Source organism: Bufo bufo, chromosome 1, assembly GCF_905171765.1.
Source record: "Bufo bufo chromosome 1, aBufBuf1.1, whole genome shotgun sequence".
Taxonomy (NCBI): domain Eukaryota; kingdom Metazoa; phylum Chordata; class Amphibia; order Anura; family Bufonidae; genus Bufo; species Bufo bufo.
Window position 1 is genome coordinate 69,881,122 of NC_053389.1, and position 72,089 is coordinate 69,953,210.

Consider the following 72,089-nt stretch of genomic DNA (forward strand, 5'->3'; position numbering starts at 1 on the left):
TTAAAATAAATAAATAAATAATTTAACTCACCTTAGTCCACTTGATCACGTCACTCCGGTCATCACATGATCCATCACCATGGTAAAAGATCATGTGATGGATCATGTGATGAACGGAGTGACGTCACCAAAGGTCCTTTACCTGTAATTAATGCTCACCACAGGTCCTGTTCAGCAAAGGAGACAGAAGGAGATGCGGGGCTACGTGATCAAGTGGACTAAGGTGAGTTAAATTTTTTATATATTTTTTTTAACCTCTCCAGCGCTAGTTTACTATGCATTCTGTATTCAGAATGCTATTATTTTCCCTTATAACCATGTTATAAGGGAAAATAATAATGATCGGGTCTCCATCCCGATCGTCTCCTAGCAACCGTGCGTGAAAATCGCACTGCATCCGCACTTGCTTGCGGATGCTTGCGATTTTCACGCAACCCCATTCACTTCTATGGGGCCTGCGTTGCGTGAAAAAACGATGACGTCATCGCGCCGCCTGCACCGGCCTCTGATAGGCTGCGGGCCTTGTGCCGGCAGTCTATCAGAGGAACAGGGAAAGGAAACGCCTCTCCCTGCCCTGTCGCAGCAGCGAAGCACTCATCTTCTGCTGTGCCCTGCTGCCGCCACCACCAGTCTGGGCCCCACCGGGATTCGTCGGATTCGTATCCGGTAAATTACATCGGGATTTAAGTCCATGAATCCCACGAATCCAGCAAGATTCGAGGGATTTGTGGATTCGACGAATCCCCCGTCCCATCTCTATATATAAGCTAACTAAATAACTAACTATCTAATGTAATGACACAGGAAAGCAGAGAGCACAGCAATAACACTGCTCTCTCTCTCTCTCAGATCTGCAAAATACTGCATACACGGGCTGCTGGGGAGGTTTTTATATAGTAACGGGTAGGCAACTTTCTTATTGGTTGCTAGGGATGTTGCTAAGCTCAGACAAACACATTGCAGCCTTCTCATTGGCCCACAAGCAAGAAGGGAGGTTACTGTTGAAAAAAAAATCTAGAATATTAGAAATTACGAATATATAACACTATATTCAAAATATTCGCGAATTGTCGAAGTGCCGATATTCGCGAATAATATTCGCTATTCGAATATTTGAGCCCAACACTATTAAACACACGTTCAGACAATACACTGGCTGCATGGCAGGCCAGCACCTCCAAGGCGTAAAGGGCAAGCTCAGGCCATGTGTCTAATTTTGAGACCCAGAAGTTGAATGGGGCAGACCCATCAGTCAGTACGTGTAGGCGTGTGCACACATACTGTTCCACCATGTTGCTGAAATGCTGCCTCCTGCTATGATGTTCCGTATCAGCTGGTGGTGCTGGTTGTTGTGGCGTGCTGACAAAGCTTTTCCAAATTTCGCCCATGCTAATCCTCCCTTCTGAGGTGCTGGCGGTACCCCAGCTGCGTTGGCGCCTTCTTCCTCGTCCTCTGCCTTTGCGTTGTACTTCCACTGAGCCCCCGCTGTCAGGTCAGAATGCCATCAGCAGAGCGTCTATCAGCGTGCGCTAGTACTCGCGCATCTTCCGATCATGCTCCAGTGACGGAATTAAGGACGGCACAATGTCCTTGTAGCGGGGATCCAGCAGGGTGGCCACCCAGTAATCAGCACTGGTTAGAATGTGGGCAACTCGGCGGTCGTTGCGGAGACACTGCAGCATGTAGTCGCTCATGTGTGCCAGGCTGCCCAGAGGCAACGACAAGCTGTCCTCTGTGGGAGGTGTAACTTCTGTGTCCTCTGTATCCCCCCAGCCACACTCCAGTGATGCCCATGAGCTGCTATTGGGTGCCACCCCGCTGGGAACACTGTTCCTCCTCATCATCATCCTCCTCCTTTTCATTCTCCAGAACTGTGCCCTGGCTGGACAGTTGTGTACCTGGCCTTTGTTGGTGCAGGAACCCACCCTCCAAGCCACTTGTGAATGACTGGCCTGATAACCGTGCAAATGATCCCTTTTCCTCCTCCTCTTCCTCCGGTGCCACATCCTCTTCCATTATTGCCCGAAGAGTTTTTTCAAGGAGACATAGAAGTGGGATAGTAACGCTGAGGACCGCGTCATCGCAACTGGCCATGTTGGTGTAGTACTTGAAACAGCACAACACGGCACACTTATCCCGCATGGAGGCCTACTCGTTGGTGGTGAAGTGGTGCTGTTCCGTAGAGTGACTCAACCATGCATGCTGCAGCTGAAACGCCACTATCGCCTGCTGCTGCTCGCACAGTCTTTCCAGCATGTGCAAGGTGGAGTTCCACCTTGTGGGCACGTCGCAAATGAGGCAGTGAGCGGGAAGGCCGAAATCATGCTGCAGCGCAGACAGGCGAGCAGCAGGAGGGTGAGAATGCCGAAAGTGCACACACTTTCTGCAGCAGCACTGACATATTGGGAAAAAATTTTAGGAACCTCTGCACCACCAAATTCAGCACATTCACCAGGCAAGGGATGTGCGTCAAACCGGCTAGGCCCAGAGCTGCTACGGGATTTCACCCATTATCGCACACCACCAGGCTGGGCTTGAGGCTCAGTGGCAACAACCACTCATTGATCTGTTGTTCCATGACGTCCAAAGCTCCTGTGTGGTGTGTTTTTTTCCTCCCAAACAGATGAGTTTCAAAACAGCCTGCTTTCGTTTTGCCCTGGCTGTGCTGAAGTTGGTGGTGCAGGTTTTACGAGAACCGGATGAGGAGGCGGTAGAGGACGAAGCGGAGTAGGAGGAGGCAACGAGAAATGTCCTGCAATCCTCAGTGGCGGAAGGACATGCGCCAAACTGCTATCTGCCTCAGACCAAGCTGCCACTGCATCTACCCAGTGTACAGTTAGAGTGATATAACGTCCCTGCCCATGCTTACTGGTCCACGTATCAGTGGTTATGTGGGCCTTGTCACAGATGGCGTTGCGCAGTGCAAACCTGATTTTATCCGCAAATTGGTTATGCAAGGCAGGGATGGCTTGCCTGGAAAAGTAGTGGCGGCTGGGAACCACATACTGTGGGACAGCCACCGCCATAAGGTTTTTAAAAGTCTCTGTCTCCACCAGACAGAATAACAGCATTTCAAAGGCCAGGAATTTTGAAATGCTGGCATTCAGGACCAGGGATCGCTAGTGGGTAGGGGAGTTCTTCCTCTTTCTCTCCCGTGTTTGGGGGATGGACAGCTGAACTCTTCCATGGGACAGTATGGAGATGCTTGGTGACGGTGGTGGTGTTGTTGCCACATCTTCTGTTTGCGGGTGGCAGGTGCCACTGTCAGTCCAGAGGGGGAGGAAGTGGCCGAGACTGCAGCAGAAGATGGAGCAGGAGGAGCCTGAGATTTTTCGTGGTTTTTGAGGTGTTTACTCCACTTTGCATTTAGATGCCTGGTCATGCGGGTGGTGCTCAGGTTTAGAACATTTATGCCTCACTTCAGGCTCCGATTGCACTGTGTGAAAATCACTCGCGTCTTGTCATCAGCACACTGACAGAAGAACTGCCACGCCAAGGAACTCCTTGGAGCTGGCTTTGGTGTGCTGAGTCCCTGGGTGCGGTGGGCAGTAGCAGGTGTACTAGCTAGGGGATGGCCACACTGCATTTGCACCCTGCTCCCTCTTTTGCTGTGCGTCTGGCGCTGTGTGACCACCACCTATTCTTCTGAACTGCACATGTCACTCGCATGACCTTGAATCCATGTGGGGTCTAGGACCTCATCATCCTCCACATCATCTTCCACCCACTCTTCACCACTGCCCTCCTTGCCGGTCTGCACACTGCAGAAAGCCGCAGCAGTTGGCATCTGTGTTTCGTCATCATCAGAGACGTGCTGCGGTGGTCCTCCCATGTCCACATCCTGAAACATAAGTGGTTGGGCATCAGTGCACTCAATCTTTTCCACTTCTGGGGCAGGGCTAGGTGGATGGCCCATGGAAACCCTGCCAGCAGAGTCATTAAAAAGCATAAGAGACTGCTGCATGACTTGGGGCTCAGACTGCTTGGCTGGTTTGCAAGGGGGTGAGTTGAAAGACAGATGCCCATGGGCTGCAGGTGCCAACTCTGCAATTTCAGCAGGGGAACGGGTGGGGGACAATGTGAAGGAACTGGAGGCACTGCCAGACACCCAATCTACTACTGCCTCTACTTGTTCTGGCCTCACAATTCGTACACCGGTATTCAGGCCTACAAAATAATGCTGAACGTTCTGTCGCCTACGTGCATCTGAGGAAGGTGTTTCATTTGGGCGTGTAGCTGGCACAACCATGTCCTTTACCTGCAACAGGAGCTCCACCAACACCAGCAGCAACACGACCTGGGCCACATCCCTTAATTGATGCTCTCCTCATTCTTTGAGGTCACCCACCGAGCTAACAGACAGATTAAATATATAATTTTTTCTGTCACGTATGCAGTGCAGGTGTACCTCACACCAAAAATGGGTATAGGCCACCCACCGATCTAACAGACGGATTAACTATATTAATTTCCCTGTCACGTATGCAGTGAAGATGTACCTCACACCAAAAATGGGTATATGTCACCCACCGAACTAAGAGACGGATTAACTATATTAATTTCCCTATCACATATGCAGTGAAGGTGTACCTCACACAAAAAATGGGTATATGTCACCCACTGATCTAACAGACGGATTAACTATTATATTTATGTGTCAGGGGTGCAAAGATGGTGCATTGCACCCACAAAAAATCGCTATAGGTCACCCACAGAATTAACAGCCAGATTAATTATTATATTTCTGTGTCAGGGGTGCAAAGCTGGTGTATAGCACCCACAAAAAATCACTATAGGTCACCCACTGAATAAATAGCCATATGAAATTCCTAGCACTCTCCCTCACTTCAGCTGCCTGCTTCCTGTCCCTGCACTACACGTGTTCCAGCTTGTATAGAGGCTGGGTCACATGATGCACCGGCCAATCACAGCCATGCCATTACTAGGCATGGTTGTTATGGCTTCTAAGTGCCCACAGCTTAAAAGCTTGTTGATTGGCTGCCCTGTTGCTGCAAAGTTCGGGTCCAGGTACCCGAACTCTCAGTTCGGGTTTGCTCAACACTATTCGTGAATAATAATTTGAAACTAATCAAATTTCTTGTCAAAATTTGGTAAAGCTGTCGAATAAAAGTTTTAAAAATTTTGCTCATCTCTAGTTATCACATATATATTAACTGGTCTTCATAATAGAAATTGTACCCACCAAGAGGTTCCCCCAAGGCTTTTCAACTAGAAAAGCTGTTTCTATTGGCTTTGCTCTGTTAAAGGACTCCGTACTCCGCATACTAGGCACTCACCATAATGAGAAAGAGTATCCCTTAGACAACACATACAGTCAGGTCCATATATATTGGGACATCGACACAATTCTAACATTTTTGGCTCTATACACCACCACAATGGATTTGAAATGAAACAAACAAGATGTGCTTTAACTGCAGACTGTCAGCTTTAATTTGAGGGTATTTACATCCAAATCAGAACGGTGTAGGAATGACAACAGTTTGCATATGTGCCTCCCACTTGTTAAGGAACCAAAAGTAATGGGACAGAATAATAATCATAAATCAAACTTTCAACATGAACATTATATAACTGTTTTAAATACCTATATTGGCCTCTTGTTCCCATAAAGCTCAGCTCTCAGTGGAGTGAATGTTTCTTCAGCTCCTGTCTCTGGTGAATAATGATTCTAGCAGCAGGAGCTGGGGGAATTCCCAGGCAGGCTGTCTGTGAGGCTAACTGTTATAGGTTAAAACTCCCACTGTGTGAGAAGCTGGCTGTGATTGGTCTAGACTTCTGCCCAGCAACAACAGATTAACACTATGCTTTCTGTTGTTTCTGCTGTGACACTACACTATAAAATTAATCCCAAAGGTACATTATCCCTTTCTGCTTTTGTGAACACAAAATACAACAGTTATATGACATCCAAAACATTATGTCACAGTAAATAACTCTGCTTTTGTCTTCAACCCATAAACATAGGAACTGTATTAAGGTTATTGGCAGGTTTAGCTGTATTCACATATAAGGCTATACTAGTAACCTACGACAGGTCTTAGCTGGCCAGCTACATTCATTAATAAATGAGAATATTCTCTGGCCTTACCTGACTCTTGTGCTTGTTGCTAAGATTAAACTCTAAGTTCTCAGCTCTAACTTTACTTTTGCAGATGTGTGGCAGGCCATTAGTTTCAGCAGATCTATTTCTACTTTATGCTGTCCTCAGTGATGGAGGCATAAAGGGTGGACAGGTTCCATTTAAGAATACTGTTAGAGCGCATTTTATTTAAGATGGCTAATGCTTATGGTACTGCTAAAAGCTTATGCAACTCATGTGAATTCTTAAATGTCACAGAAGAAAATGTATAAATGTTTCATTTAGAACTGAGAGTTTTAGATTAGTAGTGATATTGCAAATCTCACAATCTAAATCCATGCTTAAAGGGGTTTCTGTGACTTAAAGGGGTTCTCTGGGAATTAAATTAATTATTGAAAATACTTAAATATTAATTTATTATAAATATATTCCCATATATCTTTCATTAGTTATAATGGCTTGCTCAATACCCCATATGCTGTTGGGCTCCGGTATGTTCTTGATATAAGAAAGTCTCATTTTAATATCAGTGTGAGGGTTTAGCCATATATTGTCAATTTTATTTTCCATTGTAGTGCACCACTTTTTCTTTGTAAATGTTTGCTTTATATAGCCAATTACATCCATACATTTGGCTCCCCTGTGTAGGATGTTTTTGTGGTCCGCTGTCGGCATCCTCCATTGTATGCATTTTTGCTGGGGATTGCTGTTAGCAATGGATCACATGTGCAGGATTTGCTCCCCCGATTATATATGTGCAACAGCATATGGGGTTTTGAGCATCTTTCTGCCTTTTATGACCACAGTATTTTGTTATTTTGTCTATAAAGGAGATGCCCCTGAAAGGAGAAATGTATGCCCCTGACGAAGAGGTGAAACCTAGGACGGGAATCCAGTTTTTATAACTACATGCTTGTGATTTTTTGACATTTTGTAGGTACAATAAATGCTGGGTAACTGAAAGTAGTTGCGGTACTTCACTATTCCTTGCTCCTTTTCTGGTCAAATACAGCATAGAGGAGCAGAGATTTGATTGGACTTCACACCTAACAAACCAGTGATTGACAACATCAATGTATTTTGGACTGACTGGATCTGTTTCTTCTGATTGAGAGCAGCTCAGTTTTTTCTCTGTGTTTTTGAACTTGGTGTGAACGGGACCCACTTCACTTAAAACTTGTAGTGGTCACAGTAGGATTAACAAATTGGAACTTTGTTATATTTCTTATAGGCTAAGGTCAAGACTGGCAGAGGAGGGTCAGAGAGTCAGAGTTAGTAAACAGGCAGCGATCAGCACACGGGCAGACAAACTGAACAGCACACTTTCACTGGTTACTAAGAAGCTCAGGCACACCCTAGTAGGTTAAGGTGCCTAAAATATAAAGGTTGTGTATGGGGAGTAGCGGGTTTATCCAGCTTTTGGCTCTGTTGCTAGGCAGTTGCTAGGTTTGGCTGGCTCCACTCTACTTTCTTCAGAAGCTGCTAGCAATCAGTGTGTGTAACAGGGAGTCAGAGAGCGAACTTTGTGAGGAAAACAGCAGTCGTATTGTTCATTGTTCAGTGGGCGCTTGCCCTGGGAGGACAAGAGCATTTGACACAGTGAAGCAGCCTCTGAGAGGAAAGGAGAGCATGTATTCCAGACTGCGCAGAAGTCATTACAAAGGAGAGAGCAGAGAAATATAAGGCAATGAAAGATAACACATACAATATATGCCTGTTTGGACTTCACTGCATTGTGGTCAGGGAAGGAAGTCTCAGACACCTGCCATGCTTAATAAGACAGATTAGCCATTTGTTATAATCTCCCCCCACAGTGGGCAAAGATTGACAGAGAGAAAGACAAATTGCACCCACCTTAGCTGGATTTGAGAAGATTGTGCAGGTTATTGTCATGGTACCTTCTGTGACAGAGGTTAGAAGATCTGAGGAACTGACTGCACATGAGGTTAACTGACAGTGTCTTGATTCTCAGTGTTGTTGTTTGGTAATGACCACACCTCTTGTCAGGTGCAGCTTGTGGTCATTACTGCTTTCCTATTTAGTTTGGTCTCACACTTCATACCATGCGGTTGATATTCTCTGCTTGGATTTGGAAGAGTTGGTGTGTGGACCTTGCCTGTGTTCCTGCTCATCCATTTTCTAGATAAGCTGTACTGCTCTTTGCATTTGGTTGCTCCCTTGTGCTTGTTGTTACTAGGTCTCAGAGAGACGCTGGTTCGTTCACCTGGGAAGGAACCAGTAGTCTCAATTCCTGTCACTTCTTTTAGGCATTTCAGGGCTCCTAGGGTTTAGGTTCCGGCGTATATATTTTCCCACCTTCAGGGTCTATACATACTGACAGGAGTCAGGGCCAGTTCTAGGGGTTTCCTAGAAGGTGACCTTTCCCCTCTCACTAGCCTTGAGGCCTAGTTCTTTGTCTTTTCCCTTCTGTTGTCATTCTGGTGTCCCTCTCCTCCCCTTTATTCGTGACAGTTATATAGAAAGAAACTCAGAGGGAAATTTTACTTGATTTACTCTCCCATACACTCAACTTTGGAGGAAAGTCTCTAAAACACCTGTAAAGACTGTACTGACCCTTGTAAGTGCCTGGAAGTGTAAACTGCCGAGTTGCTCAGTAAATTGTCACTTGTTTGTTGTAAGAATACTGGCCTCGTCATTGCATCGCACTGCCCTTCAGTTTGCATCATTATTTCACTGCACGGCCCACTGTGACTACTACAACTCCCATCTGCACTACTACTTCTATCCTCTCCACCTCCCCACTTGCCCGCTGCAAATATATCTGTAAGTACAGCTCCTAACAGCATTGTAACATACCTCCCAACCTTCTCGGGTCCGGCGGGACAGTCCCGGATTTCAGTGGCTTTTCTGCGGTCCCGGTATGAGGGAGGTATGTCACACTTTCTGGCAGCTGTCCCTGCTTCTATAGGAAGTGGAGACAGCCGTCTGTAATGATGAAGCAAGAGCCATCCGTCAGCTCCCTGCTCCATCATTCCTCCCCCTGTCTGTGCCCCACACTGCAGGTCTAGGCAGAGGGCAGGGGGCGGGGCCAGCCAGAGCTCAATGTATCATCCTGCTGCTGCTTCTGGGGAACAAGGTGAATATGTGGAGTTTATTATTTTTACTGCCTGTGAAGGGGGCACTTTACTGGGTATATTACTGCCATGGGCACTTTACTGGGCATACTACTGTCAGGGGGCACTTTACTGGGCATATTAATGCCAGGGGTACTTTACTGGGCATATTACTGTCAGGTGGCACTTTTCTGGGCATATTACTGCCAGGGGACACTTTACTGGGCATATTACTGTCAGGATGCACAGCTGGACATATTACTGTCAGGGGTCACATATCTGGCCATAACTACTGTGAAGGGGCACATATCTGGGCATATTACTGTCAGGTGGCACATATCTGGGCATAACAACTGTGAGGGGCACATATCTGGCCATAACTACTGAGAGGGGGCACATATCTGGCCATAACTACTGAGAGGGGGCATATATCTGGACATCGCTACTGTCATGGGGCACATATATGGGCATAACTACTGTCAGGGGCACATATCTGTCAAAACTACTATGAAGGGGGCACATATCTGGTCATAACTACTGTGAAGGAGGCACAATGCTGGCATAACTACTGTGTGGTGGCATAAAGGGGGACTAACTACTATGTGGGGGCATTTAGGGGACTGGGTCAGATTAGGTGTTATGTTAATTATGTTTTGGGCGGAGTTAGGCTCTTTTCACATGAGCGAGTTTTCCGCGCGGGTGCACCCACACTGAATCCTGACCCATTCACTTCAATGGGTCTATGTAAATTTTTTTCATGCATCAGTTCTGCGTTGCGTGAGAATCTCAGTATGTTCTATATTCTGCGTTTTTCACGCAGCCCTTGCCCCATAGAAGTGAATGTGGCTTCATTGAAAAACGCATTGTATCCGCAAGCAAGTGCAGATGCAATGCGTTTTTCACTGATGGTTGCTAAGAGATCTTGTTTCTAAACCTTCAGTTTTTTAGCACGCGCGTGAAAAATACATCAAAACGCATTGCAGCCACGCGGAAAAAACTGAACAACTGAATGCAACCGCAGACAAAACTGACTGAACTTGCTTGCAAAATGGTGTGAGTTTCACTGAGCGCATCCTGAACGCATCCAGAGCCAATCCGTCACGCTCGTGTAAAAGAGGCCTTAGAGGTGTGGCATAGTGCGGAAAAAAACTGCCCCGGCGCACAAGGAGTTCCGCACACAGTGTCCCTCTTCCTTCAGAGGTATGCTGTAAACCAAGGCGGCGTGGTTCTGCATTAGGGAACCATATGGCCACTTTGCACTGCTGTATAGGCTCCTGGCACTGTGGTCATTCATATCATAATATTCTATTACCATTAAGGAGGCCCTCCCCAAAAAAATAAAAATTCCCTCCCCCTTTATAAGTGAGATGAATCTTATAGCATCTCTTGTGCAGTCAGGAAATAATATATCTATATCTATCTTTCTTGGGCTGCCTTTTAAGTATACAGTATTTATTGTGATTAGAGTTGAGCGGACACCTGGATGTTCGGGTTTGACGGGTTCAGCCGAACTTCAGAAAAAAGTTCGAGTTCGGGACCCGAACTTGACCTGAACTTGACCCCGAACCCCATTGAAGTTAATAGGGACCCGAACTTTTGAGCACTAAAATGGCTGTAAAAATGTCATGGCAAGAACGTAAGTTAGGTTGGGGCCGGCGCATGCACACGGTAAACTGTGATGCCCCGGCCAGACTGTGGTCATTCAATGCGCACGCACCGATATCGCGGTCATCGGCGCATGCTCGGGATTACAGACGGGAGGAGGGAGGTTAGAGCAGAGACCAAGCGCGGGCAGACGCGGCGGAGGGGGAGTGGATTCGTATGAAAATGACCCAGGGGACTGGGCACCGGCCGTTGTAACGCCGCCCCTGGGCACCTTCACAGCCTAATTTGCATATGGATTAAAAGTGTTTTTCGGCAGAACGATGATAGCAAGGAACATACGGTAAGCACAGTTTTAATAGGGGGGATGCAGTGGACATAACACTGTTATTAGGTTAATAGGGTGAATCGGCGTGAAAGACTCCCTTTAACCCCTTATGGACTCAGCCCTATTTCACCTTAAGGACTTGGCCATTTTTTGCAAATCTGACCAGTGATAAGATAAGATAAGATGCCTTTATTGTCACTGTACAATACAATGTAATACAATGTACAATACAATAAAATGTTGTCACAGTGTCACTTTAAGTGGTGATAACTTTAAAACGCTTTGACTTATCCAGGCCATTCTGAGATTGTTTTTTCGTCACATATTGTACTTCATGACACTTGTAAAATGAAGTCAAAAAAATTATTTTTTTTGCATAAAAAAATTACCTAATTTACCCAAAATTTTGAAAAATTGAAAAATTTCAAAGTTTCAGTTTCTCTACTTCTGTAATACATAGTAATACTCCCAAAAATTGTGATGACTTTACATTCCCCATATGTCTACTTCATGTTTGAATTATTTTGGGAATGATATTTTATTTTTTGGGGATGTTACAAGGCTTAGAAGTTTAGAAGCAAATCTTGAAATTTTTCAGAAATTTACAAAAACCCAATTTTTAGGGACCACTACAGCTCTGAAGTCACTTTGCAAGGCTTACATAATAGAAACCACCCAAAAATGACCCCATTCTATAAACTACACCCCTCAAGGTATTCAAAACTGATTTTACAAACTTCGTTAACCCTTTAGGTGTTGCACAAGAGTTATTGGCAAATGGGGATGAAATTTGAGAATTTCATTTTTTTGCCTAATTTTCCATTTTAACCCATTTTTTCCACTAACAAAGCAAGGGTTAACAGCCAAACAAGACTGTATCTTTATTTCCCTGACTCTGCCGTTTACAGAAACACCCCATATGTGGCCGTAAACTACTGTACGGCCACACAGCGGGGCGCAGAGTCAAAGGTGCGCCGTTTGGTTTTTGGAAGGCAGATTTTGTTGGACTGGTTTATTTACACCATGTCCCATTTGAAGCCCCCCTGATGCACTCCTAGAGTAGAAACTCCATGAAAGTGACCCCATCTAAGAAACTACACCCCTCAAGGTATTCAAAACTGATTTTAAAAACTTTGTTAACCCTTTAGGTGTTGCACAAGATTTAATGGAAAATAGAGATACAATTTCAAAATTTCACTTTTTTGGCAGATTTTCCATTTTAATATTTTTTTTCAAGTAACAAAGCAAAGGTTAACAGCCAAACAAAACTCAATATTTATTGCCCGGATTCTGTAGTTTACAGAAACACCCCATATGTGGTCGTAAACTGCTGTACGGGCACACGGCAGGGCACAGAAGGAATGGAATGCCATATGGTTTTTGGAAGGCAGATTTTGCTGGACTGTTTTTTTTGACACCATGTCCCATTTGAAGCCCCCCTGAGGCACCCCTAGAGTAGAAACTCCATAAAAGTGACCCCATTTTAGAAACTACGGGATAGGATGGCAGTTTTGCTGGTACTAGTTTAGGGTACATATGATTTTTGGTTGCTCTATATTACACTTTTTGTGCGGCAAGGTAACAAGAAATAGCTTTTTTGGCACCGTTTTTTTTTTTTGTTATTTACAACATTCATCTGAAAGGTTAGATCATGTGGTAATTTTATAGAGCAGGTTGTCACGGATGCGGCGATCCCTAATATGTATACAATTTTTTTTATTTATGTAAGTTTTACACAATGATTTCATTTTTAAAACAAAAAAAGTTTTAATGTCTCCATAGCCTAAGAGCCATAGTTTTTTCAGTTGTTGGGCGATTATCTTAAGTAGGGTCTCATTTTTTTGAGGGATGAGATGGTTGTTTTATTGGCACTATTTTGGGGTGCATATGACTTTTTGATCGCTTGCTATTACACGCTGGCTTTTTTTACACCGTTTTTATTTTAATTTTTTTACGGTGGTCACCTGAGGGGTTAACTCATGTAATATTTTTATAGAGCCGGTCGATACGGACGCGGCGATACCTAATATGGATACTTTTTTTTGGTTTATGTAAGTTTTACACAATGATTTCATTTTTGAAACAAAAAAAATCATGTTTTAGTGTCTCCATAGTCTGAGAGCCAAAGTTTTTTCAGTTTTTTGGCGATTATCTTGGGTAGGGTATGATTTTTGCGGGATGAGATGACGGTTTGATTGTTACAATTTTGGCGTACATGCAACTTTTTTGATCACTTTTATTACCTTTTTTGGAAAAGTAAGGTGGGCAAAATTTTAATTTCATCATAGTTTTTTATTTTTTATTTTTATGGCGTTCACCGTTTGGGTAAAGTAACATGGCCGTTTTATAGATCAGGTCGTTACGGACGCAGCAATACCAAACATGTGTAGGGAATTTTCTTTTTTTCATTTTTAATCAGTGATAAATGTGTTTTTAGATTTTTACATTTTTTTTTACTTTTTTTCACTTTTTTTTTTACCCAGATCCACTTGGTTCTTGAAGATCCAGTGGGTCTGATGTCTGTATAATACAGTACAGTACAATAAATATTGTACTGTACTGTATTTTACTAACACTTTGTCTGAACAGATCTCTGCCTTTAGCACAGATCTGTTCAGCACCATGGACAGCATGATGCCTGAGACGGCGTCCTGTTGCCATGGGAACCTTCCCCGTCTGCTCAGTAGTTGTCAGAACTTCGCAGACGGGGAAGGGTAAGGACGGGGATCTCTGGGGGCTGTCTGGGGGCTCTCTCCCTCTCCATCGGGGGGCTGCAAAGGCACAGCAGCCCCCCGATGGGAGAGGGAGGAAGCTCCCTCTTACTGTTAACTTTTTCCATACAGCGGTCCGTACGGACCGCTGTATGGAAAGGGTTAAACGGCTGACATCGCATCACTGATGTCAGCCGTTTATACCAGGGTGTCAGCAATGTGCTGACACCCTGGTATACCACTGTACACCAACGATTATTCAAGGGGAGGTGGGCGGGGGATCGCGATCCCGCCTGCCGCACCGCCCGCCTCCCGCACCGCCCGCAACACCCCGTCTGCACCACCCGCCGACATAAAACCATTCAGGGGTGCAGGGGGGGTGGAAAAAAATGTATATGCGGCATTTTGAAGTTTGATCCCCACGGTCAGGGACCGCGGGGATCAGAAGCAGCAAAAAGCGCAGAAAACCGCAGGTCTGAATTGACCTGCGGTTTGCTGCGATCGCCGATACGGGGGGGTCATATGACCCCCCCCCCGGCGTTGTGACAGGATGCCGGCTGAATTATTTCAGCTGGCATCCTGTGCGGATTAACCCCAGCAGCGCCGCAATCTCATTTTAAACTCATGACGTACCGGTACGTCATGGGTCCTTAAGGACTCGGCAAACATGCCGTACCGGTACGTCCTAAGTCCTTAAGGGGTTAAAGAGTAATGAGGGGGGAGTCGCAGAGAGCGACGAGGAGAAAGCAAAGCTCTATATTATATTTTTTTCTCCAATGTATTCACTGAGGTGTATTCCCAGATGACATGCAGAATGTAAAAAATAAATTCTCCATTAAAAGTGTCCTGTCTGACCCAGGAAGAAGTACATCAGCGACTTAAAAATATTAAAATAGACAAATCGCCAGGACCGGATGACATACACCCCCATATCCTAAGGGAATTAAGTAATGTCATAGCCAGACCCTTATTTCTGATATTTGCAGACTCTATACTGACAGGGAATGTCCCACAGGATTGGCGCATAGCAAATGTGGGGCCAATATTCAAAAAGGGTCCAAAAACACAGCCTGGAAACTATAGGCCGGTAAGTTTAACATCTGTTGTGGGTAAACTGTTTGAAGGATTTCTGAGAGATGCTATCTTAGAGCATCTCAACGGAAATAAGCAAATAACGCCATATCAGCATGGCTTTGTGAGGGATCGGTCATGTCAAACTAATTTAATCAGTTTCTATGAGTAGGTAAGTTCTAGACTTGACAGCAGCGAATCAATGGATGTCGTATATCTGAATTCCAGCAGAATCAATTTACATAAATAATGGGGTGTACAAAGTATATATCAAGTTCCAGCAGAAACGTAACCCCTAAAAACACAATTTTAATGATATGCCTTTAAAAAGGTCCCATATGGGCATCCTATAGAAACACCAAAAATTACATACAGACTAATTAACCGATGGCATATATCCAGCAATTAAGGGAATTACCTGGGGTGGGGGGGGGGGGGAGAAATCTATCCCTATAACCACCCTTATCCTAAAACCTCAGCCCAGGGGAGACCCCTGATGGTGGAGACCCCCGGTCCACGTACCTAGACTAATATCCCTATTGTGTCCCTACAGGGATAAGGAGTTATACTAGAGTATCCCAGGTATAAGGCGAGGATAATAAAGTGCTAATAGCACCAAAATTGACTAAATATTGCTGGATATCGACAAAACAGTACAGACACACAACAAGAAAAATCAGGGTTGATAAAGTGATCAAACACCTGAAATACATAAAGTACATCCGTGATTGGTGGCTGGTCTGGTATGGGGCCACTCTACGAGCAACGTGGCCCCATACCAGACCATAATGACATATCCCCCCTGCATTAATTATCTGTAGAGCGATGATGTATTTATATAATCTGGCTTTGTCCCAACATATATTTTGTTTTATATGAGTACTGCACAGACCGACAGTGTCTTCACTATCTTTACCTCCTGATGATCCCACAGCATTAACTAGGGGGAAACGCGTCGAGGTTAATTCAGGTGTCTTCTGATTATATTGTCATCCCTGACTATCTATGATATTTAAACTTTATGTATTTCAGGTGTTTGATCACTTTATCAACCCTGATTTTTCTTTTTGTGTGTCTGTACTGTTTTGTCGATATCCAGCAATATTTAGTCAATTTTGGTGCTATTGGCACTTTATTATCCTCGCCTTATACCTGGGATACTCTAGTATAACTCCTTATCCCTGTAGGGACACAATAGGGATATTAGTCTAGGTACGTGGACAGGGGGTCTCCACCATCAGGGGTCTCCCCTGGACTGAGGTTTTAGGATAAGGGTGGTTATAGGGATAGATTTCTCCCCCCCCCCCCCCCCCCCCCCCACCCCAGGTAATTCCCTTAATTGCTGGATATATGCCATTGGTTAATTAGTCTGTATGTAATTTTTGGTGTTTCTATAGGATGCCCATATGGGACCTTTTTAAAGGCATATCATTAAAATTGTGTTTTTAGGGGTTACTTTTCTGTTGGAACTTGATGTCGTATATCTGGACTTCTCCAAAGCATTTGACACTGTACCACATAAAAGGTTAGTATATAAAATGACAATGCTCGGACTGGGAGAAAACATCTGTATGTGTGTAAGTAACTGGCTCAATGATAGAAAACAGAGGGTGGTTATTAACGGTACACACTCAGATTGGGTCACTGTCACTAGTGGGGTACCTCAGGGGTCAGTATTGGGCCCTATTCTCTTCAATATATGTATTAATGATCTTGTAGAAGGCTTGCATAGTAAAATATACATTATCGCAGATGACACTAAACTGTGTAAAGTAATTTACACTGAAGAGGACAGTATACTACTACAGATGGATCTGGATAGATTGGAGGCTTGGGCAGAGAAGTGGCAGATGAGGTTTAACACTGATAAATGTAAAGTCATGCACATGGGAAGGAATAATGCAAGTCATCCGTACATACTAAATGGTAAAACACTCGGTAACACTGACATGGAAAAGGATCTAGGAATTTTAATAAACAGCAAACTAAGCTGCAAAAACCAGTGTCAGGCAGCTGCTGCCAAGGCCAATAAGATAATGGGTTGCATCAGAAGGGGCATAGATTCCTGTGATATGAACATAGTCCTACTACTTTACAAATCGCTAGTCAGACCACACATGGAGTACTGTGTACAGTTCTGGGCTCCTGTAAACAAGGCAGACATAGCAGAGCTGGAGAGGGTTCAGAGGAGGGCAACTAAAGTAATAACTGGAATGGGGCAACTACAGTACCCTGAAAGATTATCAAAATTAGGGTTATTCACTTTAGAAAAAAGACAACGGAGGGGAGATCTAATTACTATGTATAAATATATCAGGGGTCAGTACAGAGATCTATCCCATCATCTATTTATCCCCAGGACTGTGACTGTGACGAGGGGACATCCTCTGCGTCTGGAGGAAAGAAGGTTTGTACACAAACATAGAAAAGGATTCTTTACGGTAAGAGCAGTGAGACTATGGAACTCTCTGCCTGAGGAGGTGGTGATGGTGAATACAATAAAGGAATTCAAGAGGGGCCTGGATGTATTTCTGGAGTGTAATAATATTACAGTCTATAGCTACTAGAGAGGGGTCGTTGATCCAGGGAGTTATTCTGATTGCCTGATTGGAGTCGGGAAGGAATTTTTTATTCCCCTAAAGTGGGGAAAATTGGCTTCTACCTCACAGGTTGTTTTTTTTTTTCCTCTGGATCAACTTGCAGGATAACAGGCCGAACTGGATGGACAAATGTCTTTTTTCGGCCTTATGTACTATGTTACTATGTTACCATGTTGATCACGGTTATCAGCGAATCAGGGTTCCACGCCGGAGAGGGAGCGTGAGAAAAAGAGACCAAATTTAAGGGAGATAAATTAATAATTTTTTTTTAGGATCGAGCGGAAATGTGAAAAAAGCTGTTAAAGCGCAAATGTTGAAGAAACTATTTAAGCGCAAATGTGGGACAAATTATTAAAGCGCAAATGTTGTAAGAATTATTGAAGCGCAAATGTTGTACAAATTACAGAAGCCCAAATGTGGGCCAAAAGAGTAAAGCGGAAATATGGGAAAAGTTATTGAGGCGCAAATGTGGGACAAATTACAGAAGCCCAAATGTTGGCCAAAAGAGTAAAGCAGAAATGTTTGACAAAGTATTGAAGCGCAAATGTTGGCCAAAAGAGTAAAGCGGAAATGTGGGACAAAGTATTGAAGCGCAAATGTTGGCCAAATGAGTAAAGCGGAAATGTGGGACAAATTATTGAAGCGCAAATGTGGTACAACTTGTTAAAGTTTAAGCATTGAATCAAAGGAGGTGGCGCGCAACAATTAAAGAAGAATTTCAGAAATTTTATTCCCTGTCACCTATGCAGAGCAGGGGTTTATTCACGTCTAAAATTGTATAATGTCAACGCAAGAATGTAACAGAAAAATTACAGAAATTTATTAACCTGTCTACTTGGTAGAGCAGGGGTCTATGTCAGAAAAAAATTGTTTATTGTCACCCAAAATTGTAAAATAAAAATTATTGAAATTTATGAAGCTGTCAACTAGGTAGAGGAGTGGTATATTACACCCAAAGATTGGTGAATTTCACCCGGAAATGTAACAGACAATTTTTTTTATTTTTTTTACCTGTCTACTCAGTATAGCAGTATTACATCACACCCAAAAATTTGTGAATTTCACCAGAAAATGTAACTGACAATTTTTTTTATTTTTTTTTACCGGTCTACTACAGGGAGTGCAGAATTATTAGGCAAGTTGTATTTTTGAGGATTAATTTTATTATTGAACAACAACCATGTTCTCAATGAACTCAAAAAACTCATTAATATCAAAGCTGAATATTTTTGGAAGTAGTTTTTAGTTTGTTTTTAGTTTTAGCTATTTTAGGGGGATATCTGTGTGTGCAGGTGACTATTACTGTGCATAATTATTAGGCAACTTAACAAAAAACAAATATATACCCATTTCAATTATTTATTTTTACCAGTGAAACCAATATAACATCTCAACATTCACAAATATACATTTCTGACATTCGAAAACAAAACAAAAACAAATCAGTGACCAATATAGCCACCTTTCTTTGCAAGGACACTCAAAAGCCTGCCATCCATGGATTCTGTCAGTGTTTTGATCTGTTCACCATCAACATTGCGTGCAGCAGCAACCACAGCCTCCCAGACACTGTTCAGAGAGGTGTACTGTTTTCCCTCCTTGTAAATCTCACATTTGATGATGGACCACAGGTTCTCAATGGGGTTCAGATCAGGTGAACAAGGAGGCCATGTCATTAGATTTTCTTATTTTATACCCTTTCTTGCCAGCCATGCTGTGGAGTACTTGGACGCGTGTGATGGAGCATTGTCCTGCATGAAAATCATGTTTTTCTTGAAGGATGCAGACTTCTTTCTGTACCACTGCTTGAAGAAGGTGTCTTCCAGAAACTGGCAGTAGGACTGGGAGTTGAGCTTGACTCCATCCTCAACCCGAAAAGGCCCCACAAGCTCATCTTTGATGATACCAGCCCAAACCAGTACTCCACCTCCACCTTGCTGGCGTCTGAGTCGGACTGGAGCTCTCTGCCCTTTACCAATCCAGCCACGGGCCCATCCATCTGGCCCATCAAGACTCACTCTCATTTCATCAGTCCATAAAACCTTAGAAAAATCAGTCTTGAGATATTTCTTGGTCCAGTCTTGACGTTTCAGCTTGTGTGTCTTGTTCAGTGGTGGTCGTCTTTCAGCCTTTCTTACCTTGGCCATGTCTCTGAGTATTGCACACCTTGTGCTTTTGGGCACTCCAGTGATGTTGCAGCTCTGAAATATGGCCAAACTGGTGGCAAGTGGCATCTTGGCAGCTGCACGCTTGACTTTTCTCAGTTCATGGGCAGTTATTTTGCGCCTTGGTTTTTCCACACGCTTCTTGCGCCCCTGTTGACTATTTTGAATGAAACGCTTGATTGTTCGATGATCACGCTTCAGAAGCTTTGCAATTTTAAGAGTGCTGCATCCCTCTGCAAGATATCTCACTATTTTTGACTTTTCTGAGCCTGTCAAGTCCTTCTTTTGACCCATTTTGCCAAAGGAAAGGAAGTTGCCTAATAATTATGCACACCTAATATAGGGTGTTGATGTCATTAGACCACACCCCTTCTCATTACAGAGATGCACATCACCTAATATGCTTAATTGGTAGTAGGCTTTCAAGCCTATACAGCTTGGAGTAAGACAACATGCATAAAGAGGATGATGTGGTCAAAATACTCATTTGCCTAATAATTCTGCACGCAGTGTAGGTATAGCAGTGGTACATCACACCCAAAAAATTTTGAATTTCACCAGAAAATGTAACTGACTTTTTTCTTTTCTTTTTTAACCTGTCTACTAGGTATAGCAGTGGTACATCACACCCAAAAATTGGTAAATTTCACCAGAAAATGTAACTGACAATTTTTTTTCCACCGGTCTAATAGGTATAGCAGTGGTACATCACACCCAAAAATTGGTAAATTTCACCAGAAAATGTAACTGACAATTTTTTTTAACCTATCTACTAGGTATAGCAGTAGTACCGTATATTCCGGCGTATAAGACGACTGGGCGTATAAGACGACCCCCAACTTTTCTATTTAAAATATAGGGTTTGGGCTATACTTGCCGTATAAGACTACCCCTGAATGCCCAGCCCTCCCTGTCTTCAAGACGATCTTCTCCAGTCCAGGGAACTGACTGGGATCTGTGGATGGCACTGATATGGGGAGGGGGATCAGTGGATGACACTGCTATGGGGAGGGGGATCAGTGGATAACACTGCTATGAGGGGATCTATGGATGACACTATATAGCATCTTATGCTATATGTGTCATCCACAGATCCACCCCATGACAGTGTCATCCACAGATTCCCCCTCCCCATAACAGTGCAATCCACAGATCCCCCTTAAACAGTGCCATCCACAGATCTCCCTCCCATAACAGTGTCATCCACAGATCCCCCCCATGACAGTGCCATCCACAGATCTCCCTCCCATAACAGTGCCATCCACAGATCCCCCTCCCCATGACAGTGCCACCCACAGATCCCCCTCCCCATAACAGTGCCATCCACAGATCCCCCTCCCCATAACAGTGCCATCCACAGATCCCCCTCCCCATAACAGTGCCATCCACAGATCCCCCCACCCCGCCATGACAGTGCCATCCACAGATCCCCCTCCCCGCCGCTCAGAGGAGTATACATTTATTAACTGTAATCTGTAACTTTAACTTTAAATGAGCGCTCATCTCTTTACTAGGGTACCTTACTCTCAGCTCTGGTAATAGGCAGTGCGGGCGGCGCTCACTCACTGACGTCACGCGCCTGCGCCGCCTAGTGGGAGGAGCAGGCACGTAATGTCAGTGAGTGAGCGCCGCCCACACTGCCTGTTAGCGGAGCTGAGAGTAAGGTACCCTAGTAAAGAGATGAGCGCTCATTTAAAGTTAAAGTTACAGATTACAGTTAATAAATGTATACTCCTCTGAGCGGCGGGGCCCTGTGTATTCTAACCCCCAGGCAAGCGTCCCCGTCCCCATGGGAACGCCTGGGGGTTAGAATATACCATTGGATCTGAGTATATCCGGCGTATAAGACGACCCCCGACTTTTGAAAATAATTTTTAGTGTTAGAAAGTCGTCTTATACGCCGGAATATACGGTAAATTGCACACTGACTAATCCTGCAAATGCACCACATGTTGTATATTGCCAAAAAAGGGTGATTTTTTACTAACAGAATATGAAAGCTGTATATATTAAACTTGAATTTCACACTTGCAGATCTGTAAAATAGTGGATTTTGGCAAAAAAAGATGTGTTTTTAAAAACCCAGAAAATTATGGCTGTATTTCTAGCTTAGCCACTTGTGGTCCAGGTTTATACCCCCCTAGTGACCAGGCCCTTTTTTACAAATCGGCACTTCACAACTTTAACGGTTTATTGCTCAGTCATGCAACTTGGCACCGAAATGAATTTTACCTCCTTTTCTTCTCACAAATACAGCTTTCTTTTAGTGGTATTTGATTGCTGCTGACATTTTTTGTTTTTCTGATATTAATCAAAATAGACCGCAATTTTCTCAAACAAAGTGTATTTTTAACTTCTTCTGGTAAAATTGTTCAAATATAATTACATTTCTATACAAGTTTGTGTCAGAATTTGATAAAAAAAAATGCAATAAGTGTATATTTATTGGTTTGCGCAAAAGTTATAGCGTTTACAAAATATGGTACAAAAAATGTGAATTTCCGCATTTTGAAGCAGCTTTGACTTTCTGAGCACCTGTCTTGTTTCTTGAGGTGCTAGAATGCCAGGATTGTATAAATACCCCCCAAATGACCCCATATTAGAAAGAAGACACCCCAAAGTATTCGTGGAGGGGCATGGTGAGTTCATGTATGATTTAATTTTTTTTCACAAGTTAGCGGAAAATGACACTTTCTGAGGAAAAAAAAATTATAAAGTTTCCATTTCTGCTAACTTCTGGCAAAAAATGAATAAATCTCCCACGGACTCACTATGGCCCTCAGTGAATACCTTGGGGTATCTACTTTCCGAAATGGGGTCATTTGTGGGGTGTGTTTACTGTTCTGGCATTTTGGACGGGGCTAAATTGTGAGCAACCCTGTAAAGCCTAAAGGTACTCATTGGACTTTCGGCCCCTTTGCGCACCTAGGCTGCAAAAAAGTGTCACACATGTGGTATCGCCAAACTCAGAAGAAGTTGGGCAATGTGTTTTGGGGTGTATTTTTACATATACCCATGCTGGGTGAGAGAAATATCTCTGTAAATTGACAACTTTGTATACATTTTTTTAAAAAGTTGTCATTTACAGAGATATTTCTCACACACAGTATGGGTATATGTAAAAATACACCACAAAACAAAACTTTTTTGCAGCCTAGGTACACAAAGGGGCCCAAATTCCAATGAGTACCTTTAGGATTTCACAGGGCATTTTTACGCAATTGGATTCCAAACTACTTCTCACGCTTTAGGGCCCCTAAAATGCCAGGGCAGTATAAATACCCCACAAGTGACCCCATTTTGGAAAGAGGACACCCCAAGGTATTCTGTGAGGGGCATGGCGAGTTCATAGAAGATTATTTTTTTTTGGCACAAGTTAGCGGAAATTGATTTTTTAATTTATTCTTTCTTACAAAGTCTCATATTTCACTAACTTGTGACAAAAAATAAAATTTTACATGAACTCACCATGCCCCTCACGGAATACTTTGGGGTGTCTTCCTTCCGAAATGGGGTCACATGTGGGGTATTTATACTGCCCTGGCATTTTTCTCATGCTTTAGGGCCCCTAAAATGCCAGGGCAGTATAAATACCCCACATGTGACCCCATTTTGGAAAGAAGACACCCCAAGGTATTCCGTGAGGGGCATGGCGAGTTCATAGAAGATATTTTTTTTTGGCACAAGTCTCCCTTTCCGCTAACTTGTGACAAAAAGTTCAATCTTTCATGGACTCAATATGCCCCTCAGCGAATACCTTGGGGTGTCTTCTTTCTAAAATGGGGTCATTTGTGGGGTATTTGTACTGCCCTGGCATTTGAGGATCTCCGCAATCATTACATGTATGGCCAGCATTAGGAGTTTGTGCTATTCTCCTTAGGCCTCATGCACACAACCGTTGTTTGGGTCCGCATCCGAGCCGCCGTTTTGGCGGTTCGGATGCGGACTTATTCATTTCAATGGGGCCGCAAAAGATACGGACAGCACTCCGTGTGCTGTCCGCATCCGTGGCTCCGTTCCGCAGCCCCGCTAAAAAAATATAACATGTCCTATTCTTGTCCGCGCTTTGCGGACAAGAATAGGCATTTATATTGCCGGTGCCCGTTCCGCAAATTGCGGAAGTCAACACGGGCGCCTTCCGTTTTTTGCAGATCCGCGGTCTGTGGACCGCAAAAAATGGCACGGTCGTGTGCATGAGGCCTTATATTGAGCATACAGGTAATGAGATTTTTTTTTTCCGTTCAGCCTCTGGGCTGAAAGAAAAAATGAACGGCACAGATTTCTTAATTCACATCGATCAATGTGTATCTCTGCCAAATAATGAGCAAAAAAAAAAAAGCTGCGATCGCTAATAAAGATCCAAAAAGCTCAAAAGTGATCTTTATAGCGCCACAGCGATTTTACGGTGTTTTTGCAGTGATCATAAAAAAAAAATTCTGTCACTGCGGTGGGGCGGACTGAACGCAAGTGTGCGCACAAGATCAGGCCTGATCGGGCGAACACTGCGTTTTTTGTAGAGCCTAACGTGACCCTAATGTACTGATATAGATCTGATTGCGATCAGTCTTGATCACTTACAGATACTATAGAGTACTAGTGCTGATTAGCGACAGCGATGACGCTAATCAGCAACTAATCAGTGACTGCGGTGCGGTGGGCTGGGCGCTAACTACCTAACAAGTAGCTAACTAACTGGTGGTGATAAGGGACCCTTAGGCCCCATTCACACGTCCGCAATTCTGTTCCGCATTTTGCGGAACGGAATTGCGGACCCATTCATTTCTATGGGGACAGACTTTGTGCCGCTCGGATCCGGTATTGCGGATCTGCACTTTCGGGTCCGCACTTCCGTTCCGCAAAAATTTAGAACATGTCCTATTCTTGTCCGCAATTGCGGACAAGAAAAGGCATTTTCTATATAGTTCTGGCAATGTGCGGATCCGCAAAATGCGGAAAGCACATTGCCGGTGTCCGTGTTTTGCGGATCCGCGGATCTGCAAAACACATACGGACGTCTGAATGGAGCCTTAAAGGGGGGTGATCAATGACAGGGGGGTGATCAGGGAGTCTAAATGGGGTGATCAGGGGTTAATAAGTGACAGGGGGGGTGTAGTGTAGTGTGGTGCTTGGTGCTACTTACAGAGCTGCCTGTGTCCTCTGGTGGTCGATCCAAGCCAAAGGGACCACCAGAGGCCCAGGTAGCAGGTATATCAGACGCTGTTACAAAACAGCGTCTAATATACCTTTCTGATGTTAAAAAAAAATCGCATCTACAGCCCTGCACCCACAAAACACAATGTATGTAGATCGCTGAGTTAGATTCACGTTTTGAACAAAGATTCTGTCCTATTCTCTCCCTGAAATCACCAGCCGAATCCTCTTCCTACACTAGTAGAAGAGTGACGTGCAGCGTTACACGACTCCAGCTTACATAGAGGCTGGGTCACATGCTGCACTGGCCAATCACAGCCATGCCATTAGTAGGTATGGCAGTGATGGCTTCTAAGGGCACACAGTTAAATGCTTGTTGATTGGCTGCTCTGCAGCCTTTCAAAAAGCGCCAAGAAAGCAACGAACACCGAACCCAAACTTTTACTGAAATGTTCGGGATCGGGTCCGGGGTCCAAAAATCCTAAAGTTCGGGTTCGCTCAACCCTAATTGTGATCCAAAAAGTAGGAAAACATATTTTTGCAAAAATATATTATGTTTATGTTATATTTATTTTATATTTTTATTTATATATTTATTTATATATTTTACTTTATAGTTTGCTATTTTTTTTTCCCCTTTAGACACATACAGCACATAGATCCACACGCAAAGATGTAGCATGAACTCGACCTTATAGAGATATAGTAGACTCCTCGTAGCAAGATGTTATTGTTGGCATAGTCAGGAATGAAAACATCCTTCAATGTGGACAAAGCATAGAAAGTGTAGGCAAGCACAATCCCTATAAAGAACAGTTGATAGATTCTTCTTTGCTACGCATAATTAAAGGGACAGGTAATTTATTGATAATAGGGGAGATTTACTAATCCTAAAGAGGGCGTAAACTTAGAAAGGCTATCTAGATATGCACCAAAGTAATTAAAGGGGCTAAGGTTGGATGATATACTTGATGCATGGATAGACACATTTCTTTAACTCTACACCAACTATTGCCTGTATTTTTTTAAACAGAATAGTGGGGCAATTATGACTCAAAATAATAAATATTAGACCACAGCCCTTTCCCACAACACCACACTCTTTTTCTTTAAGGCACGCGCCATTGTTGAACTAGGAACAAATAATTTCTCAAAACCTACATGCTATAACACTTAAATAAATACACAGTACACCAAATTATCGCTAAAATATAATTTTTATTAAGTCCACAACATTAAAAGGGTTGTCTGGGACTAGAACGTTGATGACCCATCTTCAGGATAGGTCATCATTATCTGATCTGTTGGGGGGTCCAACACCACCATCAATCAGCTGTTTGAAGAGGCCGTACTCTGCATGTATTTGTAATATATACATTGCGTATATGTATAGTGTGTGTTTGTAGTGTATATATGGTGTATGATCTTGGGGCCATCAATAGCAATCAGTAGTGTTCAGTGATGAAGTCAAGTTCTGCCTTGGTACTAATGATGGCCTAATGAGAGTTCACAGAAGGGCTGGAGATCACTTACTGCCATCAAACATAGTACGGAGACCCACAGAACCAACACCAGGTGTCAGGATGCGGGATGCCATTAGCTACCATGCCTGTTCCTATCCGTTGTTTTGCTGATAAGAACACGACTTCAGGCTTGGATACTCTTTAAATAGAGACTCTTAACTGAAACTGCAGCTACACCTCAAAGGAAGATTTATAATATGATTTTATTAAATATAATGGTAGTATATACATATAGTGATATAATGTCCTTCTTTTGAACTTATCTATATACAAAGGATAAAGAACACAATGATATCAACACTTCAACTGGAGTCCTGACTACATCCAGAATGAAGATACATACATCACTGATTGAGTTATCATCATCTGACTGCGACCCATCACCTGTGAAACCCTTTTCAGTGAAAGCGGTCAGAGTCTTGATCGGGAAAACACTGATTATGTCCCTATACGAGGCGCCCCCCGTAGGATGAGTTTCCGACTTCTTTCCTGAAGAGTTACAGCTTTATAGAGATTAAACAAAAACCTCCATTCCCTAGTGGAACGTAGCCAGCACATGCACTACATAATTGTCACTGCATAGGTGTTGTTCATCTGCCATCACCCCGGACCTAGGAGCGGCCAATTCTCAGGTCTGCGGTGAGCCAGAATCCCAAAACAACCTTGAGAAAATATGTAGACAAATTCTTACTCCCTTGCACATGCATTCACAGGTTATGAAATGAAATTTAATTCAAATTATCAGAAACTACATCTTCACACTTTAAGACACGTCATCATTTGGAATCATTTTGGTCTAAAAGCCTTATACAATGGGAATACAATGGAGACAACATATACCTATCAATAAAACAATGACAATGCAAATCATATATGTAACGGTTACTATACCGTGGTACACCAAATTTCATAAAGCGATCTACACATTAAGTACCTATTCTACATAACCTATAAAACCAATTCATTTAAGAATAATGCCCTTGATTGTTTAACAGGAAACCGCTCTGGTGCCACTAGGCTTCTCAAAAGAAAAAAACAAAACAATGTATTTTGGACTAACAGGCATTTCTTTCATAAAACTCTTCTTTGCTTCATATCTTCTTAAAGGCACAGTCTCTTACCCCTTCTTTCTCCATGTTGACGTAGGACAGGATTTCAGGTATAATAACAGTCCTAAGTGCAGGTTTCAGAGCCTCCTTTAAGTGGTTGTAGAACAGTTCATAACCTTGTCTGTAGAAGTAGCTTTGACACTGGGAGCTCCTCCTCTCACCAGTCAGCAGGTCGTTGTAAGATCATTAGCCATGCTGGTTGGTTGGTGTACTGCAGGAATCTTGGGCAGACGATTACCTTGGCGGCCCAACCTTGGCCAACAGTAGTGCCATCAACAAGGCCTTTATCAGGATGGCAGACAAGTTTTTAAAGTCTTTTCTTGTTGGGTGAAAGATAGGCCACCAAAAGCTTTGTCTTACCACACCTGGTGTCATTTGCTTGGGCAGCATCTGGGCACTGCTGAGGTCGTCAGTCCTGGCTCTGCTAAACAGCAGATGCATCCTGCCCTTAGGGAAGATGGAATTGAAAAGAAATAACTGTTTCAAAATAAATTCAGTTCAGTAGAGCTCAGTCCATGGGTTTTAGCTATGTCCAAAATAACTAAATCAATGGCAATGTCAGCCAATGTAATGTGGTAGAGTAAGTTTTAGGAGCTCCTTGTGCGTCATTTACTTCCCACCAACCCCGCATCAGATGGATTCAACAAAACAAACAAATCTCCCATCATGACCTTTGTTGAACCAACACTGCTTTAAAATAACATTGCCCAATGGAACCATAGAGGTCCTCTGCCAAAGCAAAATACATTTTTAAAAACCCTGTACTTTACCTAGTTATCTCTATATTAGGCTCGACTGAATAATAATCTTCCATCTCAACTCAACATATACTCAATTGGTAATAATTCTAAAAGATCTTGCTTTTTGCCCCTAGCTAACAGATTCAATTGATGCATAACTCATAAAATAAAGTGTCATGGTAGAACATAGTGTTACCTTTATGGAAACTGTTATTGCAACATTTACAAATGTGGTCATTGCTCTTCTAAGGTGTTTGTTCTCTCGTTGCGTTAAATGCTACATATTTCAATAAATGACCTGCATAGTTTCCAAGAGAGAGCGATATAATAGAGTTGTTTGACATTTCTGACCAGTTTGTGACATTAATCCCAAGCGTACGCTCATATTTCTGCAAATACCAGGTGCTGGTCAACAACACAGCTATCAAAACTAACGCTTGCCTCTTGACGTTTGATTGGCTTTGCATGACTGAGACCAGCTGCAATAACCATGTGGTCATGATCAACCAAGTGCCTAACTGTGTAACACCATGTCCAAATTGTAGTCATGGCAGATACCAGACATTTTAGTGTTATTTTTTTTTGCACTTTATTAGTCTACAATCTGCATTTTGATTTGCACATCTATTGGCATTCGAATCAATAGCACGCAATGGCAGTGGAGCTTTCCGCTCAGCAACACATGCCATTGATTTAGTAACATGTGTTGCTTGGCGGAACACGGTTAGAGTCTATTGTAAGAAACCTATTTCTGTTTGTAACGCATGGACACGCATTATATATAAGTGGACAGGTGCATAAACTCATACATTTACGGGATTTTAACAATGCAGGAGGAATGTTTGGATTTATTATCCATTCTGCTAACTATTTATGATGGCTGAACAAATGCTGTCTTCATTTTCATTATTTGTTCTGGGCACCTGTTCTAGAAGTACATGGGATGAATGCATTTGTTGAAATATAGATTTCCAACTTGTCTTTAGATTAATTTTTATTATATTCATTTCCAAAGCTTTTATTTCTGTGAAAAGGCAAAGCAGCATATGAAAAGAATTCTATTTAGTACATTTTTATTTCAGTGTTTTAAAGAGCACCCGTCAAAACGGTCAACCCTACTAATTCGGGCAGAGTGACCTATAGGGTTGACCCAGCTGATCAAAACAATACCTGTCTTGTGAAAATTGTCTGTGGTGTTCCTGAGGGAAAAAAATAACTTTTATTCTTTAGACGAACTAGGGCTTCGGTGCACCAAGGGCCGGGTCCCACCAATGATGGTGCCCTGAAGCCCTAGTTTGCCTAAAGAATAAAAGTTTTTTTCTTGGGAACGCCACAACCGATTTTTACAAGACAGGTAATATTTTAATCAGCAGGATCACACCTACCAGGCAGTATACCTGGTTGAATAGGGTAGATCTAGCTGACCAGTGACCTTTAAAGGAATCAATTAACATCAATTAACATCAAGAATTCACCAGCTACAAACCTTCTTCATTTTTGGAGGACCGGTTGAAGGACTACAAACAGATTAGGTTGATTGATCATTATGCAGACATTTCTTATGCAGCAATCTCCCAGAGAATAAAGCAGCCATTGTCTTTCTTCTTTTCTCTCAAATGCTTTATTCCATATACAGTACATCAGCAATAAGGAAGAAAGACTCTTAGACTCATGTAGGCCAGCTATAATATTCCTAATCTATAGATTTATATCTGTCAGAGCTGGTCAGATCAGTGAAGCAATAGATATCACAGAAAGTCTTGCAAGAATTTTAACAGTAGTAGTCTTTTAAGGAAAAATTCAATATTTTGATGAAATGCTGGGCTGCTGCGTGATGCCACCACATGGCACCGTAAATGAAACGTTCTCTCTTAGCCCTTATTAGGTAGAATATCATCATAGTATGAAATCCAGTGGTATATATTCCAATTTTTGGTTGGATTCAGTATGCCTTCAAATGAAACCAGTGGGATATAAAGGTATTGTACATTAAAACAATATACATTTAAATAGATACCGTATTCAGGTTCTACACGAATCAAAAGTGCTCTAATTGACCTAAAAATATGTGTATACCACTGTGAGGTCTCCCAAGACTTATATCTTTCTTTATTACCTCTCACATTTTTTTTACATCTCTCTCTTTCTCTCTCAACTCCCATAGACTGGAATGGAGCGGCAGCAAACATGTGCAACTACATTGATTGGGGCCCCAGTTTTTTATTGGGAAACCTGCCTAATATGCTTTAAATTTAGTAGGATTAATTCTAAGAGGCAATGGTAGGGGTAAACTTTGACTAGTCTGCCCAGGGCACCTAAATTCCTTTTTCCAGGCATGAATAAAAAGTTGAATCACTCTATAAATTAAAGCTTCTACAGCTTTCTAATTTTCTAGATATTTCTTTGCTGTCATTGACTGAAAACACATGTTTAAATTCAGAGATTTCAATACAATATTGTGACGCCCAACAAGACCCTTGACAGGTTGCAATTCACATCACAACCACTGGGTGGCCACACATCGATACACATATAGGATAGACATCTTATGACAGTGTATCTCAATATCATGTTTGTTTGTGTTTGTTTTTTTTGTGGTTGTTGTGTTTTGCTTTTTAAACCGGTCATCTCCCACCATATATCTCTGGATATGTTGAGCCAAGAGAAAGTATAGAAGGAAACATCTGTACATGCAATAGCTAGTTCTACTCTCAGATGATAAGTGGATAGTATTTTTATCCAGTCTAGAAAATTAGCTAAATGAGCTAAATACATCAGCAACAAGACAACTCTGCTACAATGTTTCATTCTGGACGCCAGGATGTTTAGCTCACAGTGCATTAGCATTAGACTAGATACAGGACTTGGTATTGGTTTTTAGGATATTAATGTCAACAAGAGAGCTCTGATTCACTGGCAGCAAACTAATAATTATAACACAATGAGGAATTAAAATACAAAGTACATTAGATAGTTCAGGGAAAAAAAAGAAAATCTCTTTAATTGTCTTATCTTTTTGGAATGCCGTGTAAACAACCCTTATTTGTTTCCACAGACATATCATTCCAATATAACGAGGAGGTGGCATTTTTTATTTGTAACATATCTCTCTCATTGTTGCATCATTTTGGTTTATGATTTGCCCCACTTATAAGCAGTGACATTTTTATAACATTGATAGAGCAATAGATTTCAATGTTTAATGCAGTCAAGCTCAAACATATCCCCGTTGAAAACAAACTCTTAACTCATAATACTATTAAAATCAATTTGTAAATGTTTCCATGAATCTGCAGTTCACATCCTTGTGGCAGTAAATGCTGTTTGTATTAATTTGCTTGTTTTGCTGTTTAGACTATTCATATTGTTAAGTAGTAACCGTGTCAAAGCATTTGGTCGTAAATTCAAATTTAGTGTTTCATCTATCTTGGCTTTTTCCACTCACAAGAACAGCCAAATCAAATGGTATTTGCTGTGCAGATTCTTCTTGTATTACACTAGCTAATTATTGCTGATTTCATTTGTTTCCTATTTTTTCTACCTATTATAGAATTCTATTAAAACAGAGTAAAATCATCTAGGAACTTAAAACTGTATTCATTGTCAAATTATATTAGAGATAACTCATTTTTGCAATGGAAAATTGATATCGAAAGTTTTTTTTAATGCAAACAGAAAACAAAAAAGAAAATATAATAACATATAATCATGCTAATAATTAAAAGGAAAGCTTTGTTGGCAATGACTTGGATTTTCTCTGATTGGCTTCAGCAGTTCCATGGTGTGATCACTTCAGTCAATTAGTGGCAAGTTGAAGCAGATATACATATTATAGTGCTGTCACTGCTAGGGTATGGCTTCTCAGTCTGCCTCTCATCTCCCTGCATGGACTATTCTAATAAATGTGCTCTTTTACATGTAAACTGTATTTACTGGAGCAAATGTATCAAAACTGTCTAAAAGAAAAACTGTTTGTTGTGTAAGACAACTAATCACACAATAGCTTTCATTTTACCGGAGCAATTTTAAGGGGTTTGCTTATCCCTATATCCATAAAAGGGCCCCAGAACTGAAGGAAATCATACCACACATATGCGGCATGTTCTCTATTCATTCCTGGGAACACATTCCTGCTGCAAAGAACCTGTTGCTGTCAGATTATGGCAGTTCTGAAAATAGCCAAGCAAGTGTGTTTGATGATTTTTGGAAGTCCCATATTGTTGAATGGAGAGCTAACCGTGCATGCATGGTCACCTCTCGATTCACCACAGTGGGACTATCTGAAATAACCAAGCCAGCAGTGAAAGGAGAGTGGTCACGCTTGCATGGTGGGCTCTCTTTCACTTCAGGGGCTCCCAGAGGTGGGATCTGAAATTATCTGATATTGATGTCATATCCTAGTGATATGTCATTCATTTCTGAGATAGGAATACCCCTTTAAGAAATTAAAGCCAAGCTCTGATTGATTGCTATGGCCAACAAACACAGTTTTATACAGTTTTGATAACTTAAGCCCATTGTACATATAATCTATGGTAACGGTATGTACATTATACATCTCCAGTATCTGTGTCAGTAGAAGGGTACTGATTAATCGACACTTCCAGCGTAGTTGATGAGCATATTGCCTTGCTCTTACTTTAAGAAGTGAGTTCTGAGTGAGGGGTCAAAGTGTGAATGCAATCAGTATAACAGACATGAGGGGAGCATAAAAAAACTGTAAAAAAACAACAACATAAAAACTACTGTATGAAGCAACATGGCTGATGGGATCCACATGTCCTGCTAGGGAGGATTATCCTCCTGAAAATGCTTCCACATTTTGAATTTTAATCTTTCATGGAAAATGAAAGAAATGACCAACAAAAATGTTCTACATCCCATTGTATTTTTTGCACAGTTGGCATACTGTACATGGGGCAGAGTGGTGACAGACGGGGCAGTGATGGTATACACAGGACTGAGTGGTGGCATACCCATAGGACAGTGATGGTATAGACTAGACAGAATGGTTGCTACTCTAAAGGTAGTGATGGCATACCCAGGGGGAAGAGTGATGGTGCATTAGGGGCCAGAGGTTTCTAGAGCCCATTGTATTTTTTCACACAACACAACACTTGTTATGCAATATACCACATGCCATCAGTAGGAAAGTTAGCCATGTCTTCTCATATAACCAGCAATCCTGTAGCCTCTCTGGTAGCCAGGAACTGCGGGATCCCACATAGACTGGCACTTTTTCCTATAGTGTGCAAGCACGGCCGCTGCTGCTGTATTTCAGAGTGCTCATAACCCCTGTAAATGAGAAGTGTATAATGTGATGGAAAAATGAATCCAGCCAATGAAGGAAGCAATATGGACAATCACAATACATTAGTAAGTGCCTTGTATTAACTTTCTCAACAACCTTTAACACTGAATAACCTTCAAGGTGTATTGACTCTTAATATGGCAACCAAATAAGCCTGTGGGGTCCTATTGTACTTCTGTATGCTTCTTATTGCATATGGCGGAAAATGAAGGTTTTTTCATATGGAACCCAAGAAAAAAATGTGATATTCTTCATCATCTGTATTATGGAGAAAATCTCCCCCTAGAAAACAGAATCACATCGAGGTACAGTTGTGTACTCCTTTACCTTCAATTTAATTTGGTTAAGGACTTTATAAAACAGTATCAATACAATAATGCAATAATTGTGCCAAGTTTAAAACTATCTCCTATCTGATTACGGGGAGTCCCACCTTTGGGACTGCCACCTCCCCCAAGAACGGGCGTCCCTTTCTCTCTATTTATTCTCTATGAGACCGCTAGAAATAGCCAAGCGATCCTCTTATTTCTAGTAGTCCCCTTATTTCTGGCGGTTGGCAATTCTAACTTCTAAGCTTGGCATAAACATTTTAGCAGCCTGCAATTAACATAACTACCACTGGGTGGCCACACATAAGACTGGCATCTCATGACACAGTATCGCAAATCTCTTCCATCTTAGGATATGTTGAGAAAAAAGTAGAAGGTAAGAATGGACAAATCTGTACTGTAGTATGGAGCTCCAAAGGACTCCATGGGCCCCTGTCCAGTCTCTATACACAAGGCTCTGTTGTGTACCTTGGACCCTAAACAAGAAGATTGCGTAATTTGTGTTAATAGTGTCAATTTGCATGGAATCATTTGGTATAATTTGCCTTTTTCTAATATCAGTAGTAGTACATTTAATGCCAAAAAGTCTGACAAACTGTTCTTCAATACCTTCTGCCAGATATTCTCATTTGAATACATTTTTATTCAACCAATATATCATTTTGCAGAATACAAACTGCTGAGCTGAATTGAATTGTAAAATTAGATCAAGGCTCGTGTTTTGGAGATTGGTAAACAGGCAATGAATCTGTTGCGCTGACTTCAATCATATGATTCAGCTTTGCAGAAAGATAGAGGTTAAAATATCTCATACCATATGCTGCATACCGTAAAAAGCTAAAAAGAGCTCGATAATAATGTGACTTTAATGAAAGAGGAAAATCAAATTATGTAATTTCCATTAATAAATGCATCTTTAAATGGTCACTAACATTTCACACAACTTTGCATAAATCAATAGTGCAACCAGCCACAAGAAATTTTGCAATATGCCTTCTCAGTGAGAAATGTCTAGTTCTCCTGTTATCAGCTGTTTATCAGCCCCCTCCCAAAGCACCCAACATCCCCCTTCCAGCTCCCTACCTCACCCCCAATAATTGCTTTTCACTTTGAAAAATGTTTTTTTTTTCACATCCAGGAAAGGATCATCTCTGCAGGAGGATCATATTACACATCAATGCAAGTCTATGGAGGGGGAGGGGGAGGAGTGAGCAGGAGCTGAGGGGACACACACACAGCTAAGGGTGCATTCACATCACCGTTCTTCTGATCCGTCAGAAGAAGAGAGAGAAAAAAAAAACCAGGATCCTGTTGCATCAGTTGTCATCCGTTTGAGCCATTTCCGTCTGAGATCCGTTTTTTAGATGCGGAAAAAAGTCCTGCATGCAGTACTTTTGTTTCCGTCTAAAAAACAGATCTCAGACAGAAATGTCTCAAACGGATGACAACTGATGCAACAGGATCCTGTTTTTTTACAGGATCCTATTTTTTTGTTTTCTCTCTTCTTCTGACAGATCAGAAGAACGGAAAGCTAAACGGTGATGTGAACTTAGCCTAAGGCTACTTTCACACCTGCGGATCCGTCTGGTATCTGCACAGACGGATCCGCACCTATAAATGCAAAGGCTTGTATCCGTTCAGAACGGATCTGTTTGCATTACCATGAATATCCGTTCATGATAATGCAAACGGATCCGTTTTGACTTACATTGAAAGTCAATGGGAGGCGGATCCGTTTTCAATTGCACCGTATTGTGTCAGTGAAAACAGATCCGTCCCCATTGACTTACATTGTAAGACAGGACGGATCCGCTTGGCTCCGCATCGTCAGGCGGACATCAAAATGCTGTAAGCAGTGTTTTGGTTGTCCGCCTCCAGAGCGGAATGGAGGCTGAACGGAGGCAAACTGATGCATTCTGAACGGATCCTTATCCATTCAGAATGCATTGGGGCTGAACTGATCCATTTTGGCCCGCTTGTGAGATCCCTGAAACGGATCTCACAGGCGGACCCAGAAACGGCAGTGTGAAAGTAGCCTTAATAGGAAGACTATAGCTTATCATCTCATTTGTTGAAAGCTTAATGTATCTGTTGCTGATGATAATACCTTTTCAGCTCAAACATCAGCCTTTGGCCTCATGCACACGACCGTTGTTGTGTCCCGAGTCCGTTGTTCCGTTTTCCGTGATTTTCTGCCGAACCATTGACTTTCAATGGGTCCGTTGACAACTCGGAAAATGCACCGTTTGTCATCCGCGTCCGTGATCAGTGTTTCCAGTCCGTCCAAAAAATATGACCTGTCCTATTTTTTTCACGGTCAACGGTTTGCGGACCCATTTAAGTCAATGGGTCCGTGAAAAAACACGAAGACACACAAGATTGTCATCCGCATCCGTGATCCGTGTCCGTTTTTTTCCTATCATTTGAAGGCAAACTTGACTTAGATTTTTTTTTTACTTTTCATGTCTGGTGATCCTCCAAAAATCAAGGAAGACACCCGGAAACAAAAACGGAAACGGATCACGGAACAACGGAACCCCGTTTTGCAGACCGTGAAAAAATACTGTCGTGTGCATGAGGCCTTTGTCTAAATAAATGAGTCAACTCCATGCAGCCTACCTGAGAACCACTCTACTTATGCCACCTCTCTGGGTGTCCTGTCCGCAATCTTTACATCTAGTATGATGCACACTACTACGACTATTCTATGATGAGGATCATGTCACTAACAAGATGTTTTATATGAGGATTTAGTGATTCTGAAAGGAAATACAAAGGGATCCTACACACAACAATGAACAATTAACCCCACTCTATGGAGAAACTGAACAACCAAAAGTAGAACTGAACTTGATTATATGTATGTCTTCAAGGAATTCAATTCAGCGACAACACAATGCCAAAATACCAACCAAGGCCATGTCAGATGATCTGGATAATAATTCTAGAATAATAAATGCTAATGTCCAGGGTCTCCCCGAGGCACTAACATCTTCTGATCTTTCTACTACTGTAACATTTTTTAGTGGTATACTTGGTCACCACTAAAACCATTCTGGGTGGCTAAGAGTACTTTCACACTAGCGTTTTTCTTTTCCGGCGCTGAGTTCCGTCCTAGGGGCTCTATACCGGAAAAGAACTGATCAGTTTTATCCTAATGCATTCTGAATGGAGAGCAATCCGTTCAGGGTGCATCAGTTCAGTCCCTCTTACGCTTTTTGCCCGGAGAAAATACCGCAGCATGCTATATTTTTCTCTCTGGCCAAAAATCCTGAACACTTGCTGGAATGCCGGATCCGGCATTAATTTCCATTTCAAATGTATTAGTGCCGGATTCGGCATTAAAATTCCCGCATTGACGGATCCATTCTTCGGGTCCACGCATGTGCAGACATTTAAGGGCTCATTCACACGAACGTATTTTGCGTTGTGTATACGGGCCGTTTTCTGCGTTCCATATAGGGTCCGTATATGGAACCATTCATTTCTTTGGGTCCGCAAAAAAACGGAATGTACTCCGTGAGCATTCCGTTTCCGTATGTCCGCATTTCCGTTCCGCTACATTTTGAGTCTTGTCCTATTATTGTCCGCAAATCGCGTTCCATGGCTCCATTAATTAATGGGTCCACAAAACAAACGGAACACATATGGAATGTACGCCGTATGTCTTCCGTATCTGTTCCGTTTTTGCAGAACCATCTATTGAAAATTTTATACCCAGCCCAATTTTTTCTATATAATTACTGTATACTGTATATTCCGTACGGAAAAACGGAATGGAAAATGGAATGGAACAGGAAATACTACTGAAACAAAAAACTGAAAAACGGATCCATTAAAAACGGCTCGCAAAACACTGAAAAAGCCATACGGTCGTGTGAAAAAGCCCTAAATCAGTGAAAATAAATAAATACCGGATCTGTTTTTCCGGATGACACCGGAGAGACGGATCCGGTATTTCAATGCATTTGTCAGACGGATCAGGTATTTGTGTCCGGATTGCCTGCCGCAATCCTCTGCCGCAAGAGTGAAATTACCCTAAGTGACTTAATACTGTGATGGTGGTCTATAGTTGTTAACACTTGGAAAGTGCTAATTCAACAAGTGTAACACTTGGCTAATAGACTAAACCTTCTTGGTTCCCAATTCCAGAGCCATTAAGACTTTTATAATGTGCTATTTGTTTGCATAACATAGAAGATTTTAATTAGATATATGTATGTGTACTAAAACAAAATTTTATGTTGACACATTTTTCCAATAATCTTTAGTTTTATTTACTATGTTGTCGCTTTTTTAAAAAAAATCCTGAAATCTTGCAGTTTTTACCCTGGCCATTGAGCCTCCTAATAGGCTTTTTTGTAAATATCACTTTTCAGTTCTCATCTACTTTTCATCATAGACAGGATTACAAAGAAAGATGACACCAATATATAGATAACACAAGATATACACAGTTCACCTCCCCCTCCCTGCACAATGACCTCTGCATAGGTCACAGATCATAATGATAAATAATAAAATACAGAATGCATAGTAAAACAGCGCTGGAGGGGTTAAAAAAATAAAATAAAAATTTAACTCACCTTAGTCCACTTGATCGCGGCCCGGCATCTCCTTCTGTCTCCTTTGCTGAACAGGACCTGTGGTGAGCATTAATTACAGGTAAAGGACCTTTTGTGACGTCACTCCGGTCATCACATGATCCATCACATGATCTTTTACCATGGTGATGGATCATGTGATGACCGGAGTGACGTCACCAAAGGTCCTGTTCCTGTAATTAATGCTCACCACAGGTCCTGTGCAGCAAAGGAGACAGAAGGAGATGCCGGGCTACGCGATCAAGTGGACTAAGTTGAGTTAAATTATTTTAAAAAAAAATTCAACCCCTCCAGCGCTAGTTTACTATGCATTCTGTATTCAGAATGATATTATTTTCCCTTATAACTATGTTATAAGGGGCAATAATACAATCTACAGAACACCGATCCCAAGCCTGAACTTCTGTGAAGAAGTTCGGGTTTGGGTACCAAACATGCGCGATTTTTCTCACGCGAGTGCAAAACGCATTACCATGTTTTGCACTTGCGCGGAAAAATTGGGGGTGTTCCCGCAACGCACCCGCACATTTTCCCGCAACGCCCGTGTGAACCCAGCCTAAAAGTGATAAATTCCTTTTACGAGACAAAACAGTCAAAACTTGAGGGACTTGATGAATAGATAGGATTAACATCCAGGTGCAAGTGGCGCATGCAGAGGACCATGCAAATGTATGTACATTCATTTTACTCTAAGAGATTTAGAAAATGAAAGCCTATGCTGGTCATAGACGTGATAATACCAAGAATTAGTTTTTTTTCTACAATGGCTTCTGGTTCTCTTTTATTCTTTGTGAAGTCCTTGATGCAGGTCATTAAAAAGGTAGTAATGCACCCTTCTTAATGGTGTTGCCTGTACAGCCTCAAGTACCCTCACCGTCATATTAAATACGTGACTGGAGTTCTGACAATATGTTTATTTTACACTTTAGCCATTACATACTGCTTTCTTTCAGCTAAATGCCTGCTTGATACTTAGCAATGATGCTTCCATCTTCATGGTGAAAATTGTAATCTAGGAGAAGTGTAATCGGCGTACTTTAGTCATGTACTATAAATAAAGTCGTGCACTGTGTCATTTAGACTGCCACATAATTGCTGTTTACAATATATTTTCAATTTTTATTGCCAAAATGCATCTACAATAAAAAATGAAGTAACTTTGCCAATAGTCTTGAGTCATTTTTTTGCTTACCTATTCAGACTCATGTGTTGCATTAGTAAGAGATCACAAACACATGTTGGCAAATGTGGCCATAGATGAGCATTCCAGTTTTAATTTTTAAATTTATTTGTTTATATAATAGGAAATCATACAATTTTTTAATATACATGTATTTAAAATTCTGCATACTGTACATACCTTTCTTATATCAGGAGGTTGACCCCTATAAACAGTAGAATGGTATTGCCCCTCTATCAGTCCTGTGTAATGTATCCATGGGTTAGGCCTCATGCACACGACCGTTGTTGTGTTCCGTTCCGCAAAATGGGGCTCCGTTGTTCCGTTTGCATTTTTGTTTCCGTGTGCCTTCCTTTATTTTTGGAGGATCACCAGACATGAAGGAAAGTAAAAAAAAATCTAAGTCAAGTTTGCCATGCAAATGATAGGAAAAAAACGGACGCGGACGCGCGGACGCCAATCTTGTGTGCCTCCGCGTTTTTTCACGGTCCCATTGACTTGAATGGGTCTGCGAACCGTTTTCCGTGAAAAAAATAGGACAGGTTATTTTTTTTGGATGGACTGGAACCACGGATCACGGATGCGGATGACAAACGGTGCATTAGTCGAGTTTTCAACGGACCCATTGAAAGTCAATGGGTCGGCTGAAAATCACGAAAAACGCAACAACGGACACGGAACACAACAACGGTCGTGTGCATGAGGCCTTAATGAAAGATAGCATCAGTCATGTGACACTCCATATCATATAATCCCTGACATTTCGGAAGCAGCAGTGTTACATGACACACAGTACTGACCAAAAGTTTGGACACACCTTCTCATTCAAAGAGTTTTCTTTATTTTCATGACTATGAAGGCATAAAAACTATGAATTAACACATGTGGAATTATATACATAACAAACAAGTGTGAAACAACTGAAAATATGTCATATTCTAGGTTCTTCAAAGTAGCCACCTGTCATGGTCTTACCTGCTTGCTGCTCTCCTTCGTTTGACATGTGCTGGCGGCCATCTTGGTTTCTGGGTTTCTTGTAGCCTTCCACCCTGCGGCTCCTCCTTCCCACTGGGAGGAGCTGGATGCCTAGCTCATATATATAGGAGATCTGTGGCTTCAGTTCCTTGCTTGGTCCTCTTGTGTTCACATGCTTCTAAGACTGCTGCTGCTTCTGGTTCCTGATCCTGGCTTCGTCTGACTACCCTTCTGGTTCCTGATCCTGGCTTCGTCTGACTACCCTGCTGGTTCCTGATCCTGGCTTCGTCTGACTACCCTGCTGGTTCCTGATCCTGGCTTCGTCTGACTACCCTGCTGGTTCCTGATCCTGGCTTCGTCTGACTACCCTTCTGGTTCCTGACCTCTGGCTTCGCAAAGACTCTGCTCGGTTTCACCGTCCGTTTGGACTTTTGCTTTACAGCTTTATTTTCAATAAAGCCTTCTTATTTTCACTTATCTCTTGTTGTACGTCTGGTTCATGGTTCCGTGACATTAGGACCAAGCCATGAATTCTGACGGTACAGGGCCATCCTCGCTACCCACGCTGGTTGCCAGACTTGATCAGCAGGATCACCTGTTGGGTCGGTTCGCTGTGACGTTGCAAACCCTGCTTGAACGCACGGCTCATTTCGCTCCCGTTGCCGATGGGTCGGTTGTCGCTCCTGGGCTCGCTCCTACTGCCGCTCCGGTTGTTGCGCCAGAGTCTACCCCGACACCTGTTGTTGCGCCTGCGGTGTTTCGGGGTATGACCGGTTCTGCCCCTCTTCCACAGCGCTTTGGGGGAGAGCCAACTCAGTGCCGAGGTTTCCTTAACCAGGTGGGCATTTATTTCGAGTTGCTGCCACATGCCTTTCCTACTGAGAGATCAAAGGTGGGCTTCTTGATCTCGCTGCTCTCGGACAAGGCCTTGGCCTGGGCCAGCCCTTTATGGGAGAACAACAATCCGGTGGTTGCCGAGTTTTCCGGTTTTGTTGCTTCTCTTCGGAAGGTATTCGATGTGCCGGCTCGTGCTGCCTCTGCTGCGAAGCTCCTTATGTCCATCAGACAGGGTTCACGATCCGTAGCTGAATACGCCATTGAGTTTCGTACCCTGGCAGCAGAGGTGGGCTGGAATAATGAGGCTCTGGTCGCTGCTTTCTCTCATGGTCTCTCGGATGCCTTGAAGGATGAGGTTGCAGCTAAGGACCTACCAGTTGAGCTCGAGTCTCTTATTTCTTTCCTGATTTTGATTGACACCAGACTCAGGGAGAGACCTTCCTTTAAGGAGAACCTGCGGAGGTCTTCTAACAGATTGGTGCCTACGTTTGCTGTCCCACCCGTGCCTCCCTCTCCTCCCACGCCTCCTGGGGATGACTTGTCTGGGGGTGAACCCATGCAGCTGGGGTTTGCTCGCCTGTCCGAGGGGGAGAGGGCACTCCGGAGACGTGAGGGCCGATGCATGTACTGTGGTCTCGGTGGGCATTTTCGGTTGGCATGTCCGAACCGTCCGGGAAACGCTCGTACCCTGAGATCCTGTCGGGGGCAGATCTTGGGTGGAGTCTCCTCGTCCCCGGTTTCCCGTGTTGACAAACCACTGATCACTGTTGTCCTCTCCTGGGTCGGGGGCTCGGTGACGACCCAGGCGTTGGTGGACTCTGGTGCTGGTGGTTTGTTCATTGATAGTGTGTTCGCTGCCGCCAATTCCATTCCTCTGCAGGCTCGAGGTTCCCCACTGGCTCTTGAGGCGATAGACGGCAGACCCCTTCTGCCGCCACACGTGACTCATGAGACCCTTCCAGTGGGGATAGCCATTGGTGCCGTTCACAGAGAGTCGGTCTGCCTCCAGGTTATTTCGTCTCCACACTACTCGGTGGTCTTGGGGTACCCCTGGCTCCAGAAGCATAATCCGACTTTCGATTGGAGATCGGTCGAGATCCTCTCGTGGTCACCGCAGTGTGGGGCTAGTTGCATCCATGGGTCTGTCAAGTTGCTGTGTACTTCCTCGGACTCTCTGTTGCCTCCTGAATATGAGGAGTACCAGGATGTATTCGATAAGGTGCGCGCGGTTGCCCTACCTCCGCACCGCCCATATGATTGTGCCATAGAGTTACAATCTGGTGCCGTTCCTCCTCGTGGCAAAGTCTATCCACTGTCGGTAGCGGAGAATGAGGCCATGGAGGAGTACGTGAGGGAGGCGCTTTCACGCGGACACATTCGCAAATCTTCGTCCCCGGCAGGGGCTGGATTTTTCTTTGTGAAAAAGAAGGGCGGTGAGTTGAGGCCTTGCATCGATTACAGGGGTCTCAATCGCATCACGATCAAGAACGCTTACCCGATACCCTTGATTTCCGAGCTGTTCGATCGCCTTAAAGGGGCCACGGTCTTTACCAAACTCGACCTGAGGGCGGCATATAACCTGGTAAGGATCAAGGCGGGCGATGAGTGGAAGACCGCGTTTAACACCAGGACCGGTCATTACGAATCCTTGGTTATGCCCTTTGGGTTGTGCAATGCGCCCGCAGTCTTTCAGGAATTCATCAACGATGTTTTCCGTGACCTGTTGCAGCAGTGTGTGGTAGTCTATTTGGATGACATCTTGGTATATTCTGAATCCATGGAGGCCCACATTCTGGATGTCAGACGAGTGTTGCAACGTTTACGAGAGAACAAGCTGTTCGGTAAGCTTGAGAAATGCGAATTTCACCGATCCCAGGTAACCTTCTTAGGTTACATCATTTCCGCTGAGGGGTTCTCCATGGATCCTGAGAAGGTTTCGGCTGTCTTACAGTGGCCCCAGCCCAGTGGTCTTCGTTCCCTGCAGCGCTTTTTGGGCTTCGCAATTATTATCGGAAGTTCATCAGGGACTTTTCCATGCTGGCCAAGCCTCTCACGGATCTGACCAGGAAGGGCAGTAATTCCCAGGTCTGGCCGCTCGAGGCCATCCGAGCTTTTGAGGCCCTAAAGTCCGCCTTTGTGTCGGCTCCGATTCTGTCGCATCCCAACCCTGGGTTGCCCTTTGTCCTCGAGGTGGACGCGTCTGAGACGGGAGTAGGCGCCCTTCTGTCTCAGCGTAGAACACCAGAGGGTCCTCTGCTTCCTTGTGGGTTTTACTCCCGGAAACTGTCTTCCGCGGAGTGCAACTATCAGATTGGTGACAGGGAGTTATTGGCCATCGTGCAGGCCCTTAAAGAATGGAGGCACTTGCTCGAGGGTTCGGTGGTTCCGGTTCTCATCCTGACGGACCACAAGAATCTGACCTACCTTTCTGAGGCCAAGAGATTGACACCACGTCAGGCCAGATGGGCTCTGTTCTTGTCACGTTTTAATTACGTGGTCTCCTACCTACCCGGTTCCAAGAACATCAGGGCGGATGCCTTATCACGGCAGTACTCCGAGCTGTCCAGGGAGGAGTCGATTCCGACTTCGGTCATACCTCCAAATCAGATCCTGGCCGCCATTCGCACCAGCCTGACCTCTCCCCTGGGTGAGCAGATTTTGGCGGCTCAATCTGGTGCTCCCTCTGGGAGACCCAACGGCAGATGTTTTGTGCCTGAGGAGTTGCGCACTCGGTTGTTGCGAACCTACCATAACTCCAAGACCGCGGGGCATCCTGGAAAGAATCAGCTGTCCTGGGCTGTTTCACGTCTGTTCTGGTGGCCTTCCCTACGTTCCGACATCGCCGCATATGTAGCGGCATGCTCCGTTTGTGCCCAGAGTAAGTCCCCTCGGCACCTTCCGTTGGGCCTTCTGCAACCCATAGCCACCGGGGAGCGTCCATGATCACACCTGGGGATGGATTTCATTGTGGACCTCCCTGCATCCCGAGGCCATACGGTCATTCTCATGATTGTGGATCGGTTTTCCAAAATGTGCCACTGTGTTCCTCTCAAGAAGTTACCCTCTGCACAAGAGTTGGCCACGATTTTTGCCAGGGAGGTCTTCCGGTTGCACGGTTTGCCTAAGGAGATTGTGTCGGATCGGGGGAGTCAGTTTGTGTCCAGGTTCTGGCGCGCCTTTTGCTCCCAGTTGGGGATTCATCTCTCCTTCTCCTCGGCCTACCACCCTCAGTCCAATGGGGCCGCAGAACGATCCAATCAGGCCTTGGAGCAATTCCTTCGTTGCTATGTCTCCGATCACCAAGACAATTGGGTTGACCTCCTGCCTTGGGCTGAGTTTGCCAGGAACACGGCGGTGAACTCTTCCTCTGGGACGTCTCCCTTCATGGCCAATTATGGGTTCCAACCTGCCGTGTTACCGGAGGTATTCTCTCCCCAGGATATTCCGGCTGTGGAGGATCACCTTTCCGTCCTACGTGCTTCTTGGGTACAGATCCAGAAGTCCCTTGAGGTCTCTGCGCAGCGCCAGAGACTCCAGGCTGATCGCAGACGAGCGCCTGCTCCTTCCTACCAGGTCGGAGACCGTGTATGGTTGTCCACCCGCAACCTCAACCTTCGAGTGCCCACTCCCAAGCTGGCGCCTCGCTTTGTTGGTCCCTTCCGAGTGCTTCGCAGGGTAAACCCGGTAGCCTATGCCCTTGCGCTTCCTCCCGGCATGCGGATCTCCAACGTGTTTCATGTCTCCCTGTTGAAGCCACTGGTGTGTAATCGTTTCACTTCCTCGGTTCCTCGGCCTCGTCCGGTCCAAGTGGGCAATCGTGAGGAATATGAGGTGAGCAATATCCTGGACTCACGCCTGGTCCGCGGTCGGCTGCAGTTTTTGGTCCATTGGCGTGGTTATGGTCCAGAGGAGCGTTCCTGGGTTCCCTCCGCAGATGTCCATGCTCCTGCCTTGCTCCGAGCCTTCCACGCACGCTTCCCTCAGAAACCGTTTTGTGCTCCGCGGAGGAGGGGCCCTTGAGGGGGAGGTACTGTCATGGTCTTACCTGCTTGCTGCTCTCCTTCGTTTGACATGTGCTGGCGGCCATCTTGGTTTCTGGGTTTCTTGTAGCCTTCCACCCTGCGGCTCCTCCTTCCCCTGGGAGGAGCTGGATGCCTAGCTCATATATATAGGAGATCTGTGGCTTCAGTTCCTTGCTTGGTCCTCTTGTGTTCACATGCTTCTAAGACTGCTGCTGCTTCTGGTTCCTGATCCTGGCTTCGTCTGACTACCCTTCTGGTTCCTGATCCTGGCTTCGTCTGACTACCCTGCTGGTTCCTGATCCTGGCTTCGTCTGACTACCCTGCTGGTTCCTGATCCTGGCTTCGTCTGACTACCCTGCTGGTTCCTGATCCTGGCTTCGTCTGACTACCCTTCTGGTTCCTGACCTCTGGCTTCGCAAAGACTCTGCTCGGTTTCACCGTCCGTTTGGACTTTTGCTTTACAGCTTTATTTTCAATAAAGCCTTCTTATTTTCACTTATCTCTTGTTGTACGTCTGGTTCATGGTTCCGTGACACCACCTTTTGCTTTGATTATTGCTTTGCACACTCTTGGCATTCTCTTGATGAGCTTCAAGAGGTAGTCCCCTGAAATGGTCTTCCAACAGTCTTGAAGGAGTTCCCAGAGATGCTTAGCACTTGTTGGCCCTTTTGCCTTTACTCTGTGGTCCAGCTCACCCCAAACCATCTCGATTGGGTTCAGGTCCGGTGACTGTGGAGGCCAGGTTATCTGGCGCAGCACCCCATCACTCTCCTTCATGGTCAAATAGCCCTTACTTTAAAAGTTTTCCCAATTTTTCGGCTGACTGACTGACCTTCATTTCTTAAAGTAATGATGGCCACTCGTTTTTCTTTACTTAGCTGCTTTTTTCTTGCCATAATACCAATTCTAACAGTCTATTCAGTAGGACTATCAGCTGTGTATCCACCTGACTTCTCCTCAACGCAACTGATGGTCCCAACCCCATTTATAAGGCAAGAAATCCCACTTATTAAACCTGACAGGGCACACCTGTGAAGTGAAAACCATTTCAGGGGACTACCTTTTGAAGCTCATCAAGAGAATGCCAAGAGTGTGCAAAGCAGTAATCAAAGCAAAAGGTGGCTACTTTGAAGAACCTAGAATATGACATATTTTCAGTTGTTTCACACTTGTTTATTATGTATATAATTCCACATGTGTTAATTCATAGTTTTGATGCCTTCAGTGTGAATCTACAATTTTCATAGTCATGAAAATAAAGAAAACTCTTTGAATGAGAAGGTGTGTCCAAACTTTTGGTCTGTACTGTACATGTGCTGGGGCAGCGTACAGGACACAATCATGTGTTAAGTGAATAGGACTAGTGGTGGAAACAATTTTTTTTAGGCTATTACTAGAGATGAGAGAAGTATTGAAATATTTGATTCGGCTGCTTCACCGAATTTTACCCCAAAAAATGGCTTTGTGATGAATTACTTGGTCACAAAGTGCATTTTTTTGTAAGTAGTGGGAGCAATTACAGGGATCGGCAATGGCCCCACTCCCCGTCATTGTACCTCTTAGATACCATGTTTATTGCTGATCGCGGCATCTGACATTAATATTAAAATGTAAAATAAAATAAATAAATAAATTGAAACATACTTACTTCACCCATTTGATCGCAAAGAACCATCCACCGCCATCTTGATTGAATATCTACAGCGAAATATTGCGCGGCCCGTGATGCTGTCACCACGTCGCCCGGCATGGTAATGTCATATGTTGGGGATGGGGATTTTGCATGGGATATTCAATCAAGATGGCGGCGCCTGGCTCTTCGCACTCACATGGATAAGGTACGTGTAAGTATGATGTTTTTTATTTTTTGACGCAATTTCAGGAAAAAAAACGATTCGTTACCACGAAGCAGAATGAAATTCGACTTCACAGCAAATCAAATTTTTCCTGAAATTGGACTTTGATTTGCTCAACACCAGTTATTACAGTAACTATATTTACTGTGTCAAAACGTTCACACTCCTTATCTATAGTTGCTCCAACAATTTACTGCAATAACTGTTTGTTTCTTCCTTCAGTTATATTGATCTGCTTTACATCACTTGACTTACTTACCTGATTATTCCATTGTACTTTGGTGTATAAATATGTCACTCTTCAGATACTGTCTTAAAAGATGCCTGGGGAATGTGCTATTTACTGGCTAACACAGTACAAATATATGGGGTCATTTATCAAACTGGTGTAAAGTAGAATTGGCTTAGTTGCCCATATCAACCAATCAGATTTCACCTTTCAATTTTTATAACTTCATTGGAAAATGAAAGGTGGAATCTAATTGGTTGCTGTGGGCAACTAAGCCATTTACTTCACACCAGTGAACTACTTTACACCAGTTTGATAAATTGATAAAGATTTTTTACTGATACTGACAGACATGATGAGATGCTGCTATAGGCAGTAATATTGTATATACTGTACATGCTCTGCTCCTCAATTCACCCGCTAGATACCTTGGAATTTAATTGAAAGTCAGGTCCATGATACTTGTGAGGATCGTGTGGCAGCTCATATGACTGACTCAATGTTTAGTCCTCCTCTCTCCTATCAGGATTGCTAACCAGAATTTTTCTTCTTTCTGGACAACTTATCCCAAAATCAAGGACAGCCAACTTTTGTACGGGCAGATTGGAAAACCATAATGAATGAAAAATATTATAAGTAATACAAATCTATGGCTCAATGTACTGACAAGAACTCATTACCAGCATTTACTGTGATTTGTAAAATGATGATAAACAATCTAGTCAAGTACCATCAGCTTAAAAAAAAGCCATGGACATATCTATTGTTTTTCATGGACACAGGAAAAAAGTCGCCTATTTTTATGGACTATCCAGAAATTTCTGGATGGTTGGCAATGCTGTCTCCTATAAATGCATTTTACAGGGCTGTACACATTTTGTTCTTTATGGAGAGGATACTGCAATAAATGTCTGCAAGCAAAATTTTCTCCCAGACCAACCGTGGCTCCCCTGACCCAAACTGACTGCATCATAGTAATTTGTTTAGTTTATCATTTATATATTTATGGTACAGTCAGTTCCTATATGATCGTGGGTCTATTGTACTGTCAGGGGCGGATTGGCCATTGACCTTACAGGGAAATTCCCTGGTGGACCAGTGCTCAGGGGAGCACTCAAGTCCTCCTTTCTGCTGGCCAGGTACATAATGAGTAGAGATGAGTGCCGTTTCAGGGAAAGTTGATTCGTTACCACGGGGAGCAAGGAAATTCGGTTTCACAGAGAAACTAATTTTTCCTGCAATTCAGATACTGTGATTTGCTCAACACTAATAGTGAGCTCTTGTGAGGGACAGTGAGGGAATTATAAAATGCTTATTTCACTTGCCTATACATTCCTTACTCAAAAATGGTTGCCAGCTCTTCCTCTCCTCCCCCGAGTGAAGCTTAAAGAAACTAAGATGACTCCTCTATCTGGGACCCACCCTGTGCACATGAGATAAGGACCCTGGGAGAAGACGACCCTATATGGAACCAGCCAATCATGAACTGCCTAATGTACTATAGCACATTGTCTATGTAAGCCTATGTTGTGTGTCCTATATAAGGCATCACCCCGCCCTATTAAAGGGAGAGAATCTTGAAAGTGCTCCAGCTGAACAGTGTGTTCTTCCGGCGTGCACGCATTCTATTAATTAGGCCCAACGGCAGATTAACACATTTAATCTGAGGTTGATCAGATCCAAATCAGTTTGGCGCCCGAACAGGGACTTTGATTTGTGACCAACAACCAGCCGACCAAGAGGGACCATGACACCATCAAAACCACGGACGGAGACGGAGCCTGATCACCTCCGAACACGGTAAAAGATTCTATAATTTAGTTCCTTACCTGTGTATCCCCGTGGTGTGGTTCGGTGGCATCGTAGTCTTGTCCGGCTGTTGAAGGCCACCAAAGACAGGTAAATGTACTTGCTCAGAGTCTAGGTTGAATTCACCTGTCATTACGGGTCAACTGCCGGTTGATTTGTGTGCATATTGTCTGCTGTTTCTGAGTCCGTCAGTGAGGGAGACACAAAGAATCGTTGCCAGAAGATTAGTAGTAAGACTGTCTCTGGTTTAAGAGAGGGTGTCGGGATAAATAAAAAAAATAAAAAAATACAAGCCATAAGGAAGTGCAGCGGGGAAAAAAAAATATGCACCATAAGGAAGTGGCAGCGGGGGAAAAAATGCGTGCCATAAGAAAGTGGCAGCGGGGAAAATAGACAAACTGTAAAAGTTTGGGAATTCTCCTGACAAACTCGAGAATATAGCATGTCATATCCTGAATGTGTTTGTGGAGTTAATGTTTAGTGTCCATGAGAAGGGTTGGGGATTAGTGAAGGTTGTTTAAGGGGGATACCTGAAACACCTCATAGGGTTAAAAGATATTAACCCGGTAGCCCCAAACCTTCAGGTAATTAGACTGAACGTTCATAATCAGGTGGAGGAACCCCTGGGCCAGTCAATAGAGGAGGTGTAAGAGCGAAAAAGAGAGGCTGGGCGAGATCCTGTAGATTGCCCTTGGTGCTACCTCAAACCGTACGAGAGTAGGAAAGCTGGATATATAGTGAATTAAATAATTAAACTGAGGCTTGAAGTGATGGCTATGAAATGTCTTCCATTTGTTTATTATAGATTGTAAACAAGAAGAATCAGAGTAGAGATTGATTATTTCTTTCCCAATTTCTAATTCTTTTTAAGGCCTCATGCACACGACCGGTTTTTTTTTGCGGTCCGCAAAAACGGGTTCCGTAGTTCCGTGTCCGTTTTTTCTTCCGTGGGACTTCCTTGATTTTTGGAGGATCCACGGACATGAAGGAAAGTAAAAAAAAAAGTTGTTTTGGTGTCCGCCTGGCCATGCGGAGCCAAACGGATGCGTCCTGACTTACAATGCAAGTCAATGGGGACAGATCCGTTTGACATTGACACAATATGGTGCAATTGCAAACGGATCCGTCCCCCATTGACTTTCAATGTAAAGTCAGGAGTCCCTATTATACCATCGGATCGGAGTTTTCTCCAATCCGATGGTATATTTTAACTTGAAGCGTCCCCATCACCATGGGAACGCCTCTGCGTCCGTGATCCGTGTCCGTGGCTACTTTCACACAGACGGATCCGCAGATCCGTCTGCATAAAAGCTTTTTCAGATCTGAGTTTCCACTTCGTGAAAACTCAGATCCGACAGTATATTCTAACACAGAGGCGTTCCCATAGTGATGGGGACGCTTCAAGTTAGAATATACTAAGAACTGTGTACATGACTGCCCCCTGCTGCCTGGCAGCACCCGATCTCTTACAGGGGGCTGTGATCCACACAATTAACCCCTCAGGTGCCGCACCTGAGGGGTTAATTGTGCGTATCATAGCCCCCTGTAAGAGATCAGGTGCTGCCAGGCAGGAGGGGGCAGACCCCCCTCCATCCCCTGTATTTAATTCATTGGTGGCCAGTGCGGCCTCCCCTCTCCCCCCCTCCTAATTAAAATCCCCCCCCCCATCATTGGTGGCAGCCGTTCTGCACTGATGCGTTATTGAGGTACTGCACCCCACCTTATGCCCCCGCACACAGCTGCTGGGGGGTGGACATACAATGAGGGGGTTTGGAGCAGCCGAATTCTCAGAACTGAATAGGACAATGAGAAACAGCCAGGGTTCAGGCGGTTCACAATTTTCTGCTTGAAAGGCTGTATAAAAGCCACGCTGAATATTTAATAGGGACGTACACCCAGGATCTGCCGCCTGCAAGCCCGTCACCCAGTGTGACCTGCTGGCTGACATCAGGCTTCACAAATGAATAGGAGGCGGCAAAGGACACAGGGTTCAGGCACGGCCATTACTGCTTTGTGTCCACGACCAGTCTGTGACTACCCCTGACACACAGGGTCACTGTTCTTCAAGGAACTGTCCATTCTCACATGACTGAAGGTAAACCAGGGTCAATTCTTCAAGGAACGGTCCATTCTTCCATGACTGAAGGTGAACCACTGCGTAATGAGAGTTCCGATCGGAGTCCCAGTTTAATCGCTGGGACTCCGATCGGTAACCATGGCAACCAGGACGCTACTGCAGTCCTGGCTGCCATGGTTACTTAGCAATTTTAGAAGCATTATACTTACCTGCAATGTCTGTGACCGGCCGGGCGCTCCTCCTACTGGTAAGTGAAAGGTCTGTGCGGCGCATTGCTTATAGCACAGACCTGTCACTTACCAGTAGGAGGAGCGCCCTGCCCGTCACAGACATCGCAGGTAAGTATAATGCTTCTAAAATTGCTAAGTAACCATGGCAGCCAGGACTGCAGTAGCGTCCTGGTTGCCATGGTTACCGATCGGGGTCCCAGCGATTAAACTGGGACTCCGATCGGAACTCTCCGATGCCACCAATGATGGGGGGGAGATTTTAATTAGAAGGGGGGAGAGGGGAGGCCGCACTGGCCACCAATGAATTAAATACAGGGGAGGGAGCGGGGCCGCACTTGCCACCAATGAATTAAATACAGGGGAGGGAGGGGGGGCTGCACTGGCCACCAATAAATTAAATTCAGGGGAGGGAGGGAGGGGGGCCGCACTGGCCACCAATGAATTTAAAACTGGGGAGGGAGGGGGGTCTGCCCCCTCCTGCCTGGCAGCACCTGATCTCTTACAGGGGGCTATGATCCGCACAATTAACCCCTCAGGTGCGGCACCTGAGGGGTTAATTGTGCTGATCACAGCCCCCTGTAAGAGATCGGGTGCTGCCAGGCAGCAGGGGGCAGTCATGTACACAGTTCGTAGTATATTCTAACTTGAAGCGTCCCCATCACTATGGGAACGCCTCTGTGTTAGAATATACTGTCGGATCTGAGTTTTCACGAAGTGGAAACTCAGATCTGAAAAAGCTTTTATGCAGACGGATCTGCGGATCCGTCTGTGTGAAAGTAGCCACGGACACGGATCACGGACGCAGATGACAATCTTGTGTGCATCCGTGTTTTTTCACGGACCCATTGACTTGAATGGGTCTGTGAACCGTTGTCCGTCAAAAAAATAGGACAGGTCCTATTTTTTTGACGGACAGGAAACACGGATCACGGATGCGGATGAAAAACGGTGCATTTTCCGAGTTTTCAACTGACCCATTGAAAGTCAATGGGTCCGCAGAAAATCACGGAAAACGGAACAACGGACACGGATGCACACAACGGTCGTGTGCATGAGGCCTAAGGGGAATGTGCAACATGTGAAGGAAAAAAAAATGAGAACTGTATTTTTTATATGTGTACCCAACTAATAAGTAATTTTAATGATGATGTTTGTATATGGTTTGGGATATCCCTTATATATATCAGTAAGTCCACGTGGCATTGTATTCATTTTGTTTATCTTGTCATATGCATTTTTAAGGTTTTGTCTTGAATGATTTGATTTGTATCTGTTTTACGTTTCTGTTTGTTGGAGAGAAGATAAGAAGAATGTCCATTATTAGCCAGGAATTGTGTTTTTAATGTTACTTTCTCCCTGAATATCTGTGTGTAAATGGATTGTTGAGCTGCAGGAAAGCTGGGTACTTGTGTGAAGGGAGACAGTGGGGGTGAGTAGCTGTGAGTGGAGTGACCTCATGACTGAAAAGGGATAATGGAATGTGTAGCTGAAGTGTTGTTCTCATAAATTGATTGTTTGAGTGTGTGAAGTTTGTATAGAAGGCCGAATGTGGATGGTTGATAAGACACTGAGTGTTTAGAGAGCGTTAATAATCACGTGTGTTTTATGTGCTTTCATATAATGTGTATGGAGCTCCAAGAAAACCTTTTGTTTGTTGTTAGTTAAAGGAAATTGTGTGTGTTAATGTACTCGAAATGTTTCTTTGTGTCTGTCCCCGGATGATGTTTCTATGTCTGTTCTACGTTGAATGCTGTGTTGGTTCCTTGTTATGTCTGTGTGGAACTGAGTTCTGACCTTGTGGGTTTCAAATAGATTTGGCGTATTACTCAGTGGTTCTGCATCCTGTAACCATAGGATCTACGTTTGTGCATGAACAGTTGTGGCTGCAGCTGAACCTGTTAAAAAGCTGAAAGTGCTCCATGCGATGTCTGAAATTTTACCAAACCAGACACCTGGCTACAGCTAGCCCAGACACCTTTCCAAAGTTAGATTCATCAGATATAAGGTTTCACTTCTCTTACCCTCCAATCTAGTTAAGTGTTGCAATATTCTGAATCCAACCACCTTGCTGCTCGTGTAGTTGGAAAAGGGGGGAGGGCATGGAGAAAGCGAAGAACAAGTTGACATCCAGTCTCTAATTTTCCAATTAGTCAGTCAGTGAGGAATGCCCAGGTAACATGACACAAAAATATGATTGTATTGATAGGTATGAAAACATTCCTGGTGTACCACTCAATAATCCTTCTGCTGAGTATTTTATAGATGGCTCAAGATCATGGGACCAAGACCAAGGAAGATTTGTCACTGGGTATGCCGTACTCCAAACTGGTGAGGCAGTGATACAGAAACCACTCCCTTCTAGTTGCTTGACACAAGATGTGGAGCTGAAGGCAATCACTGCAACATGTAATCTGCGTAATGGAAAAGAGGTGAACATCCATATGGACTTGAGGTACGCGTTTGGTGTAGCACATGACTTTGGAGCCATTTGGCAGAGCTGCAGTTTCTTGAGCTCTGTAGGTAAACTTAGAATGCTGAGGTTGTACGACAGTTATTGGACTGATATTACATAAAAGGGCAGCCGTGGTGAAGGTGTCAGCATACACCAAAGAGCAGACCTGCTGAAACTCTGATGAATACATTGTCAGATCAGGCGGCCAGAAAGGCAGCATTACTCCCCTTGATGGTGGCTGCCCCATGCCTGCAGTAGAAGTAGAACTGCTATGGACCCTCCAGAACCAGACATCCCCTCATAAGTATGGATGGATGGAGGGAGGTGCCAGACAAGGAGAAGGGGGGTCCTGGCGTATACGCACTAAGGTCTGTCTGTCCTGTTGTTTGTTTTTCATGATGGCCGCCTTGTCCCAGTTAGTGGTCCATAACTTCATACCTTCAGGTTTTCAGAATGTGGCTGAGAAAAAGTTGTATAGGTATGCCTTACATGTGCAAGGCATAACCCTGGTAAGCCTACCCGAGTACCCAGGAAAGCACCACAAGACCAGATTACCTGTTTCAGAGATTGCAGGTGGACTACATACAGATATATAAGATCCAAATAGTCCTGAAGGGAGCCACTCCTTGGAACCAGGATACTGGGTGGTCCTGAGGAGACACGTCAGGAAAAGCCTCGACCCCCAATTTGATGAACCCTTCCAAGTCTTCTTCACAACTGCCACTACAAGTAAACAGCTTGGGTCCATGCATTTCAAGAACGTTTTGAGTGTTGAAACTGGTAAAGATGATGCCTCTCATTCCCCTTGTGTGACTATTGATCTTGGTGCCAAGAATATGGACTCTTAATGAGATGTTGAAGGGGGACTGGGACAATAAGTTTCTTAAACATCACCAAATGTTGCATAGAGACTGGAATCTTAGGAATTGCTGGATAGCCCTGTGAGCTCAAGGACTATGAATTTTCTTGCAATTCCTCTGACTTTTTATGAACTCGCCCATATGTCTTGCTGGCCGTTTGCCTCAAATAGGAGAGAGGGACAGGATGACCAAAAATATAACTCCACAGTAGTGGCCCTTCCTATAACTGGCTGGGTAGAGGCCCCTTGGTGGCAAGCAAATGTCACTGCTCAGAAGGATGGAACAGTACGGGTGTGGGATTTTGATGGACAGAAGTGAGCTAGAAAAAAGGTGCCACAACTTCATTTGGGAGATTAGGGTTCACTATCCAGGTCTCACTTGAACTTTTGGAAGTGATAGGCAGTATGCAGGGGCTAGTCAGAATCCTCCACAACAAGTCATGGGAACACAACTACCCTGTTTCCCCGAAAATAAGACAGTGTCTTATATTAATTTTTGCTCCAAAAGATGCGCTAGGTCTTATTTTCAGGGGATGTCTTATTTTTCCATGAAGAAAAATACGATACACATTTATTGTTGAACAAAAAAAAAAGGAAATCAGGGTGGGGAGGGGGATCACTTAAAATGGCACAGGGTGATCAGAGAAGGGAATCAAAATGACACAGGGGTATCAGGGTGGGGAGGGGGATCACTTAAAATGACACAGGGGGATCAGAAGGGGGAATCAAAATGGTACAGGACAATCAGAGGGGGGGGGATTACTATAGCATTTTAGTACCCCCTTATAATCCTCCTGTGTCATTTTGATTCCCCCTTCTGATCCCCCGTGTCATTTTGAATGATCCCCCTCCCCACCCTGATACCCCTGTGTCATTTTGATTCCCCCCTCTGAACACCCTGTGTCATTTTAAATGATCCCCCTCCCCACCCTGATCACCCTGTCATTTTGATTCCCCCCTCTGATCACCCCGTGTAATTTTAATTACCGTTTTTAGTCTCCCTCCCCCATCTTCACCAGACATCCCCCACCTTCCATCAGATATTCCCCCCCCTACCTGTCACCCCGTCCCCTGTGTGTCCGTGCCAGCCAAGTTGTGAGACTCCATCAGGGCAGAGCGAGCAGCGGGCGGAAGAAGGCGGCAGCTTGTCCTGGCGGCGGCTGCAGCCAGTCAGTGAGCTCCTTACATTCTGGGGTGGCTTGCTTTATAATCGGGGAGGCATTATGTTCGGCCGATGCTTTATAATCGGGGAGGCCTTATTTTCGGGGGATGCTTTATTATCGGGGAGGCCTTATTTTTGGGGGGATGCCTTATATTACAGCGATAGGCAAAACTAGAGGTAGGTCTAATTTTCGGGGGATGTCTTATTTTCGGGGAAACAGGGTAGTTCTTTCCTCTAGGCAGTAAAGGTGACTGCAGGAGTTACAATAACGGGTCCATAATAGAACCAGGTTTAAATTACTCCTGTCAATTTGCTGTAGTATGGGAGATGACTGATGACCTTTCCTTTGCCTGTGGAGTCGCAGACTACAAGTGGATACCTTCTGGGGCTTCTGGAACATGCACCCTGGTCCGGTTGACATCTGCCACTTTTAGCTTACCACATGATAAAGTATGTGGTCCCCAAGCACACCCTATATAAGAGGGCAGCTGAGAATCACCCCAGACCAAGTGGAAGGCCACATGTAGTGTTGATGAAGGAGGCAAATAGATTTTTCTGTACACTATCCTTATATCCTATGGTGATGCATGTAATTGTCATGTAATTTGCAGGATGATCAGGAGGGAATCAGGTGAAGAGGTAGCAAGTCCCGGATGTGTGATTAGCACATGTCAATGTACCTCCTGAGCAATACCTGAAATTATTCACAAAAGGGGGGATTGGTGAGGGAAATCCATGTTGTATACTTATTTATCTTATATCTATGTTTAACCTGTACTTACAGGATTTAGGAGGAGGATTTAGCCTTGGAAGGCAGGAATACAAATTCCACAATGGGCCCCTACTCCCCCTATGCGCAGGAAGACAGCATCTGGAGGATAGGGAAGAGACTCTGCCTCCCACAGAAATTATACCCGGCGGTGGTCCAGTGGGCAAATGGGGCTACACACCTATCTAAGGGATTGATGAATGACTTGATCAACAAACTTTATGTGGCCCCTGGGATAGCTTCAGTGACAGACATATACCACAAGTCATGTGCCATATGTGCAATCCAGGTCGCACTGAGAAGCCCCCACAGAAACATTCAGCAAAACCAAGGACTGGGACGAGCATGAACCTTACACTAAACATAGAAAACCCCAGTCCTGGGGACGCAGGTACATATATTCTTGGTGCTTGGATGGCAGGGGGAACCAGAGGCAGAAAAGGGAAGTTTCAGATAAAAGATATGTACAAAACTTCAGACTGGCAACCCGTGGCAACAAGTGCACCTGTTAATTCCCTAGAACCTCACGTCTCCACTTTCAAAGATATGATAGCCATAGCAGATTCAACCTTTGAGGATATTATGGCCTAAGAAACAGGGTATTTAGATGTCAACCTGTGGTTGGAGTGGATGAAATACAGTGCGAATTCACACAACCAATCCAACTGCTATGTATGTGGAGGAGCATGTCCCCACCTAGGTACCGTACCCCTGAACCTTCCCAAGGACATAGAAAGCTGTTTTCTAAGTCTTTACACAAACACCTCATCCAATCACTCTACTTGTGAGGATTGGAAGGCTAGATACCCCATAGTTACCAAAACCCCGAAGCCCGGTGAAGGTCTGACCATATACCCCGGTGATTACACCTGCAACACAAACTATGGGAAAGGGCAAAAGGTTCTTAGGGAACTTCACAATAGGGTACTGTTGCACCTATAGTGACCTGACAGGAAAGAGACACAGAATCAGGTGCAATCCCTTGGTGACATCTATTGGATCTGTGGGGACATGAAAATCAGAACCCAGATAGAAGGTAACTGGACTGGTGAATGTGCTCTGGCAAAGGCCATTATGCCCTTGCACATCCCAGGAGAGAAGTCCCCTATGACAGAAAACAAATGAAGGAAAAGGGAAGTTTCCCTAGGATCGAGTTTTGCTCCACATATATAATATATACAGTAAAGACCAAAAGTTTGGACACACCTTCTCATTCAAAGAGTTTTCCTTATTTTCATGACTATGAAAATTGTAGATTCACACTGAAGGCATCAAAACTATGAATTAACACATGTGGAATTATATACATAACAAACAAGTGTGAAACAACTGAAAATATGTCATATTCTAGGTTCTTCAAAGTAGCCACCTTTTGCTTTGATTACTGCTTTGCACACTCTTGGCATTCTCTTGATGAGCTTCAAGAGGTAGTCCCCTGAAATGGTTTCCCCCTTACAGGTGTGCCCTGTCAGGTTTAATAAGTGGGATTTCTTGCCTTATAAATGGGGTTGGGACCATCAATTGCATTGAGGAGAAGTCAGGTGGATACACAGCTGATAGTCCTACTGAATAAACTGTTAGAATTTGTATTATGGCAAGAAAAAAGCAGTGGCCATCATTACTTTAAGAAATGAAGGTCAGTCAGTCAGCCGAAAACTTGGGAAAACTTTGAAAGTAAGGGCTATTTGACCATGAAGGAGAGTGATGGGGTGCTGCGCCAGATGACCTGGCCTCCACAGTCACAGGACCTGAACCCAATCAAGATGGTTTGGGGTGAGCTGGACCGCAGAGTGAAGGCAAAAGGGCCAACAAGTGCTAAGCATCTCTAGGAACTCCTTCAAGACTGTTGGAAGACCATTTCAGGGGACTACCTCTTGAAGCTCATCAAGAGAATGCCAAGAGTGTGCAAAGCAGTAATGAAAGCAAAAGGTGGCTACTTTGAAGAACCTAGAATATGACATATTTTCAGTTGTTTCACACTTGTTTGTTATGTATATAATTCCACATGTGTTAATTCATAGTTTTGATGCCTTCATAGTGATGAAAATAAAGAAAACTCTTTGAATGAGAAGGTGTGTCCAAACTTTTGGTCTGTACTGTATATATATATATATATATATATATATATACCATTGGAGTTCCGAGGGTGTACCAAATGAATTTAAAGCCAGAGATCAGGTAAAGGCAGGATTTGAGTCCTTGATTCCCATAATTACCATCAACAAAAATGTTGATTGGATAAACTACATATACTACAACCAGCAGAGGTTTGTGAAGTGTGTGTCAGTGTGTTCTTCCGGCGTGCACACATTTTATTAATTAGGCTCAACGGCAGATCACCACATTTAATCTGAGGTTGATAAGATCCAAATCACAATCAGCGGTAATTAACGCTGTGAGAATCAGGTACTCAGTGACTATGCAATATATTGTGCTGCTCTGTGGTATATGGTTCTCCTGGGACGGTATTTTGCGCTATGGTATTTCAGACCCAGCCTACTTGTGTTGGCCCGTCTTCTGTCAATTTGGACCCCCGTACAACATGGGGCCACTTTTAGTTTTTTTTTCCAGGGCCGCGTTAAGTTTCCAGTCCGCCCCTGTGTACTGTACTTACATGATGATGCAATGAGATAGAGATAGGAACTGACTGTATCATAAATCACTAAATGATACAGTCAGTACTTAATCTAAAAGAATCAGCACTTAATCCAAAGTTTTTCAATGGAGGACTTTAAAGAACTGAAATATTGTGGATAAAGTCTGGACCAAGAGTGTTTGACACTGAATTAAAATAAATGGTCAGTAAATAAGTAGATCACTAGCAACCATAGTATTATAAAATCCTGCCATAAACTATGCTATCAGATATTGTGAACATTTACCAAGGGGCCATCAAGTACTAATTGCTTCCATTGAGAAGCAAATATGTGCTCTAGTTAAAATATAAAATTGCTGGGTTAGGAGCAGATTGTTAATAATAAAATAGGATGCATTACTATAGCCGCAAATTTGATATCCGCTCCTCCTCCCAATGCAAAATCTGTAACAGACTACTATGTTTCTATGGGTACTATGTACTTTATAACATGTGCCATTTATAATACTTGTGCTGTCCCAGCTACTGGTGCTCATTTAGAATTCATATTAATTGTAGTGTTATATCTGTCATCCATTATACTTAGTGCACTTTTCTGCCATCTAGTGGCCATTGTTCTATTTGGTTTATGTAAGTTCTCTATGGTGTAATTCATTATGTCATCCATCTTGTACCTCATCATCTTCTGTAAAGTCATATCCTGTGCCCTTCAGTCTTTTCTTGTTTGTCAGACATGTTTCAAAGAGCTGGAGAGAGAATTTTCCTTTGACTTCTGTCATCATTACTCAAGATACATTCAATAAATTACCTAAAGGCATATCCATTGTATCCCCATCACTGGTTTAGCAAGGGGAATGGTTATAGTGAGTTCATTCCATTCCATTTCCTGGACAAGAGATTGCCACTCACGTTCAGAGACTTCTCTAACATTCAGAGACATCTCTCATGTACATTGGTGGCAGAAGGTACATTCTTACATTATGTTCATTCTCATGTACATTGGTTGCCTTCTTACATGGCCTTTGGGTCCCCTTAGGCACCACGGCTTGGGTATGACTTCTATTTCTGCATCTTCTTTGGCTAGGCTCCTGAATGGATCAGCTACCACTCATTGCACACATTCCTGATGATAAAAGCCTGAATGTCTTTTATCCATGTATCCTTAATATCATTCTAAAACATATTTTATAGTTATACTATATATGTTTTACAAGAACAGCAGTATTTCCAATGATGATTAAAAAAAAGTATGTAAGCAATAGCTTAAAGGGGTTGTCCAGAGGATAAAAATGATAGGGAAAGGTCTCAGAATGGGATAAACAAAAATGAAAGAAGCCATCCTCATCCTCATCGATCCCCTTCCGCTCCTGTTCTGAAGCTTTCCAGGCCCCGCTTGTCTCTGTTTCCTGGTTTGGTCGCAACACGCAGGAAATGCCTGGTAATTCTTGCTCAGCCAATTATATTCTCCCAATTACTGGCAGGCATCTGTATACATTTCCTTTGGGCCAACAGAGTTCAAGGCAGCAGAAACCAATGGTAAGCATCAGCCCTGAAGGGGCATGGGATCAATGTGACTTTTTTATTTTTTATAGCACTCTGAGGTCTTTCCTGGCAAATTTTGCTCCCTGTAAAACCCCTTTAATTAATGTTCTACAGTTTTTGCTTTCTCGTATCCGTTCTACTCTGTTTAGTACATTTCCAAGACTTCTTCGCATTTGGAGCCTGGGTTACCACCTAATGCTTTAATGCCAATTTTCCACTGTTTAGATTTTTCCTAAAGACTGATGATAAATTCCTAAGAGGGTGATTATTGTAGCTGCTTAGGGAAAGTGGCATAGTAGATTTTACACAATGCATGGATAAATTTCAGGCCATTTAAGAATAAAACCTGTCTTATTTTGCAGTGACAGCCCAGCGGCTAACAAACACCTTCCTCCAACAGGCAATCCTTGTGCGCCAGTATGTAGGGCATGCCTGTACTTATCGAGCACATCAGAGCTTGGTGCAAACTAGATGAATTTATAATGAAACAATGACAGCTCATTTCAATATTTAATGCTATTCAACTTGTGTATTCTACAAAAGATTATGCAATTTCCATGGCTTCCTGCTTGTCAAGGGGAAGGTGTACAAGAGGAGTCATCTAATTTACCTGTGTAATTTGGCCACCAGATGCACAACAAGATGAGACAGCTAAAATTGGGTCATCACATTAACAATAAGTAATAAAACCGCTTATCTTTGGAGGAAAAGTGTTCTGATTACATGTGTAAAGTGGTTCCAGATGAATAGCTAATCTGATGGGAAACTTCATTTTTTTCCATATTATGTGTCCTAATTTTACCAGGGCTACATTAGTGACAGAAATGATTACTCCCTTAACATCAGATTGCTAATTGTTCAATTTCCTTATTTTACCAGCAACACCATGACATTTCTTTTTTTAATGGGAGAAATTAGTTGTCAAAATGACAAATCTATACTCAAGTTTCCTAGGTGAAATTGTTTTTTAGTACAGGAACAAAAACAAGTTTAGGACCTCTTTCACACAGGCGTCACGTTTTGGCTCAGGTACGCAATTTCAGTCAGTTTTGACTGCGGTTGCGCTCCGTTGTTCAGTTTTTATCGCGCGGGTGCAATGCGTTTTGCACGCGCGTGATAAAAAACTGAATGTGGTACCCAGACCCGAACTTCTTCACTGAAGTTCAGGTTTGGGTTCAAGGTTGTGTAGATGTAATTATTTTCCCTTATAACATGGTTATAAATTATTTAACTCACCTTAATCCACTTGTTCGCGCAGACCGTCTTCTCTTCTTTTTCTTCTTTCTTTAGGACCTGGGTAAAGGACCTTTGATGACATCACTACGCTCATCACATGATTCCATCACTATGGTGATGGATCATGTGATGGACCATGTTATGAGCGCAGTGACGTCACCACAGGTCCTTTTCCTCCTGCACAGCAAAGAAGAAGAAAGAAGAGAAGCCGGGCTGCGGGAGCAAGTGGATTAAGGTGAGTTAAATTATTTTTTATTTATTTTTTAACCCCTCCAGCCCTATTTTTACTAAGCATTCTGTATTAAGAATGCTATTATTTTCTCTTATAACCCTGTTATAAGGGAAAATAATAATGATCGGGTCCCCATCCCGATCGTCTCCTAGCAACCGTGCGTGAAAATCGCACCGCATCCGCACTTGCTTGCGTATGCTGGCGATTTTCACGCAGCCCCATTCACTTTTACAGGGCCTGCGTTGCGTGATAAACGCACAAAATAGAGCTTGCTGCGATTTTCACGCAACGCACAAGTGATGCGGGGAAATCCCCGCTCATGTGCACAGCCCCATAGAAATGAACGGGTCCGGATTCAGTGCGGGTGCAATGCGTTCGCCTCACGTATTGCACCCGCGCTGAAATCTCGCCCGTGTGAAAGAGGCCTAAGGGCCAGCTCACATTTGTTTTTTTGGCGCTGATTTTGGAGCTATTCTACCTCAAAATCAGGCTCGAAACAGCCTCCCATTCATTTCAATGGGAAGTATCACTTGCTTTTTTTTCACGTGGAAAAAAGACACAGCTTGACCTATCTTGGGGTGGAGTCCACACTGAATCAGCCATTGATATGAATGCGAAGCATCAAAAAACTGCTTTGCAGGTGTCCATGCGTTTTTTTTTAGCATTTTATGCCATGCCAAATACCACAAGCTGAAAATTAAGTAAACACCCATTGGCTAAAAAAAACATAAAAAACTTCAAAAAGCGCAATGACATGCATGTGAAAACTCCCTGTAAAAATAAAAATAAAAACACTTGCAGATTCCACGCTGAATTTTGTAGTCACATTTTTTAAATCCTTTAGGGTATGTTCACACGAAAATCCGCCTGCAAAATTCAGTGCAGATTCCGCGCGTGTTTTTATTCCAGTGTGTTTTTCGTGCAATTTTTGATGCACTTTTTTAACTTGGATGGACATATACAGGGTGGACATGTACGGTATGAGACAGTTTTTTGATGCTTTACATTCATTTTCAAGATCGTGCCTGCTGTTTTTTATATAAAATAGCTGATTTTGAGGCAGAAAATGTGCCAAAATTAGCACCAAAAAAGTCAATGTGAACTGGTTCTAAGACTTTCCACGGTTGTGTCTCCCTGCTCTCCAGTATGCAACAGGAATGGTGGAGTTTCGGATCATCTCTATTATTTGCATTTAAACAGTACTTGGTTTTCTATGACTTTCCCTTTTGGTGAAGAATTGATTACTATTTGATTGAGGCCAAATGCACACGGCTGTTCCGTTTTTTGCGGTCCGCAAACCGTGTGCCTTCCGCAATTTACGGAATGGGCGGCCCATTGTAGAAATGCCTATTCTTGACCGCCAAAAGGACAAGAATAGGACATGCTATATTTTTTTATTTGCGGGGCCACGGAAAAAAATGCGGCTCAGATGCGGACCACAACAACGGCCGTGCGCATGAGGCTTGAGTTTGGTAAAGATGCTTTGTATTTTGTTTTTATAATTATTATTTTTTTATACTGTAATCTCTTCCTGTCCCACAGGACAGTAGTAGACACAGGCATTAATTCCTGAGCAAGATCTTGCTTAAAGAGTTTATCACGTGAAATGTGCTTGCTATGTAATGAATAGGACATTTCAGATAAAGTGTTACTGCAATATAGAATAAAATATATAAAAATAAAAAAAAATATTCATTTCCATTTTCCTTTCTGTTAGAACTCCCTTTTGTTTCTCCTGTCTCCAGAATTCTGGTCCACCTGCTCATACTGTGCATTTAGTGGTGGACTCACGCTCAGTAGCTTCCTTGCTCTTTACCTGCTCTCAGTGCCAGCTTAATGAGTTCAAACTGAAGCATATAAAGTGGGCCAGACAACTTTCACTATTTTGTCCCTACTTCTAAATTCATTAAATGTATAGGTACTGTACTGTATATCTCTCTAGACAGTGGAGAAGAAAATGATGGGGATGGGGCACCATAGTGCTAAATATTAATGACATTGCTAAGAGACTACTTTATATGCAGGAGAGGAAGGCAGGAAAACTCAGCTTTAGCAACTTGTGGGCACAGGGTTAGCAAAAGCTGGCCGCAGTGCACTCCTGGAAGGTGCAGGTGCTGGATGGTGACGTGAGACAAACTGTTACACACCCATGGAAAGTGAATAGACCAGAGTTGCAAAGGGATGAGTAACGAAGCTAAAAGTAGGTTGCAGTGCTCAAATGGGCCCCACTCCACCTTATTTCTGTTCACTGGTGGTAGTTCCATAGGTGGGATCCCCACCCTTTAAGCACAGATTGACTGAGAACAGGTCCCAGATATTCCCATGTAAGTAGATGTGTATTTTGTATGGCCTCACTCTCGACACAATGTTTCAGTAGAACAGAACACTCATACTGTAGCTACTCAAATATTCATAATCTCCTTTGACTCATCAACCTTACCCTACTCCCCTGCAATTAGTAATTATCATGTATTACATGCCTAACTCAACATCTTCAGCGATAACACTATAGACACTGTGAGACAGTGACAGGTCTCACTCAGGTTAGAGGCAAGGAAGGGGTGGATAGTGTGGTCCACACCCCTGTTCCACCACAGGTGAGAGAAGCTGGAGGTAATCAGCCTGGCATAAGGCACCTCCCAGAGTGTCAGAAAGCGGGGAGTGTGTTACCTGTAGACAGAGGCCTGGAGGCTCTGTCTGTGTGGTCTCAGCTGGGCAAGGCTGAGGGACCACGAGGCTAAGTGACAGCCTGGAATTTGGGGGATGCAGTGATGCCCGTGGTACAAGGGCCACAAGGTCAGAGTCGGGAGGACTGCTGGACCACAATCCCCCAAAGGGACTTGCATTTGCTACAGCCTGGAGGCTGCTGGACTATTGGGCTGAGAAAGCCGCATGTTATGACCGTGTGTGAACGGTCCTTTAGGTGAGTCCGGTTATTATATGTTTAGTTAGAGCCCAGCCGGGCAGGTGTTTATTTTGTACCATTTATGTTTGGTTTGCTGAGGTGCCAAATAAAGCGGTTTGGACCTAAAACTTGGTGTCTGGCGACAATACTTGTGTGAATGACCCCCGGAGAAGAGCTAACCCCCCACAACACCTAGGGGGTCATTTGATAAGACCGGCGTTTTAGACACTGGTCTTAATCAGTGATGACCAGTTCGCTGTGTTCGCCTGCGATGCGGGCTGCCATCTTAAATCACAAGTCCGGCGATGCACAGGTAAGCCCTTACCTGTGCCTGCGCCGCGACCCGGTCTGAAACAAATGCGGTCACTGGGGGCAGACAGTTCCGAGAACAGCCTGATGAAGGCCCTGTTCTCGGAACTGCCTGCTCCCGGTGACCGCATTTGTTTCAAACCGGCTCGCGGCGCAGGCACAGGTAAGGGCTTACCTGTGCATCGCCGGACTTGTGATTTAAGATGGCAGCCCGCATGTGTTCGCTGGCGAAAAAGGCGAACTGGCCATCACTGGTCTTAATATCCCCTATAGCTGGCGGTGGATCCACCAAAGTTATGTAGAGGCACTTCTAAATGTAACACAGCTTGCTTGTTGTCTTACATTTAGACCATTTTCCACATCTAAACCAGGCGTAGAAAATGGTAAATGAGTCGGGCCTGCTGGCCTGTCCCCATCCCTGCCCACGCCCACTTTTTTAGAACTGGCGTGAGCAGGGAAAAGCCGCAGATTGCAGTGCAAGGGACCTTTGCTCTGCAGTCTGCATCAGAAATACGCCTAATATAGGCGTATTTCTGGTTAGTAAATGACTTCCCTAATTTATTGTAGAATTTTGCATTAAAATATAAAAATCTTTGCAGTAATGTCCCATGTACACCACTCTTGCTTTGCATTATTTGCATGGTAGACTCATCACCATCAATGTTATCACATACAAGGGATCTTTGCAGATCTTTGGTTGTCGCCCAAGGGTCGTTTGAGTCATGAGAATTATATATCATGCCCTTGTCTTAGGCCTCCTGCACACGACCATATGGTTTTGCGGTCCGCTTTAAACTGATCAGTTTTTCCGTTTTCTTTGTTTCAGTTGTGTTTCCGTTCCGCTTCCGTTTCATTTTTCCGTTTGGTTTACGCTTGTGATCAGTTTTTTGCGGATCGCAAACGGGAACAGAAGCATACAATAATGTTAAAACAGTATTACATTTAAAAATCGGGTTAGGCATAACATTTTCAATAGATGGTTCCGCAAAAACGGAACGGATACAGAAGACATACGGATGCATTCCGTATGCATTCCTTTTTTTTTTTGAGGAACCATTGACTTGAATGGAGCCACGGAACGTGATTTGCGTAGAGCGGAAAAACGGATCAGTTTAAAACAGACCGCAAAACCATAAGGTCATGTGCAGGAGGCCTTAGGCTTCATTCAGAAGTCCGCACTTTGGGTCCGGATCCGTTCCGCAATTATGCAAAATGGGCGCAGACCTATTCATTTTCAATGGGGACGGAAAATATGTATTTCCCGTCCGCGGCCCTGAACTTCCGGTCCACGGCTTCGCAAAAAATAGAACATGTCCTATTCTTGTCCGCAGCTGCGGACAAGAATAGGCATTTCTATTGGGGTGCCGGCCCGGTGTTTTGCGGATCCGCAAAACACTGCAGACTCGAGAATGGACACTTAGGGTCCATTCACGCGTCAGTATTTTTCTTTTCCAGATTTTCGTTCCATTTTTTGCGGATCCGTGTTTCCGCAAAAACCTTCCGTTTTTACCAGTAGTACATCTGCATCCGTTCCATTTTTCCGCAAAAAAACTGAAGGAGGAATATATGTTGCTAGGGTACTAAAGAATTTTTTTTCCCTATTTCCCGGAAACTGATCTGCAATTGTGGATGACATGCGGATGACTTATTGATGCATAGTGATGGACGAACATCTGCCAGGACAGTTCGCGAACGCGATCTCGCAAACACTATAAAATGTTCGCGAACCACAAGTTTGTGGTGGGTCCCATTCATTTTAATGGCAGGTGAACCTGAAAAACCTTCAGCTCATATTTGCAGCCAAGAAATAATTACTAGAAGTGCACAAATAGTCCCACAACATGGACAGTGACATACCAGATGTATTATTGGAATTTTTTATTATTTTTTTCAATGCTAAATATCAGCAATATACATTTCACGTACGCGCACGTGTAAATGCACTATACAGTACCCAAATGCACTATAAAGAAAGTATATTGGTATATAACACCCCGCTTCAATCAGTTTTTTGGGGGGACGACTGGTATATCACACCAGTAGAAATTATTTGTTCCAATAACGCTTCTCCCTCTATATACCTGCGGTATCGCAGCAGAACCGCACACAACTGCCGCACAATACAAATAGACTATAATATACTTTCTAACATAGAAAGTATATTATAACATTGTACACGGAAGGCAATCTATTAGAATATACATAAAGATAAAACGTAACCTTTAATAATGTTTCTATGAGGGTCCATTCACACGTCCGTAAGTGTTTTGCGGATGCGCAAAACACGGACACCGGCAATGTGCATTCCGCAATTTGTGAACCGCACATCGCCGGCACTATAATAGAAAATGCCTAATCTTGTCTGCAATTGCGGACAAGAATAGGACATGTTCTATTTTTTTGCGGAAACGGAAACACGGATGCGGAAGTGCGGATCCGCAAATGCGGATGCGGACAGCACATTCTGGCCCCATTGAAAATGAATGGGTCTACACCGGTTCCGCAAAATTACGGAACGGATGCGGACCCATTTTGCGGCCGTGTGAATGGAAAAGATATCCCTCAAAATGAAAATAAATTTAATTATTAAAGTTAAGCAAAAAGCATAAATGTGATAGGTAATAAGTGCTCGGCGGCACTAAATCAGAAACCATATGTCCTACCACAATCCGGGGGGTTCCAGTGCACATCCATGAATCCCGGAGGGAAAGCAAAAAAACATCCATCCTTGGGCTAGATGATGATGTGGTATTGAAGGACAGGGTGGGCAAAGAACTGTCCCTGATATTGCCCTACAGGGGGGTGCTATTCTGGCCCTGATAGCCTAACCACAGACCACCCGCCCTGATAAGAGCGACCCCGTGCGGAACCTTACCCTATATAAAAATAGCCCTAGTAAGCCCCTAGCCCCTAGGCCCCTGATTTCCAGGTGATCACTATATAGATCTATGCGTTTTTGACTCATTATAAAAGTATATTATAAGTATATCACACCTCTCTGTGTATCACACCTATCGATAGCACACCTATACCAGTCCTTAAAAGGACTTCTGTGGCCCTATTAGCTAGCGTTTGGTGTCCCTAACAGCCTGTCCCTGCTCCACACAGCAACCTCTCCCTACACTGGCAAAACACTGAATGTAAAATGGCGGCCAGATCGGGTTTATTTATAAGGTAGGGGGTATGTCCATGTGCTGAAACATCTCAATTGGCTGTCCTGTACCCACTGATGGATGTGTCATGGGTCAAAGTTCTTCACAATGTAAAAGAATATGGCGGGCGCGAATATCTCCATATGTTCGCATGTTCGGCGAATCTTGAACACGCAAAGTTCGCTGCGGAACGACTGTCGGGCGAACCGCAAGGCCATCTCTATTGATGCATTCCGCATGTCATGCCCATTTTTGCATGGGACCACGGACCGCATTTTGCGGACTATAGTAGGACAAGCTGTATTTTTTTTTGTAGATCCGCATAATGGAACGGAACGACATATGCGGACAGCACACTGAGTGCTGCCTGCATTTTTTGCAGGGCCATTGAAGTTAATGGATCAATGGGATGCAGATTACAAAATACTGACATGTGAATGGACCCTTAGGGTGCACAGCAATGGTGCTGCATACATTCATCAACTGCCTGCTTCCAAATGAACAGATAGAGACCTGAGACTTTAACCCTTTCAGCCCAGAGTTTTTTTTTTTTCATTTTTGCATTTATGTTATTTACTCACTGCGTCTGGGGCCATAACTTTTTTTTTTTTTTTTCACATAGGCGTATGAGGGCTTGTTTTTCGCGGGAAAAGTTACACTTTTTAATTTCACCATTTAATATTGCATATGATGTGGAGGGGAGCTGCAAAAACATTCCAAATAGGGTGAAATTGGAAAAAAAATGCAGTTCCGCAACAGTTTTACAAGTTTTGATTTTACAGCGTCCCCCAGCTTTCATTCTCAAGGTCAATGATTACAGCAATACCACATAGGTATCGTTTTTCTTGCGTTTTAATACTGAAAAGAAGTAAGTTGCGATCTGTGATTTTCATTGATATCGTTTTAGGGTGTGTATGACTTTTTGATCACTTTTTATAAAAAATTTTGTGGGAGGTAAAGCAACCAAAAATTGGCCATTTTGAATTCTTTTTTTCTATTCCGCTGTTTGCTGTATGGGATAAATATTTAAAAATGTTAATAGTACGGGTGTTTTCGCGCACACAGTGATGCCCATAATGTGATTTTTTTTATTGTTTATGTATTTTTATTTTCATTTTGGGGAAACGGTGGGTCATTTGAATTTATTTTTTTTTTTTAACTTTTTAAAAAAAAAAAACTTTTTTATTATATTACTCTATTACACTTTATTATAGCTCACATAGATAACTATAAGTACTAATCGGATTGCTATTCTTAAAGACTCTAATGCACTAGGAATACAGAAGCTGCCGCGCACACACTCTAGCTCCCCGATCTTTACATTACCGCCATTCGCGGACATTAGGTACAGGTGTCTGTTGTTTAAAACTATAGGCACCCAGCGGCTATGGCGCCTGGCACGGTTGTGAGCAGGTGCCATCTTTAAAGTCCTGGCCAAAGGATGGAACCTGAAGCAGAAGGCTCTGTACACTGTGTAGCGGCTATGCCTGTGTACTGCAGCTTAGCTATCATTAAAGTGAATGGGAACTGAGCTAAAGTACGCCGGCGCCAGAAACTTCAGAGCCTTCCATCCACTGCATCGTTTCCAGCCCCATTGGCTTTCAGAAACAGATGATCATGGAAGTTGTGTAGAGTGTCGCCCCCCCCCCCCCCCCATCCACCTAAGGATAGATAATCAATATTAAAGTTCCATATAACCCTTTAAGTAGTGTTACAACCCCTTTAATGTATTACTATGATAAAAATTATGGTCACATATACAGACATGGGGTGGCACTGTGCCCTTGCAGCGCTGGAGTCCTAGGTTTAAATTCGACCAAGGACAACATCTGCATGGAGTTTGTATGTTCTCCCTGTGTTTGCATGGGTTTCCTAGGGGTACTCCGGTTTACTCCCACACTCCAAAGACATACGGTACTGCTAGGAAACTTAGATTGTGAGCCTCATTGGGGACAGCTTGATGTTAATGTCTGTAAAGCGCTACGGAATATAGTAGTGCTATATAAGTGCATAAAATAAATAAATAAATTCATCCAAGATTCCAGATTATTGCAAGGAGTTTCTTTTTAAAATTACATGTATCTAATACATTGAACCGGAATCTATTTCCTGATGATTAGCATAACTATATGGAAATTATAAAGCTGCTTCTCGGATCTAGGTAAACAAATTTCTTACCATACGCAATCATAAAACATTGGAGTATTATTGGTCCCTTTAGTACGACACTATAAAACTATGGTTGGTCTTAATATAACCACACAAAAAGTTGATTGTTCCCTTTGTTCAAAATATGAGGGACATCTCATCCAAGTAAGTCACTCAAATGTCTTGCCAAGTTGAATAATAAATCTGTCACTCATCTACTAGGCTGAGTGCCAACCCTGGTGTACGTGGCTAGTTATATTTGAGCTGTAAACCATATTGGGAATCTGTTTTCTGCAAATAATAATAATTAAAAAAAAAAAGTAAAAAAATCCAGTTGGGTCTGAGAGGTAAAGATGAGCAAATCGAATCCCACAAAGTGGAATTCTTTTTGAATTTCAGGAATTATTTGATTCGCCTACAAGCTGAATTTCCTCATGCTTCTTGTTAGCGAATCAATTAATCCTGAAATTCAAACTTACCGCCTCCATTTGCATGCAAAGGGCAGCCAGCCTCCATCTTGCTTGAAGATCTCGGACGAAATCCCGTGCAGCACGAGATTCGCGCGCAAATGGACGCGATAAGTTTGATGTAATGTTTTTTTTTTTATGTTAATGTCACACTGTTTGTACACTCAGGTGCCGCGATCATGTATGAATGTGGCATCTGAGGGGTACAATGACGGGGGTGGCGCTATCGCAGCTCCCTGTCATTGCACCCGCTACTTACCAAAAAATGCGCTTTGTGGCGAAGTAATTCGTCACAAAGCTAATTTTGGGGTGAAATTTGGCGAATCAGACGAATCTAATTTTCAAGAAATTCGCTCATCTCTACTGCGAGGTCATAAGTACCTGTTTGTGGTTAACGATCTTTCATTTGGATTTCCACCCATCGTTATTATTACTTCTCCACCCTCCAGCTACAGTAAATATTTTATAGATTATATCTGGGATTTAAAACTCACTGAGTGTGATTGGCAGGATGATTGCTGATGGGTCCTAAGTAGATTTTGGGACAAGCATCGTTTCCCAAATTTTTTAGTTGAAAACTGTAGTTCAGGATAGACTACATGCTTGTCACGCTCTAGTGTGGGA